This window comes from Zosterops lateralis (assembly GCF_965231275.1).
Source record: "Zosterops lateralis genome assembly, chromosome: 5".
Taxonomy (NCBI): Eukaryota; Metazoa; Chordata; class Aves; order Passeriformes; family Zosteropidae; genus Zosterops; species Zosterops lateralis.
The window spans coordinates 22562070-22623017 of NC_139766.1; the positions used below are offsets into that span (position 1 = coordinate 22562070).

General features: G+C 38.4%; 1 protein-coding gene across 1 annotated transcript; it reads left to right on the forward strand.

The window, feature by feature from the left end:
* Nucleotides 1–8672: 8672 nt before the first annotated feature.
* Nucleotides 8673–59456, forward strand: NWD2 (NACHT and WD repeat domain containing 2; the record flags this gene model as incomplete). Its single annotated transcript, XM_083862163.1, has 7 exons — nt 8673–8823; nt 27822–27910; nt 33065–33181; nt 49530–49733; nt 51332–51476; nt 51779–52368; nt 53899–59456. 7 exons carry the CDS (start codon nt 8673–8675, stop codon nt 57832–57834), a joined length of 5232 nt encoding a protein of 1743 aa, XP_083718289.1. The 3' UTR covers nt 57835–59456.
* Between the last annotated feature and the right edge of the window lie 1492 nt (nt 59457–60948).

Sequence of the window (60948 nt, forward strand, 5' to 3'; positions counted from 1 at the left end):
AATCACATTAAGAATGGAGTGTAAATGGCATCATTTTCTATTCGCACAAACACATCAGAGAACAGAGATTTTATTTTCCATGTAATGTGCACAAATAAATAAATATATACACAGAGACACAAATGTAAAATCAGAATGTTAAATTTTATTCACCAGCAACCTTGCAACATGAATATTTTGACTTATGTATCTAAAATTGACTTTCCACTTGTGCAGTAGGTACAGTTCACTTAGAAGAAGAAAACACTCATGAAACGTTGCAGAGCAGATGGGCCTCTCTTAACTCAGCTGCAGACATCTACATACTACCCAGGCTCAGCCTCTCCCTAATTTCTGTTTCAGACATGATTCCAAGATTCCTTGCCACAACAGTCTATGCAAAAGCAGTGACACAGAAACTTTGACAGACTCTCAGAGAAACATCTCAGCCTTCTGTCCCTCCTCTTCCTTTACTTTGTGGTTTGTATTTGGAATGCATTTCCTCAAAGAGAGTGCAATGTGTATCCTCTTTGTTGCCCTAAGCAACTTCTAGACCCAGAAGGCATTTAGGTCCATCTCAAACATTCTCATCATATGGGAACACTTGTCACCACTACCAGTATATATTCTAGAAGACTAAAGCTCCTTTTCACTGTCCTAGAAGTGCCTGTCAGCGAGAGGCAGGGGTCACCTCACTGTCCTTGGTGAAAGGGAAGAATGAAAATAGGGAACTGGGGAGAAGAGAAGCTCAAAACAGCTAAGGGAAATCATGAACCCTAGAAAGCACAGGCAGAGATGAACTAAAAGTGGTTAGCCAAAAAAATGAGGACAAGGCAAGCAAAAGGGAGGAGAGGAACAAGAGACAGACACAAAAAGAGGAGCTGTAGTTAGAAAAAGAGGAAAACAGGCATTGGGCAATAGAAAGAAACAAACACATTGGACAGGAATCTGAGAAATGTATGAAAAAAACTGGTTAAGACAAGCAGAATCGGATAAAGAAATGGAGAGTAGAGTTGGATAAAGTCCCTAGGGAAGCAGAACAAGTATGTGAGAAAACTCAGAGGGTGGGCTAAGGAGGCTTAATGAGTAAGTTAAAAGTACTTGGGAGCATATTTTTACTATTTCATTGTAACTACCTTTAAGGATGATGCAGGACCATAAAATAAAGCAGATTGCAAATTTATTTTTAGCTGAGGTTAGGAATGAGGCAAGGAATTACAGGAAAGAACCACTTTCACAGCTAAGAAAGTTAACATTGCAGAGGGGGAGGGAATGACATTTCATCCTGGCTTCTACCCCAGATTTGATATGATGCTAATTAAGTAATTTAAATTTTCAAGGGTGGTTATTATCTCTAGGTTCTTCATTTTCTGGGGACCTGACTTGGGAGTCCTAAGGTTGATATACAAAAACAGTGAACACTCTCAGCTACAACCAAACCTGATAAAAAATCCTATCGTGTACTCAGTATCTAATACCAGTTACTCTGAAAAAATGCAGTCCTTGCTGTCTCAGAGAGGGCATCCAAAATTAATTGATACTTTAGGTGTTAGTTTTCCTATGCTTCAGTGGAACAAGTTCGCTTCAATAAAGAAACATGAAACTTCCTCTGGCTTGGGTGTTCCTCAGCTTATGGAAATGCTCATATACTTAATAACTTATATACTTACTATAGTTACTAAGTTAAAAATCTTTTTTCTAACAGGGTCTTCATGGTGACCTGCAAGCGTGCCTCCAAACACACCTTGACAAAGAGCTCAAAATTGTTCATTAAATGAACGCCCCTCTTTTCTGCACTGAGTTATGAAAAGGGATTGTAAAAGAGAGTACTGGGTCAGTTAATTATAGGTTGCTATAACGCTTATGTGCAACACAGTAAAATTTAAAGGCATGTGGGCAAATTAGAATTACTAACATGGAAATCTTATTACTGTGTGCTCCATGTGAATTTAATTATCCATACATTATTGTGTGTCTTTGAAATGTGTACATGTGCATATCCACCTATGCTTGGGAGTGTAATCTACGTATGTGTGCAAGAGAATGCTGCATGAATTAAAAGGGCTTCTTTTAATCTTCCAACAGAAACTAACACACACACACAAAAAATTAATCATGTTATTTTAGGTCCGAAGAACCTTTTTAATCAAGCATGAGATGAGATAAAATTATAGATGTGCTGTAGCCACTTACAACATTAGAGAAAAGGCTATGTTTGCCTTGCTCCGTTTCAAAGAAAACAGAAAATTTCTAAAGGAGATAAAATTAATTTTTTTAAAAAAATCTACACAAAAAAACCTAAAAAAAAAAAAAAAACCCAGGGTGCAGACATCTTCAATTTCCAGTATGTTGTCAAGCCAGGGGTCAAGGCAGATTCCCAGGAGGCAGGATTTAAAATAAAATAACCAGAACTTGGAGGTGGAAATTAAGTACAGCTGTGCTTACAAAGGTACAAACCCAATCAGGTATTAACCTCTCTCTTTTTCCTGAAATATCTGTGTATTTTACAGGTGCGTAATCACATTGCTTGACAGCTCCTGAAAGCCAGGATTGTTCTTATCCTTCCATATTTGGAAATCATATTTTAGGCTGGAGTCCTCTCCTTAGCATTTGTGAAAGTGAAGTGATTTGAAAACCTAACACATATCCCATTACTGTATATTCAAAAGCAAAATAGCAAAAGGAAAAATGAAAAAAAATCTTTATGAAATTGTACAAAGAACATGGAGAAGTTAGCAGAATTTTATTACAGGCTTACCCACAAGAAAAATGTATTCCTGGATTGAATATGGAAACTCAAACTTGTCTTTATTTTATGAGACCCAAGTTTAGCATCCTCTTTTAGATGAAGTAATGTAGGTGTTACAAAGCATAAGAACATTCCAGTGGGCCAATGTGGGATAATCTGCCTCCCATAAATCTCTTTTTGATGACACAGTGATTGACTAAAGTTGCAAAGTCTAATGAAATGTACTATGTTTTCCAAATTCTTATTACTTCTGATGAGAGTACATTGTCTCTTTTTTTTTGTAACCTGCACACATTTCCTCTTTCTATTACAGACCTTGATGTGTAGTGAAGGCTGCCCCAGCAATGCCTTCAGTGCATGCCTTTGGATGGCACCACAAACCAACTGTGAACCTAAAGAAAACCAATACAGTGTCATCTCAGTCCCTGCAGTCAGTTCACAAATCTCTGCTGCTCCAGGCAGTTCCTCCAAAAAGCAGTAGGGCAAAATGACTGTCATTCCGGACAGGTTCTCTGTTACAGCTTGTTAACCATGTGGTCAGTGATACTGAAGTCTCTGCCGAGTCTATTAGCAAAGCCTGATACAGCAACCCATTCACAGCATGGAAGAGATCCATCCCAGAAGTCTAGAGGTGTCAGAGCACAGGCAGTGGAGCAAAGGAAGGAAACATTTTTAGCACTCAAAATAGCATGGAAGATGGAAGCCTACATCAAGTGGTGTTAATTGAACCCTGAGATGGCTGCAAAAGGTCCGTATCACAATTCAGTACCCATGTAAGATTTACTAAGACATGTCTTATTTCTTGCAATCAGTTTCTTGACATAAATATAAACTCAGTAAGTCTCAGCAGCCTGTCATTCCTAATTTGCAAGGCTAATAATAACAAGGGGATTTTTAGTGAAGCATGAATTTTGTGAGCTCTCTAGTCTCTAGCACAGCTGTCCCTGCTCTCCTGCCAATCCAACCATTTTGGCAAAAGTAATAGAGCACTGTCAAGAAAAAGGAGCAGAGGAGGAGCACATAAAGTTTCTCCACTTAGTTTCAGCAGCAAGTCGAAGCAGAGACAAGCACAAATAGATGGCATGTTCAGACAACCATGGCCATGGCTTCTGTAGTAAGGAGCTTGCTCAGTCTCAGCACATCAGCACCTTGAGGCAAACGATGCCTGGGGAATGCTCTGAGTCCTCATTAAGCCGCCAAAAACAGGCACAGAGTCACAGGGTCTCGTTCTTGCTTAGAATGTGATTTTATTGCCTCCCTTTGTCTGTCGCTCTAGGCAACTGCCTTTGTCGCCTGCTCGTAAAACTGGGCCAGCTTGCAGGGAGCAGCAAAGTAACACTCAGCTCTGAGTTACTATTTCATCGGATGATGTAACTCTACACAGGAGTCTTTTAATTTCTACATGAAAGGTGAGATGCTGGTCAATTTGCTGACCCTTAATCCTTGATTTTTGACCTGATCTTAAAACTTTGCCTTCCCAACTCCTGCAAATAGTTACTGGTTTGGACTGAAGACAATAGCGAGGTTGTACATGCAGCTCCTGGCAGAATCGGGCTCTAAACATCTGAGAACTGATGGGTTTTTCAGGTATATACCACAGTGCCTGTATTTTAGTGCACAGCAAAACACTTTACTTGAGAGATATAAATAAAACCTCTCAACTATTGTGACCTTGTCACATACTTAGTATAGGTTTTCCAAAGGTGTCACCTACAGTATGCCTCCAAACTTAGAAGTACTAAGCCTGTCTCCACTTCTAGCAGTGAGACTGAAACTGAACTACTACCAAGTGCTTTTGCATAGCCCACAAATATATATTGAAGTATTAGAACACATATGAACAAGAACTTATATTTAGCTTGCAGACAGAATAAGTGTTTCTCATAGTTAAGTTCATATCACATTATCTGTAGCATATCACTCAGGTTACTTCCCAAGCTCTTCAACATAGAACTGATCTGGTAATATTCATTTTTAGACAACTTGACTCAGAGAGCTGGTTTTAATCTGCAAACCCTTATCATGCTGGGTTTAAGCCAAACAACTTGGTGCATCTTTTACTGACCATGATGGATGTGAATCAGGACTACTGAACTGTTCTTCTTACCTTCAGTATCTTACCATTTCCTGTGGGATTACTCAAGAAATAAAGCAGTACTCTATTTGAGTTACAGCAGCATCAGGCCATCAGGAATAACTAGACTTCACTCATGTGTTTCACCAAGAAATGAATTCTGTAGCTTCATTTAAATGGGGCAAATAAGGACAGATGGATAACCAAGGAACATTGTGTTTAAAGGGAAAAAACATATATCAAGTGCATATGTGCAAAGATTCCCTGCTATCATGCAGATTTATTGTTTTTCTTGATCAAGCCATGTTTATATGAAGTGACTTGCAGAATTAAGATCTGGTTTTACTCCTGTTTGACAGAAGGATACTTCCTGCACTAATTTTAATGACAGACACTGTAGATCTGCTGCAAATACAATAAAATGAGGGTGAAAGTTTGGGGTTCATGCCTCCAGGCAATCCTCTACCATCTTCCACAGGACCACAACCTCTGCCCCGGTAGCTTCCACATAACTTGTGTGAGGACTCAAATACAGACACTGATACCAACATAACAATTCTAAATGAACAATTTAAAAAACATGTTATTCAATGCAAAACAGGGTCATCTTGATGTATGCTTATAACATACACAGAAGAGCCCTAGACATGATTTTTATTTTGGTTTAGAAAATGCTTTTTGATATTGTTTTAATTTTTTGAATTAGCAAAGTAATTATTTTTAATTTGAGAAAAGTTACCGACTAATCTCCCAACTGAGTTCACCCAGAGTGCTTTCATACTGATAAAGTCTCAGGTAAAGCAATAAATGCATTTATCTGTAGTCATTTCTTTATCCTCTCCATTTCACCCTCACTGTACTTCATTCCCAGCATTTTATATTCACAGGTGCTGAGGCTTAGGACATTGAGCCCCAAACACAAACAGATTGAAGCTGGGCAGCAAAAGAGATTACCACTCTGAGGCATCTGTCCATTTCAGCTTTCACAGAGGTGGCAGCTACCGTGACAGGAAGCTGAGTCATGCATAAAGGCAATCCAGTGTACAGATCAAAATAGTAATATAGATCAGCACAAGTTCTGAGCTGCACAGTGGCAGGCTGCAAGCTGCACGGACTACCTGCTTCATATGCAACACAGCTATGCCTGCCACCAGCACAGCATCAGCCAGGCAACAAACAGACAGGGTGAACAGCTGGAAGTGATACGCCTGGACCCATTTCATTCAACCTGGGGTCATGAAACAACATATTCAGTTAAAAACGGATGTTGCTGTCAACGCTGTCAAAGACAAAATTTCAAAATAATTCAAATTATGCAAATTCAAGTTTTCAACTTAGTAAAGACGACTGCCAAAAACAGTCTTTAAAAAAAACACTGCATTATGGCTGGCATGGTAAAGAGGTAGATCAATGAGCATCATCTTCCAAAGAAGCTGTCTGAGAAAATGATGATAACACTAAGGCAGTAGCAATATGAAGCAATAGTCTCTGCATCCTTACCAGGACCTGTTTCCACAAGCAAATTCCTACTTAAGAACTGCCTAGTAGTTTATGGGGGAGAAGCAAAGGAGCTAGCCCAGCTGAGAATTAGTCTCAGCAAAGTACGTAAGACGTAACCCAGCCCACACTATAAATCACTTCATTTGTGCACTCATTAACTGTCTGCAGCCTCAAGGAGCTGCTTTTCATCTCTGTATCAGAGAAATTACCTGTTCATGGCACCAGCCAGAAAAAGGCACGCCTAAGCATATTGGCTATACAAAGGCTAAGGGAAGTGCAGATAAGACCAACAGTTTGGTAGACAATGACATATATGAAGCCTCATTTCCTAGGGAATTGCATCTCATGACTGTCAGATTTCTAAACCGAATTATACCAAAGCTTCAGGCTTCTCTTAAACAGAGCATCAGAGAATCCAGAGAGAAGATAAATATGCATGTCTACCATGACAGGCTTCAAGTGAGATTAGCTCCTTATTGGACACTGCTGAATCCTACAGGAATACATTTGGATTAAAAGTGCAATCTTTCTAATTCCTGGACATTCAGTTCCCAACAGTCCCACAACTCTTCTGCCCAGTGCTGACATTTCACTATTAATGGTTGAAATACATGCTGCATATTTTTCCTTTTTGCACATAAGCACATTCTCCTTGCCCAGCTATGTTCACAGAACTTAGAGGAATGTTCTTTCTTTGAGAACTAATATCTCAAAATATACCCTGTGTTTCATTTTCTTGAAATCAGCCCAAAATATATGGGGTGCAGAACTAACAAAGCAACAGCAAGCAAACACCACCAAATTTACTCCATTATACTCACATGCAAGTACATACGGGATGCAACTCTGCATAAGCTGTATTTTTTAAGAAATCGTGATTTATTTTTTTTAACAGATCTGCTCATCAGTACTTAAGGAACCCATCTGGCTGTCACCTTCGTTTCTTAAACAGAGCTGAGCAGTTTGCTGTCGCCTACTTTAGCAGCATTGCCTCCGCGAAAGGCAGCTCAGGCTGCCCTGCTGCTGCCACCGCGGGCAGCTCGTCCGGCTGGAGCAGGGCAGCGCAGGGAGGAACGCAACCGAGCACAGCCCTGCAGTACGGCGTTTTGAAACACAGTAAGATTGTTTCGTACACATTGTAAATACTGTATCATATATCTGGAAACGCACAAATCAGTTTTGTATCAGTTACAGCACATAAAATGTATAAATACCACCCGCGTTAAAGACTTTTGTCTCCAGCCTTTCAAACACGGACAAACACCTGCAGAGTGACAAACCCCTGTGTCGAAGTCTCCATCCCCCTCCCCAGAAGGGAGTCTCACGGCCAACAGACCCATCAGGCTGTCTGCAGCCCCGTGCCCACCCCGGCCCTGCCCCCCCCGGCCCCTCCTCTCCGCCGTGCTGCCGTGTCCCTGCCTGCCCGCCCCTCCCAGGGAGGTTTCTAAACTCCGCGGCTCGCCCAGGGCCCGCCGCCCGCAGGGGCTGGGGCCGCCGCACCGCTCGGCTCCGCACCGCCCCGCACCGCCCCGCACCGCCGCCGCCCTCCAGCGGGGACCGGCCCGCCGCCCCCGCCCGCCCCCGGACCCCGCCGCCCTCCTGAATATTTCATCGGCGCTGCCCAACGGGACGCCCCGCCACTGACTGCTGCAAAGGGAGCGCATCCCGCCGGCGGCGCCTCTCGCTGCTTCCTGTCTCTTTCATTCTTCAAACCGCAGCTTTTCATTTATTCCGATAAATAAATAACTGATTAAAAACAAAGGAAAGAAAAAAGCAGCGAGAGCATCTCTCTTTTGTATCTGAGCAGGTGGGACTCCTGTGCGGGAGATTACGGAACACAAGAAGGGCTCTGAACTCTTCCGAGCCCAAAGGATGAGCCGGCAGCAGTTTTCCTATAAAAATCCGATCCCGGAGCCGTGACACGCTCGGAGGAGCGAAGGCGCCGTCAGCCCCACCGGAGGCGTCCCCGCTTTGGACACCGCAAGCCCTCGGCGGCGGAGGGGAACCAGAGGGACCCGGCGGCCAGTCCGCGCTCCCGCCGCTCTCCGCGGTGCCGGCGCTCGGCCGGGCCGTGCCCGGGGTCCGCCTGCCGCCGCAGTCCCCGCCGCGCCCGGCCCCGCTCCGCCGCAAACTTTTCCGCCCTCGCCCTCCTGTCCGCGGGCCGCCGCAGGGGAGCGGCCGGCGCGTCCTCTCCTCGCTGCCCCGCTCCAGCGCCGGGCGGCGGCCACAGCCCCGGCCGCACCAACGCCGCGGAGGGCCCCGGGCAGCCCGAGGGTCCGTATGGCCGCTGCCCTTCGGCCGGTGGCGGGAGCTGCCGGCGCCGCCGCGGCGCTCCGGGGGCCGCTGTGAGCCGGCGGCCGGCCCCGCGGGATGTGGCCGGCCGGGGCGGGGGGCAGGCCGCCCTGCCCGCGGGACGCGGCGCTGCGGCGGGCGGCGTTCTCCGGAAACCTCTCTGCGCTGCCGTCCCACCTGGTGCCGAGCGGCAGGAGCGTCCGCGTCTTCATCAGCGCCAACCCCGAAGGTAACCGCGGCCGCCGCGCCCGCCCCGCAGCTCCCCCTGCCGCCCGCGCCGCTCCCCGGCCCCGCTCCGCGCCCGCTGCTGCCGGGCAGCCCCGCTCGGGGCCGGGACCGGCTGTGCCCCTCTGCAGGGCGCGGCCAGGGCCCCTCTGCAGGGCGCGGTCTGGGGCGCCGGGCCGGGCGGTGTGGGGTGTGGGGTGTGGGGCGCGGGGCGAGGCGGCCGCGGGGCTGTGGGGCGGGCTTTGCCGGGGGTGGGTGTACGGGCTCGGAGGGGGGCTCGGAGGCACCGGTGTACTCCGGCCCGTAAGTTTTATGTCCGTAAATGACACGCCTGAAAGGCACAGGGGCGCGGGGCATCCTGTGATTTTTGCGCTGTCGGAGCCGCAGGGCACACGGGGGTCTGCAGACACGGCCTGCCTCCCGGCGGACGGGAGGGTTTTCAGTGGGGGATGTATGAAGAGCCCGCCTGGGGGGTCTGGTTAATAAGAGTTTCCGATAGATTTCATAGCACAAGGAAAGCAGGTCTTAGCCGGCTGAGGTTACAGCTAAGGTGATCCTTTGATCCCGGTTATACTCTGATTCCAAGGAAGCATGCCTTGAAACCTGCAGTTTTAGCTTAATAAAGTCGGGGTCGTATACCCAGTATCTGAATTAATTAGGCATCCTGCTGTTTAAAGCCTATTTTTAAAATTACCCTTTGATTCGAGGAATTTGCATACATTCAGGAGGTGTCATTCCCACTTGTAAGATGGGAGTTGCTGAAGCATATTCCCACTTGAAGCACGGAAATAATAAATTAAGCGTTCACACTTATGACGTTACTTGTCTGTAAAAAATGAGCCCACTGTATTCACAATTATCTTTCACACCACCACCCACCACCTTCCCCCCAACGCTTGTAATTCAACAATACTGTCACCTTCTATGCAAACATGGGAGATCTGAAAATCATGCCTGAAACGACAGAATAGTTTGAACTTTGAAGTGAAAATTGTCTTGGCACAAATACTTACGGGAGTATGAGAAATAGTGCTCACAAGCAAAAAAAAAAAAAAAAAAAAACTGGGCATAGTGCTGCTTTGAAGAATTCCCACACTTCCAGGACTTCTTACTTGCTTTCAACACAAGGAAGCTCTCAGCTCTCATATTCAACATCCTTCTTTGTTTAAAAAGATGACATTCTTTAAGGAGGGCATGAAGATGTTTGCTGTTTATTGCTGCAATCTAAGCAAGAAAAGATATTAAAATAGTTGAAAAAATCTATTTGGCTCTGAAAGAAAATTACTGTAGATTTTTAGAAGATATGTTACTCATTAGAAATGGATTTCTGCCAGCTTTGCCTTAGCTGGGAAGCTGCTAAAGCCTCTGCATTTGATGTGAATGGCATTTAGGGGAGCTTGGTATGTTAGCTGAATATTTGCTAAAATAGAAAACCCACTAAACTGGTTCTAAAAGTTGAGACTTAAAGCCATATATATCCATTTCCAGGATTTTACCCTGGAATTGTAATTTGAAAATACCAGCTTTAAAAAAATCCCAGCACTGAAAGAAAACAATTCCAACATTTTAGGATTGTTTACAATTATCTTTCTTGTAGTCTCACATGGTCACAATGATTAACACTCATCATGTCAAATATTTTATCCGTGACATTGCTCCCACTTTTAAAAATGATAGTAGGAGACCAAAATTTCAGAGTGGTTACAGGTTCTCTTTAGGAACATTTAAGGACTCTCAATGACAAGAAACAACCATTACTATTTGTTGGTGACAGCGCTGTTGTTGAAGTATTACTGACTAAATGTGAGTTTTGAAAAAGGAAACGTGGATAAACAAGAGATTAGCCTATAATGGGGTTTAGATATCATCTAGTAAAGTACCTTGAAATGGAACTGTTGTTGGTAAAACACATGAAAAAGTTCAGGGTACAAAAATTCTGGATGAAAAGGTTGAAGTATTCCTACTCAGTAAACCTTTTAATACATTCAAGCCCCCAACTGCAATTTGCATTTGCATGACTAAGGCCTCTCTTGTTAATTTTCAGCATATCACTACAGTTTGTACCCATTCTTCTTGATGCAGAGCATTCCTGAAAAGGGCATTGAGCCCCCAGATTCACAGTTAGACTTGGACTGTGGTCAGAAAAGCATAGGGATTAATCCTGCTAGGAGTCACAAGAAAAAAATTATCTACCACTGAAAGTGTACGATCCTGAAAGATGTTTTCTTGAGTTATATTTAGTAGGTGTGTAGGGGAGAACTCTGGTAATCAGTGTTTGGTCTGTTCTTTATAAACATACTTTGGTATGACTGAAATACATTATGTTTTTATTATGCAACTAGGCAAGTGATTATTTGAAAAATTTCTTAACTTGAAGTCCCTAAAAAGAATAAGTGGAGACAGTATGGATAGTAAGAACAAGAATGCTTCATTTTTTAGGCTTTTCTAGAGGAAATTTTGTAGATAAATTAAACTGAATTTTCCACTAGTAGTTAGTGTTGTCTTGCTCAAGTTGTTGATATCAATTAATCCATCTTCATATCACTGAAAATAACCATATCTTTAGAAACATGGAAGTTGCTCTATCATTTGAATACAAAGAAATCTGTTTTCACATTTCAGTAGATATAAGCAATCAGCAATATTTTGAATATGCATTTAAATGGGCATTTTGGCTAAGAGAGGGTGAAGATTTTTATTGGTTTTGGTTTTCTCAAGATATTTTCATTACTTCAGAGTGATAAGAAAAGTAAGTCACATTTGCCTGATTGTAACAAGTGCTTTACTGTTCCATGTAGAAATCTGTGAACTGTTAACAGCAAGTCAGTTAATGACAGTTTCTCTGCTACTCATTAGTGTCTGTGTAGATGCCTGCTATTAATACAGTTAATGTGAAAAACAACAGGTATAAACTCCCACGTGGTTCCATTACGTGGAACTGTGATGTCAGCCCTATATAAGTCCAGGACATAGGTTCCAATGATTCTTGTCACTACTTCAAACAGAAAATTATATGAGTTCCAAAGTTGGCTGTTTCAAGAAGTTATATGGTGGTATAAGGAAATATTATGACCTCTCATTGAAACTGGTGCCTAAAACAGAGTTAGGAATTTGTCTTGAAAATGAAATCCACTGAATTGGAACAAGCAGTCAAAACTCTGAACATTTTAAATCTTACTGGTTCTTCTCAAAGTGGAGAAATCAGCCCCTTGCTAGTTTGACTTAAAGTCTTGTTATTGCTTCAATTAGTTAAGACATGGATACTTTTTTTACTCTGAGCTCTTGGAGTTTTAGTTGTGAAGATGCCTTAGTAATCAGTAGAAACAAATGAATGCACTGACGAGGGACGTTTATAAAGCCAAATCCTACACACAGGTGGTTCCACTGCAGACAGGATGATAATACCTTTATATAGAGCCTAAGTGTGTCCTGACACAGGTGGTGTTAGCCAGCCTTACTTCGAAGTGTAAATAGGGTTGCATCTAGCACTTAACTTGGTAGGGATGATCCTTTTCCCAGCCATTCTTTCAGCTACATACTGCACTCTCCTCTGAGCACCACCCTTGCATACTCCCTAGGTTCCAGCAATGGATTGCTGTTACTGGATTTTGACAGTTAATAGTTTTTAGTTTCTTTTTAGCCTATTAATACCCTCTGTTTTACAAACAACCAACTTGGTTCAGATCATGAACAAGCCTTAAACAAGCCCTATTTAATTACTCATGGTTTCTGTGCCTCTAGTACCATTTTTTAAAACTATTAAACCAACTACTAGTTTTGACATGATTAACAATCTTAACTATGAAGTCCTATGTATACATGCAGAAATATAAAATTAAAATCTTATTCTATTAGAAGATACTACTGATATTACCACCACTTTAATGATTCCATTCTACAAGCACAGTATAAACCAACCTGTACAGCTGAAACTTCACCAGCTTCCCCATGAGTTGCTGGAGTGAGGTTTCCTTGTCTTATGCTATTGAATGACTTTGAGTTTTCTTGATTTATTATCCAGTTTTTCACCTTAGTTTATTTCCATTGACATGCATCATCCAGAACATTGTATTAATTTGAAAAACACTCAATTCTAGTGAAGTAAGTATTCAATGTCAAATAAATTCTTATGATACGTAAAGCAAAATTGCTACCAGCAGTTTGTTTTGTTGACTAGAGAAGAATTAAATAATGACTACAGAAACAGGTCTTACCAATGCTTTTATTTTGACCTGTTGTTGTAGGCTACTTTGCAGGAATTACGTGTTTTTATCTATGTTGACATATATGCAAAAGAAAAAAAGTCATGTGAATTTGTAGTTTAGAACATGGTGGTAGATGAAACAGATGAAGAACTATGATTCCTTTAATTGCAAAGTTATTGCCATATGTGATAACAGAAAGGCATAATCTGGCATTCTTAGCATGTTTGAGATCTGTTATATTATTTTTACATTAAATATTGTTTTCCTTAAGGAAAATATAGTTGAGGAAATGTTCAAGTGGAAAGATGTTCAAAATGCAGAATAATGCTTAGTTAATGATGGTCCATTCTGACCAGTCCCAAAATACCATATGGTGTCCCTACTTGGATACATTACATGAAGATCTTTTTATAAAGACAATTTTATATAATCTGAGTGGAATTTATTCCTTAGCTAAAGAAAACCACAGATGTTCGAGTGTATGAAATTGCAAAGGAGGTGTTGCGGAGATGTGGAGACAAATAACTCCAGGACTTTTTTGTGCTAAATGTTAGTTCTGGTTACCTAATTTTGTACCTATTTATGGTTTTGTGTGACGCACATCACTCTAGTGTTTAAGAGTCAAAAACCAAGCTACCACTTGGGGAAAAGAAAAGTTCAGAGGTTTTAGAGATAAAGTATCTCAGAGTCCGGGGGAGAAAAATCATTCAAGTACCCAGGTTTAGTGTGAACCTTGACTTGAAATATGTCTTATTTCAGGAGGTCCTCCTTCTTTCAGAGATTAGAGACAGCAACAGCTTATTAAGTAGGAAAGAAACCTGCCATTTTAAGTACTTCTGCTTCTATGTATAATTTTCCCTTTTCTCTTTTCTCTTGTGCTATGAAACAATTTCATTGTTGGTGTGGTTCAGCAAAAAGCAAGATCTTTCTTTGAGACTGTATCACCAAGTCTTATGTAAGCTTTAACTTTTTTTGCAAGGCAGGACCAACCACTAGAACATGGTTTTTTGCTAAGTAGATTCTCAAGCCTTTGTTCCTGTTATTCTTGCACACAGATAAACTCAAAAAACTGAAATAATCTGACAATCTGTATGAAAAGAACTTCTCTTCGTGTCCTGTTCTTCATGTGTGTTATCTGCTTACATAGCCTGTGGATCAAGCTAAGGATTTGCTCTAAATGTACCAAGTATACAAATGGCAACACTGAGAACCTTTGTCTAATTTTGAACAAAATTTTCAATCATGTACTCAAAAGGTAGGACGTGCATTTGACAATACTGTATAACAATACTATTATCAAGAGGTGTTGAGTGGGGGCATTTTAGTAAAAGAGCAAGCAAGGATTTGTGGCTTCTTGATGTCTAGAAATACGCAAAAATTACCTGAAACTCAGTCATCTTCCTGGTAGCAACACCTTGATTTATCAGCTTCAAATGGATTAGGTATTTACACTATCTGCATAAAATTTCTGACCACATGTCCATTATTTTTAATATTAAAAATACTAAAATAGTAATTTTCTGTAATTTTGTGTATCTGTAGTTGTCTGTACTTATGCACACATATACATAAATTATATAAAATACTCTAAACTGCGTAGGATGATAAATGGATGTGTGACACTCAAGTCACACTGTCAAAGACTATATTCAAACTTGCTGTAGTGCTCAGTTCTCTTGTGAGAACTGACTATGTTGAAAGGGAATTACTCAAGGTTGTATTTCTAGCAATACTGAAGAGCTGCCTAGATTTTGTTGAATGCTAGTCACATTATTACAGAGGACTATGATTGCTTTTCATAGTGTTGAAGAAATAATATTAAAACGAAGCAGAACCTACAGGGGTTTTTTTTCTTTCTGCTTTCTAACTTGGCAAATGTTGCTTTATTTATTCAGATGTATTTGCATTTTAGACCATACCTCATTCTTGGGGACAGTGCTTTTCTTTCAGTGATGAAGGGGAGCTTCTGGACCCTTGACACAGTTTCGAAGTACAGTGAGAAACAATGAAACAAGTGTGCAAATTCCATATGATATTAATTTCTCAAATAATGTATTAGATGATGAACAGCAGTGGTGTCGAATTGTGTCCTTATTGTGAATTGCTCCCTCAGCAAGGTATGAGACCTTTAAATGAGAGACAGCACCAAGCAGGTAGCGTCCCAATGCCTTCCCTGATGAAGAGAGGGGAACTTCCTTTCTGCCTGCTGAAGGGCAGTGGGATGACCTCTCAGCTGAGCAACAGTCTGATGGGCAGCAAGCTGAAGAGGATTTCCAAGGCTGTGTTTCGAGAAGGCCACGTGCATTCTGTGGTGGGATTTGTGTAATCACATAAGAGCAGCATAGTACAAAAGGTACATAGCTGCGTAACTTGGCATACTATCTCTAAGCTTATGCAGCAAAATAATTCCTCTTAAGAAACTTGCATACGTGACTGTGTGGGCATGTGTCCACAGATTTGTGAACACGCAAGAGAAAATCCTACATTAGACTTAAAGTTTTGTTTGGAGAATTTTAAAATATATGTCACATAAAGAAAAATTCAAGGAGTTACTAAACTTCTAATTCAAGATATGAGGGCAGTGCCCAAGTGGTAATTTTCTCATCTAAAACAAATGAAATTTCTTTGAGTTTTGCAGCTGAAAGAGTATTTCGTGATGTGATATCCTTTCAGGCTGCAGTAATAACACATTAGTAGTACCCACCTACAGTAATTTAAGGTTTTAATACATTGAAGGTGGCAGATATAAATATACTATCATAAATAGTCATGTGCATGGATTAAAAAGAAATCTGGCAGATTTTAATACAGGCAGCACTGTTCAAGAAAACTACTTTATCCCTTTACTGGAATTTTAATTAAAGAAGGATAATAATAGATAGAATTAGAGAACGCAGTTAAATCATGGTTGTGTGAGTGCTTCTCTAAAATAGGGCCTGACACTACTCTTACTAATACAGGGTTAGTATCAGAGAGTTTTTACTTTAAAAATCTGTAGTCAAAATGAGGAGTAGGACTAAATCACAGGTGGCTGAAAACAATGTGCCATGTGTGCCCTGTGCATGCTGCTGTGCTGGTAAGGAGAACATGTACCAAATGCAACTTTTGTCAGCCACCTCATCACCACCATAATTAAATGGCTCCATCTCTCTTTGACCTCGTCTTAAACTCCCTCTATCACCTGTTACTGCCCTCTGTTGAAGACAGGACACTGTGCTGGACAGATTCTTAGGCCTGAGTAGCTACAGTCATTCTTGTGCAGAATATGCATCTAGAGAAAAAAGTCACCTTTAGAGACTAGATTGATCAGTGTTCAAAATACACTTCCTGCCAGAAACTGGAAAGACTAGCAAATAGAGGACTTCCGCACTTAATCCAAACTCATGCTGTTGTATGTATCAATCATTGGGACTGATCAAATAGCTAAACAGGTCAGATTTCAAACTGTCAAGAGCCTGTCAAATACTCTTGTTCAGCCTGCATTTCCTGGGGTGGCAGAGCTGCAGTCTTCAGGATAGTAACACTCCTCTGTGGTATGATTAAACCCTTGTAAATATTTATTAACAGAGACCATTTCGCCCTACTAGAAATTGAGTACCTTCACAGTCTTATCTAGGCTTTATGAATTTCCAAACTGAAACAGGTGTTGGGATAGTTATTATAGTATATGTATGATACATAGCAATGTTATTTGTGAAATTCTTATTTAGTCTTTAACTAGTAATGTTTTACAAAACATTAAGATGAAAGGAGAACAGCAGCAAAATTTGGATCATGATTTACTTTGAAATGCAAGTCATTTCTGACCTGGGATTATAAAGAACTAAGCCATCTGGGGTGAGCAAAGTTATGCCACTGACTTTCATGACATGCCATCTAAAGCAGGTATGTGTGGCTGTAACAGAGGTCCAGGGGACCTTAGACAGCTATGTCATCAGTCATTTTGTTGTGCAGATCACAGATTACAGGGCCTGCAAGGGACCTCTGGAAGCTTTCAGATCTGTCCTCCTGTCTGAAGCAGGAGCAAACGCACCTGTGCCATTCCTGACAGATTATCTCACTCTTCATGACCTGTCTCCAAATCAGTTAAGAAAATACACAGGAAAGCAGACTGTACAGCATACTGCAGTGGTAGGCATTCAGTAGCACCATGGTCATGCTAACAAGCAGCACACAGACACAAAATAAACTCATAAGTCAATAAAATTCCCAAAAATGTGTCTATAGTGTTATGGCTTATATTACAGCTTTTGCTTTGGTGGCTTATTTATATATTGGGAGGAGGAGTCTCATTTATGGGATTTCTCTTATTGACATGGTGACTTGTTGGCCTCATTTGTTTAATGTCTGTCAATGAATTAAGAATACTTTTCAAAAGAGGATGGAAGATCTGTAGAAAACATAGTTCATAATTTATTCCTCCCTTTTTTAAGAAAACAGAGATTAAAATGCAAATAATCTCTTTATTCTCTACCTGTTTTAATTTAAAATGTTCTATTTTACACTTTCTATAGTCAACCATGTATAATATTATATAATTCTATTAAGTAATTCTATTGCTAATATATTGTTCCAATGGTAATGCCACAATCAGCTCCTTCCAGTCATTATGTAAATTTAAAATAGTTTCAAACAAAATCTCCAGTTATATATTCAGTTGCTTTAACTGTGTGTAGGTGTGGCAGATAAAAGATTATTTTTTCTCTTTTTTGTGGCAAAGGGGCAAATACCTTTGCAGGCACTGAGAAAAGTTGATAGTGTCTGGCAGTGCAAGAAATGGAAATAAAGTCAAATCCACCCTTTCAGTCAGTTTCTACACTGCTATTGAGACCATAGCATCACAGAAGGTCTTTATCCTCATTTAAAGGTAATTATAACTCATTGGGTATTATTATCAGGAAAATAAGAACGAAGAGTTGGGGAGGATGGCTAAAGTAATTTTTAAGTGCTAATCTGGGAAACATTCTGTAGTTCAGTCACTGATTAATTAAATTGGTATGCCATTTGGAAGTTTTCTTTAAATATTGTTTTCTGTATCATACTTGTATAAGGTATTTGTGAGAAATTAAAGTTACTTGTTTCAACTACAGCTGCTTCTTGAAATGACTAGAACATGTGTTGTCCTTTTTCAATTACTAACTCCTCAAGATGGTTAAACTGCAAATTTACTGTTACCTTTATATATAATCAACACAATGTGGTTAGCAAGCAGAAGGAATTAATAAAAGCTAGAGCAAGAAACTAATAGCTAGGAAAATCAAGGTATCAGAAGGATAATTGACTGATAAAAACGGATACATTTTAGAATTAATAAAAATGGCCTTTTTGACTGGATTATATAATCTTCACTAAAAATAATGCTTAGATGAATCATTAGAATTGGAAGGGTAGGGAGAGCAAGGTCTAATAAATCACTCTTCCATTACATGTCAATCACTGTTTGCCTCTCAGACATTACATAATCCATTAAAATGAGCCAGCTTTGTAAATTATTTGGCCATGTTCAATGAGTTTCAGTGCAGACCCTACCTGGAATTCTCAGTTTAAAAATAGAGCCTGCAAGTGGATGTTAATACCTAGGTTGAAATTGGCTGTCAGTAAGTGAAGTAGTCCTTTAAAATCATTTGAGATCCTCTTCTTCAGGCAAGCTGTAGTTGAGTTTCTGGCATCCCTCCCTCATGTAGTCCCATTGTCCTGGGCTTAATGCCCTCTTGCAGCTGCTCTCCTTTGCTGGGGTTGTCATTTCATTTACTCATCTTTGATAACAGTTTCTGCAACAGCCGTGAACTATTCTGACTGCTCAGTGATGTTATTTAATCCTCTCCATTTAGCATCAAGAAAAAAACATCTGTTGCAAAGAAAACTCCTACTGTAGTGATGCAAACCTACTGCACTGATAGCAAGCAGCAACTCATATTCTTATGTGGGTGCTTCTGTACACCCAAAAGTGTCAGGTTTGAGACTTTTTCATCTTCCGGCATAGCAGTCTTTACATCTTTCACTTGAAGCCCACACAGAAGGCTACGTTTATCAGTCGTGCTTTTCTAGTTGGCTCAACCGACCTCACCAGTTTTGTAGTGACCCAAACTGTGGCTGTATTGCATCAAGTTTAAGGAAGAATGCATGCTGGATTGGAACTCCATGACTTCTGCACCTAAAGTAGAAAATTTAGATACGGGAAGGGCAACTTTACTCGGGAGCCAACAGTGCTTGCAGAGCTCTTCCATTGTTTTGCAGTACTGCCAGATGCAAAGTCACATAGGGGTGTTTATTGGAATTATCTTCAGAATGAGGTGTATTTGATGGTCCTGTACCAGACTGTACTGTGAAGTAAGTGTGTGCTTTTATGAGACTGGCTTTCTTGTGATTTTTTAGGGCTCTGCTCTATGCTTTCTCAAAGCCTACAACATACTACTTCATTCTCTTCCAGCACCTGAACCTACAATTATGAGGAAGAATGTCTGTGACATCCCTTTGCTTTATTGACTGCCACAGCCTCATTACCCTAAGTGCCTTAGTAACACACTCTCTTTGGTCAAGTTATGTGAGAAAAAAAGTAGCAAAGCTATTGCAGTACACATAACTTAACTGTTAAAAGCATTTTCCAGTGTTGCAAGCCTTTTTTTTTTGCTTTCTGGGAAATTCCATAATTTTTTGAAGTGTGAGTTGACATTTCTCAATGAATCAATGAGACTTCTGCCCATAACTTTGTTATGCACTGGCCCTTATTTCTATCCTCTGTTATTTGTTTTTCCAGAACTCATTCAGACTCCTTTAGATTTCATAAGAAGCTTTTCTTTCACATTAGTTTTGATAATAGCAATTTTTTGTCCTAACAGGCCTTGTTTTCCAGTGCTTATTTTTCATAAACTTTGGTGTTCTGCAGAGATAATTTTCAGACTTAATTTTGGTGTTTCTAAATGTGTTGCATCTTCAGTTTCTCCTGTCACATCATTTAATTGTATGACAATAATAGTTTGCAAATTGTCAGGTTTTCAGGAGCTTTTCCCAACTTGCTTTATTAAATGAAAGAATTAGACTTTCTTGAATGCTTCCACTTGCAGTTTTCAGCATGCAAAAAGCTCTCCCCCTGTAGAGGCTCTGCCTTCAACCTGTGGTGTAGCTGAAGCTCCTGCTGTTTGTGCATTTGTGTGCAGATGTGTTTGCAGTTCCATGTTTGCCACAAATCACAGTCGGGACGCAAGGACACCTGTGCACCCAAGCAGCAGTCCAGGGATAATATGCAGGCTTGGGAAAGGATTCCAGGTTAACCTAACTCTTCTTATTTTATTTAAGGACATCTATGTATAAGGTTGCTGTGTTCCCAAGAGGTAATGTGAGGTTAGTTAATTAGGACATGTTCCGAGATAAAATTCTGCTTCAGAGTCCTCACCCATATCATCTCCACTAGAGTGACACAAGAGTATGTACTGTTTATTTACTGGTTGATTTATTTATGGATTGAGAGATTTCATGCAGACTCTGCAGAAGTGAGTAAGGTATCAAAAGATACAGGCTTTCAAGACATGCCAAGTGTAAAACTTCATTTAAAATTTGCTGAGATTAGCAGATCTTTCCATTAACTTCACCAACTTCTGTATCCAATTCCAAATTTGTTTCATGCAAGCATGCTGCGCACAAAATAGAACTGTCAGAAACCAACACTTGTTTCAAATTGGGAAGACAATTGTGTGAATAATGAAAATTTGAATCTTGATATTTAGATATAGGAACCACTTTTCCCCTTCTGTTATATCAGTTTATTACTGATATTTTCCCTAAGTTCTGTAGCCAAATCTTTTTTTTTTTTTTTTTTTTTTTTTTTTTTTTTTTTTTTTTTTAATTGGGTGTTATTGTTAAACCAATAGGTGGCAGTGGTTAAGCATATTATTAGTCAAGATGCAGGGTATTTTATAAAATGACACTGAAGTCTGGTCATTATAATTTTAAAAACATAATTTTAAAAAATGCATATTGCATATGTTCACTTACGGTACATGTGGGGATTTTTACATTTGTCATTTTACTGAACTGATAACATGGAACATTTCAGAGAAAACTATGCTTCATTTAAAATCAGGTATTGTTTGATTTGGGCCTAAAAAGAACAGGTAATTGCTGCAACTAGAAGTTTTAGGCTTATAATTACACCCTATGTTTTGAATCCTGACTAGTTAGGTCTTTTGTTTTGAAAGTGTGTTTAAGTGTTCTGGTGTAGATCACAAATTTCTAATCACGTCCTATCATTTCTTCCTGCTTGAGAGACACATTTCAGAATTGCTTACCATCTTAATGTTATTTTTCATTATTTCTTCTGACTTTCATGACAAGCAGACATTCCTTTGGGCTGAAATGCTTAGTCCAGTCTTGTATTTATTTTTTTTTTAAGAACTGAGAAGGTTGAGTCACACAGATTTCATGCACATCTTGTGAGAGAGCTCCAACCATCAGGTGGAGTGAGGACACGCAGCCGTGTTACATCACAGTAATGTTGCAGTGTTTTGCTAATCAGAATCTATTTGATGGTTAGTTAGTTGTGGGGTTTAGTTTTGAATTAATGAATGGTCTTCAATCTGTCCAGTTTCTTACTTGCTTTCCAGAGAGCCAGTAGAGACCTCAAGGCTGGCATTGTTGTTTGGGGAAGGGACGCTAGGAGAATTTACCCAGACCAATCTGTTCCCATTCCTGGTCTACATAATCTTGGGATGCTTTGGATGTCTATTCTAATGCTGTCTCCTCACAGAAACTCCAAGGGAAAAAATTACAACAGCATGCATTTTCTAGGAAGGCAAGGCTAGTAGGGGGCTCAAGTCTTTTTTTCTCCTCTCTTACCTGCTATGTGATTCAAACTCACTTAATGCTTGCAAAATGCTCTGAGATGAAAGGCACTATAGAAATGAAAATTACTTATTATTATAGTATTATTTTCAGAGACAAGTTTTCCACAATATTTAGGGACATGTTACCTCCTAGTATTTGAAGTTTTTAGTAGCACAGGTAATACACAATGCTGTCATGCATTATCAGTGAAAAGGGCAATTTGAAAGGAGTAATTCAGTTGAACAGTCATATGAGTCAAGAACGTACCAGCATTAAGAGGCTTGGAAGCTACTTCTTTCTTGGCACTTCTGCAAAGTAATTTTTAACCTTAGATAACTAAAGTGCAGAAATTCTCACTGCAGTTAATAGACAACAGTTATAAAATGCCACATTTTTTTTTTATTATTGCAGTGCATTAAAAAAAAAATCCTATGGCAAGAATCTGTTCTACCCTTCTATCAATTCTAAGCATTCAGAAAACTTTCGCTGGGTGTCTTAGTGGACATGTATTCCAGGACTAGATCAGAAGTACACTAGTCATCCAGGGCTTCCATAGTCACACAAGAGACTCCAACATTAGGTGTTAATAAACGTAACAGTGTGAATTGGGCAGGAGACTATGGCAGCAGAGAAGTGGGCTGAAAGCCATGAGGTGAAAACCTCCAGCAAGTCTGTCCTGACCCACTGTGAAGCACGAGAACACTAAGAATGGAGGCAGTGATACAGAAATTGTTTCTTCCATGTGTACAGGGAGCTGCTCTTTCTTGGGTGACTGCCTGGAGATAACACCTGTGGACAGCTCTGTGACCCCATATGACATTTATTTCTGTGGTGCCTTGAACAGCTGCAAGAGCAGCTTTTTTCTTTCTTTTTTTTTTCCCTGCCTAGATTCTTCCAGGTTCAGCTGTCTGCCTCAACTTATGTCAGTCAACAATTTTCCCGCTGACTCTCTCAAGCTGGGAATTGCAATGTTCCTCTGTCAGTCAAAGAGTGGCAAGGCAAACACCCTCCCTGCTTAGGATTTTCCTCTGCTTGCGGGCCTTAGCTTGCATCATGCATGGGTACAGTTACTCATAGGTTACTTTTCCATGAACAGGTTGTCAATTTGAGTGTACTGCCCCCTTTGAGCATGGTGGAGTGGGGCTCATTGTCCCTGCATTGGCACCTCCTTTGCAATATATGATGGGAGAATGGGGTTCAGCAGTCTCCTCATTCAGCTGCATCAAGCCTTGACTGAGTAGATGACTGCAACCCACATACATGAAGACAGCCATTCACATCACTGTGGCTGAACTCAGACCAGTACAGCACCAGCAAGAAGATAAAACTATTTGGTCTTAGGACAGAACAACTGGTGCTTGGAAATGGGCAGTTTCCATCAGACCCATGTTAACTGTTTCTGTTCACTTGCATATGCATTTTGAAATTTTCTTCAACAGGTTCAATGACTTATTTTGTCCCAGAGATTAATGTTTGCCAACTCTTTTTAAATACACATCATCTATTTACTACCACAAGAGTGAAAAACATACTTGCTGTATTAAAAATAAAATAAGTTACTTTAATAGCAGAACAGCTTGTGTTTGAAGGTCAGACTTTGGCATGGGAATAGTTCACGCTGAGAAGCAGCACCTTGGCGTACTCTAATGAAAACTGGCAGTGATTTGACTGAGGTACAAGCCTTCAGGAATCACACTGCACACAAACAATTGTGTTTATTGGAGAGGAGAAAAGATGTAAAAGGATATGTGACTAGTTCAGTTCAGTCCTCAGGATTACCCTGGGGAGCACAAGGAGAAGGAGGGTGAAGTGACATTCTCAGTCACTTCAAAGTGTAGGGGTGATCAGGACAATGTGGTTATGGAATGGTTTAGGAGGCAGCCATCTGCAAGAGATGGCTCTTGTATTGAAGATGTGCACTGAGCAAGTCACTGTCTTGTGGGTTTGGGTTTGTTTAAATACTGGAGACAAGTTTAGGGTGGGTTTTTTTTAAAGTTTTTTTCTTAAGTTTTTTCAGATGTAGTTTCATTCCCACAGTTTATTGTGAACTATTATTTGTATTTCTGAGTATCAGAATTAACATTAAGAGGTGTAGAAAGCTCATCTCACAACTGCTGTCTCATTTTGGCTGCTAGAAGAATGTAATTTAGTTAATCTCTTCATCTGCAGCAGCAGCCTGGAAGGTGGAATTTGCCTGTGTGACGTTACTAAGAACTGCCAGCTTCACAGATTTGCCGTCACTTTAAATCAAGTTAGATTATGTTTAATTAAACTAGCTTATCTGCCATCCATACTAATTACCAGAGTTCATCTTAGCTATATACACTACTATTTCTTTAAAGTTTCAAAGCTTATTTAAAATACAGGAATTCTTAAAATTAATTAATATAAGCACCAGACTCAAATACCAATTAGATACAGAGGTAGGAAAAAAATACATAATGGATATGCCAAGTGTCTTATCCAGACCACAGTTCTAGTTGAAGGAGTTTTTTATCTATTTCATTTTTAAGATATTACAAAGTAGCACTACTCCTGCAGTGTGTTGTTTCATTTTCTGAACAAGACTCTACACGTTAAGCTGCAGGGAACAGCACCATGTTCTAAAACTAGAGCCAGCAGGGCTCTGTGGTATAAGTCCTAAGGGCATAAACAAAAAGTAGGAGAACGTGGTTTTATCTGTTGTAAACATCAGGCAAAATATTTCCCATATATCATTTAATTATATTTATTCTTAAATTCTGCTCCTTTCCAATAATTCCTTTTTGTTGTTTTTCCTGCAACTTAGCCTATTTTATATCCCTAGTAAGACCATTCTGTCTGTTGTCATGCTTAAGTAATTGCAAGCAATATCTGTTGATGGTTGCTTCTTTAATAACCAAGCTGTAGTCATGATTTGGTTTCATTTAAAAAGGCAAGAATCATTTTGGCTTGGTAACTGAGTAGTAAGTCAGTTTTCAACAGAGTTTATTCTACTTGATCATGAAGATATGATTCTCTATGTTTTCATGAACTTACGCCAAAGTTAACCTATCTTAAGGCAAAGAAAATAGAATATATAATGTTCTATTACTGACTGATCTAAGGGTCTCAGTTACTGTGAAGGTAAAAAACCAAAGTATTTCAAATAAAGCAAACTACACATTTAGCTTTCATCACAAGGTACATCAACACCATTGCTTTGGAGCCAAAATAATATTGCTGTGTTGGCATTGTGCAGCCCTCTGACTAATTAGCCTTGTTAGCTGTGTACTACATTCTGCAAGGAAAGGATGACTTAGACACTAAAGTATGAGAGAAAATTAATGACTGTGGATCCTAAGGGGGGAGCAATTCATCTATCTCTTTTATGTACTAATACAGGCAGCTCTGAGCTGAGAGTGCTGTTTTTTTCACTCTATTCCTAAATATTTGTAGGATGTGTCTGTATTGAGCAAGATCTGGAAGTGAAGTGAATCTCTTGATCATCATTATCTAATATACTTTGACTCACATCATAGGGGGGTCTTGGTGTGCATGAATTGGATTCCTTTTTGATAAAAACAGGATGATAACTCGAGGATCTCACCAAATGTATTCCAACTGTTTGTGAGGATTGAGGGTTGCTCAGTGTAAAGTAAAGTGCCTTGAAGAACATACGGCATGGACACTGGATCCTTGGCACCAGCTGTCTTACTCTACAGTTTTGTTCCCACTAGCCCAGACAGGAGCAAAAGTCTTCCCAGGCAGTGTACAAGCAGTGTACAAGCAGCCTGGATAACTAAGCCAAACCTGCAATTTCTCCTGAGGATCATAGCAAGTTGCAGGGAGTACTCAGGTCAGGTCACTCCGGCTGACCTCCCTCCTGAAGTGCTGTCGACAGAAGCTTGGTCAACCATGAACTTCTTTGAGTCTTGAAGAGCTCCAGGATGGAGGAGCTTCTTGTGTCCAACCTGAAGTTCCATGTAATGAAACTTCAAGATTCCAAGATGTAATATGTTATTGTTGTCTCTGTTGGATTCTCTGGCATGAAGAGCTTGACTCTCTCATCTTTTAAATGCCTTAGAAGTAATTATTGTAGGCTGCATTGTCTCCCTCTTACACTTTTTGCTGGACTAAATATGCCCAGATCCATCTCCCTCTCTGTGTAGGCCATGTGCTTTTGACCTCTATCTCAGTAGCCTCTGCAGTTTCCTCCCCATCCTCCTGATTTGGGATGCTCAGATCTGGGCACAACACTCCTGGTGCAGCCTCTTAAGTGTCAGGGAGAGGAGTGTAATGACGGCCCGAGAGAAACTGAGGCTACACTCATCCAAATATAGCCCAGAGGAGGGTCTCTTATTAAGTGATCAGATTGGGTATATAAGAGCTCTACACTTTAGATTTAGGATCTTGCCTTGCATGGCATGTGGACAGTCAAATGGAAAGCCTGTGACGTAGCAAGGACTTTAACCTTTGTCAGAACACGTAAACATACTGTATTTTAAAACATTAAAGCATAAATACATTATATTACATTTTTCCACTTAGAGGGGATGTTTTCTGAAAGTGTCTCTGACTTTTTTCCACAGCAAAATTCTCTGGAGGAAGAGCTGTGGTGATTCAGATAAATTGAATTAGACCTGACTGTACTTTTGAGCTTTTTGATATAGACTTTTTTTACCTTGATGAAGATTTCAGTAGAAATAATTCCCTGGATGTTTCTGGATTGCTTTCTGTTCATGAAAATAAGTGGTAATTATACCACACATATGTGTAATATTTCAAAGATATGCTTAAATAGTGAGAAGTATATTATTACTGAGGTGTAATAATTTAGGTTATAGATTTCACACTCTTAGATTTTTTTAGGTAAAAAACATTGTAAGTCGGTGACCATGATTCTATGAACAGACATCTGACTCAGGTATATCAGCTGTGGCTCTAAAGCATTGTTAGATTTGCATATATGTCTCTTATTGGCAACAATATGGGAACCATCAAATCAGTTGTAATCCATTGTTGCGGTGCAGTTACACAAATAATGCATTACCTGCAGTAATGTTTTCCATCATTCATAAGTTAACACTTCATTTATCATCACATGGCAGCCAGAGCTAGTGTTTTACAACAGTTATGTTCTATTTTTAGAAATAACTTAGCAACAGTGCTATCTCTGTGTGGTCTTAACTCAGTTACAACATAGCAAAATCCATCACATATCACAGTGTTGTGAAAGAGAATAAAATTTATTATCTACATAAGATTTCACTACTAACCAAATTTACTTCATACTTGACTGTATGTGCAAGTGGTATGTTTTATATAAATGTGTTCAGATTAACTTGGATGTACTGAACTTAATAATAATTTTGGTGTCATTGCCATATTGTACTTCATTACCAAAACGTGTCATTCTGCATGGTAAGAATAACATGGTATCAGAGCTGAGTATTTGGTGTATAGGAGGAATCACCTGGACAAAAGATAGATAATGCTATTAATGATAAATAATGGTTTTAAGATACCATTAGATTGAAGATGGTGAAGAAAGTGATACATTTGAGACAATATTGTTAGTTCATGTTACTGATTTGTTTCTAGGTATTGAGATCTCTTTTGTCTTTGGTATATCTCTTTTTTCCATGGTGTTTCTTATTTGTAAAATTCAGCTGTCTGGAAGCTAAATAGAAGTCAAAACAATAAAGAAATTCTGACTTCTGAATTACAAAAGGAATTCAGCTCCACTGAATTGTAATATGCTGCAACACATTAAAATGTGTATGAAGCATAATTTTGACACATACAAAAACATTTATGTGATTTTACATATATTGTTACACACAGTAACACTTTGTGTGTTTGTACAACATACGATTTGGGGATTAGATCCCAGCACTTGATTTTTATTAGTGCTCTGTGTGGGTTAAGGGCTCATTTTCAAGTGAAAAATCTGTATCCGTGACTAAAATAAGAGTTTATATAAATATTGTTAATAGCATCTTTTTCCACAACACAGATACAATAGCAGAAAGGAGGGCCCTAAGAGAACATGTGTATCCTAAACTGAGAGAATTCTGCAGAGAAAACTATGGCCTGGAATTTCAGGTAGGTTTTGTTATGTTGAAGCTTGCATTACTTTTTCTTGAAGTTAGTTCTATTTAGAACAGATAACATTTTTAAATATCATTGGTAAAACAGAAAATGACAAAAGCTTTATTTCACAGAATCTTATGCAAAATTGTTGGGGTTGGAAGAGACCACTGGAGGTCATCTAGTCCATTCCCCCTGCTAAAGCAGGTTCACCTGGAGCAGGTTGCATAGGATTGCATCCAAATACATTTTGAATATCTCCAGAGAAGTGGACTCCACACCCTCTCTGGCCAGTCTGTTCCAGTGCACTGTCACCCTCACAGTAAAGAAGTTATTCCTCATATTTAGGTGGAACTTGCTGTGCACCAGTTTCTGCCCCTTGCCTCTTGTCCTATTGCTTGGCACTAAGAAGAGCTTGGCTACTTCCTCTTGACACCCACCTTTGGTTATTTGTATGCTTGGATAAAATACCTTCTCGTTTGTGTCTTCTCTGGGCTAAAGCTAAACAGGCCTAGCTGTCTCAGGCTTTGATTACTTAAATTATTTTACATGCAGATTTGAGGTAAATTCTGAATGCAAATTCTGGATTTCCAATGTAATGTGGAAAATAATTTAACCAGGTGAATACCAAAATTGATTACCAAAATTAATTGAACATGGTGCATTTTTATTGTGATCATATACTATGGAATTTGCTTTCTTTAATGTCAGCTGTAGCATTCCCATTGCTTAAGTTCATGTTTCCCTTTGTGTTATGAGAGACATAGACTCATACACATCTTTGGCAAGAGCCAGTCCGTAATAAAAAAGAGTTGTATTTGATTTCAAACAGGTGGTTTTGGCATCACTGTTAAAGTTACTGGTACTTTAAATCAGGTATGTCCTAATTCACAGCCCCTTATATGTCAACAGGCCTGGAACCATTTTTCTGCTAAGAGAAACAAATACAGCTTTTGATGTTGTAAAAATGTTGTTCAGTGTTCCAAAAATCCTGCATCCAAAAGTTTTCCTTGCATACTTAGTGACCCCAAAAATTCATCTCTCCAGAGTGTAGCTTAGTTGGAAACAGCTAATGCCTTTTATACAGCATCCTGTTCCTCCCAATGTATCATTCTTGATGCACATGCAGCTGGTTTTTAATCAAAATAACAAGTTCTTAAATTAGGATATTTGGTTTTAATTCCCTGAGTCACAGTGGAGTTGCTGAATCTGCATGGTGGTAAATTCCAGTGATTTTTGATTATGACTATAAAAGAATTTCATCTGAAGGTCCTAGCTCATCAGCTATTGGGAAGTCCCAGCTGCAGTGGTACAAAAAAAGAATAGTAAAAGATATTTAAATAATATTTTTCTTGTATTACTACTATGTGATATTCATCAAAAATATCAAAGCCTTATTTCTATTACCTTTGAGGAGACATCTTGGTGAGGAAAATGTCTCTTCCAAGTAGATCATAATCCACTGAATTCTTTGTGAGAGGACACTTGTCTTTCTTCAAACAGATTGCAATGTAGTCTCTAGGGCAGAAATAATTAAGTTTACTCTAGTTGATATTCATGGAAGCAAATTATTTTATTATATAGTTTCAACATCAAGACCATTTTTATGTGATAGGAGGTTTGAAAGACAGCTCTACTGACATAGTTCAGAAAACTGCAAGAAAGCTATCACATTTCTGTGGAGGCAAAGTAGGAAAATGTACAAAAATAACTAAGGAAATGTAGTAAAGCCTTTTTAAAGAGACTCTGAGGCAGACTTTAGCAAGACCTTTTTTTTCCTTACTTCAATCCTGATACACTAGATTTCTTAGGTTAGCATGCAAAATCAAGACTACGGTTTTTAGTGAGGTGAAAGTATTACGTAATTTTCAGATAATGGGTAAATTTCTGTTTCTCTGTACAGAGCAGAGCACATAACTTTTCATCCTGATATGTAATCTTCTACTGACCAGAGAAGAGCTACCTCACATGTAACTATTACAAAATTATTCAGGGCATCTTCTACCTAATAAATCATGACCCAAATGAAAAGCATTTGAGTACATGCATTATTCCAAGTTTCACTGAGTCACCTGGCTGCACTCAAAATTATTTCAGTTGTTGCAAAGCATGAGATCTGTGAGGTGTCATCCATCTGGTGGGAGCTGTTACTGAACATAAGAGTGGAAGCATATGAGTGGAAGCAGAACTGACTACATTCAATCACACTATGAATTTGTTAGCTTGATGGCCTTTTTTTTTTCATTGTATCAGAAAATATTTCAGATAAAAATGCACTTATTGGCTAAGAAAGCAAATAAGCTGAGAAAAAGACTTCTAGAGCACATGGTGGTTTTGACCTGAAATACAGTACTTTTACAGGAGAGGATGGAGAGGTTAAAGAAGATAGTTGTAATTGAAAATTTTGTGAGGATAACTGAACATAGTTAATTAGCAGTGTCCACTTTTCTTCTTCAAAACAATGGACTGTTTCAAATAATTTTCAACAGGATATATATGCTGGAAGGAAATTAGAATCTTACATTATTAAATTTTTAGTTCTTTTTTAAGATCTTGGAAGTCATAAAAACAAAATCATTTTATCTCCAAAGCAGAATTTGTGAAACTGTAGGATTGGTAGGACAAAAGCTAAAGTAAGCAAAAGGAAACACTGAATTATGAATGAAAAGTCTCTTGTGAGGTGACTAGTGTGGAATTGAACTAGACCAGTGTCAGGTCACTGTGGGTAAGGAGCTCTTGCAGAGGGCACTACTTGTCATATGACCTTGGCAGCCTTACTGAAAGTTTGAATGTTCGTCACACAGTTTTTCCAAACAAGTATAAAGATGCTTCAAAATCAGATATAATCGTCTCCTTGTTCCATTTCTTAAATTTTGTAAATCCAATTCATTTTAGTTAGCATAGTGAGCAACTTCTGAGACTTTTCTTTGAAGTTCTTGGTGTCTTCAGAGGTTTGTTCCTTAAAATATTTACTCTTGCAGGACAAAATTGTATCATGTTGAGATGCTATGCACCAAAACTGTTACCCCATAACAAACAGCCACTGAGCCCCTAGGATTATCTGGTACTCCAGGGAGTTTCCTCTTCACATTTACAGAATTAATGTGATTTCTGAACAGTTAATTAAAATAGAAATTGCTTTCACATTTCAGAAGAACCTCAGCAGCACAATAAATTCATTCAACAAGTAATTAAAACATTTTTTACTGTATGCTAAGGTCTGTATTTGAAGGATTTTACAATGAGAATATTTAAGCTTTATCACACATCATGAAAGTAATCAGACAGATGAATACAATGTGAAGTGTGATAATAAAGTTGTATTAATAAATAACAGAAAGTAGAGTGAAAGAAGGGAACACTTTCTCCTAATGATGCTAAAAGAGAAAGGACACAAAATAAATCTGTGCAAGTGAGGGAAATAGGAAGGTTATTTGAAGTGCAGTTTTGTACAGCATAAAATGCATGTTCCAGCAACATTTTGCAACAGAATTTCTGTAAAAAATAAAGGTGCTGAGTGAATTTTCTTAGCTGTGTAAGCTACACTTACACTGCCAAGAAAATACACTCAGTATCTTTATTTACATTTAATGCATTCCATACCTGGGTTTTTTCACTCATCATGAGTCACACAGAGCACTACCTGTCATGTTTACTAACAATGTGCCTGTTCCAGCAAACACTGATATGAGTCACAAACTTTTAAGGCAAAAATAATCAATGAGACTATTGGTAGTGCAATTACACATGGGCATAAATAGCTTTAGGATTTGGTCTTAAACCTTGGTATTGGTTGGAGAAATCCATTTGGACTTCTTTTCTGTTAAACTTACATACAAGATTGTAAGAATCAGTAGTAAATGAGAGAGTAGTAGCCTCTACCATAAGTTTTGCTCCAAAAGTAATTCATTCATAGGATCACTGTCCTTTAAAATTTGATTTCCCACTGTAAGAATTCAGCCTTTTAGTTAAAATCAGCCTTTTAGTATAGTGAAATCATAGGTTATCACATAATTTGTTCAAATAAGTGTAATCTGAATAGTTTCTTCCAGGAGTTTGTTTGCAACTAATTAGGGTCATAAAACTGAGTCTGTAGCTAAATATAAAAGGCTGGACAGCAAACTCTCTGCCACCGCATATCTCTACAGTCTCTGCTTCCAAAGTACAGATATCACCTAACGAAGGAAGTATGATGATGTAAAACCATCTCTATTCTTTCTTCTGAGCCATGTGCAAAGGATGAGTTTATATCCTGTGGATAAGTGTTACACTGGGTGTCGAGTCATAGTCTTGACTGTGATTCACAGTGAGATTCCCATTAATTTTCATGGAGCCAGGTTGGGTTTTTTTTCAATTCTTTTGTCATTATTCTTAGCTATCCATTCTAGGAGAAGGGAATACAGGTGACCTCGTCCCTAAGAAGTAACAGCTGTGTTAATCACCCAATACAGCCTCACCCTGATGAGTCACAACTGTATCCAGTAAAGATAATTGTGATAAAAGGGAGAGGGTTAGTTGGTGAGGGGAACCATGAAGAAGAAGGATGCTGGGGGGAGAGAATCACTGCTATGAGGTCAGTCTGGGTCTCCAGTCACAGTCTAGCTGGGTAAAAGCTGCATTCAGAGTCTGTAAACTAATCCCTGCAGTCACAGTTTAGCAGGAAATAACCAGCAGTCAGAGGCTGCAAGGGAAACCTACAGCAGGAGCTTGCTGCACCAGAGTCAGTGAGTAGTTGGAATCAGGATGGCTGAGCTGTAAAGGGGAATAAAGCAGGACCCTTTTCATGCTGTGATAAACAAGAAGTCTGTTTCTTGGCTCACTTCTGTCCCCTGACAAAGAGGGCTGCTGCAACAATCCATTATATGCAATCTACTAGCAAATAAAAGCCTAAAAGAAGTCAAATCAAGATCTTGTCATGCTAATCTCCATATGACTATGAAATGAGAGACAGTCCCAGGAAAGACTATCTGGGAGGGCAAGTAAGAGGGTGGAATTCTCATTTGTATGAAGACACCCTGGCAGTCTGTGTAAGGACTGAATGTAGACCTCATTGCTTTTTACTGCACTGAAGAGCAAAGCTTAGTGCACAGCATGTTGGCAAAGCTAATTTTTAATTTAAATTATAGAAAGGGCATATGATAAGTAACTATACTGCATACTGTTTTCCAGGTCATAGACTTATACTGGGGAGTTGAAGCAGACGAATGGGACAGTCCTGAGCTGCAAAAGACTCGCATGAAGCTGCTTGAAGATTGCCTGAAAAGTTCTGCAGGTCCATGTTTTGTTGTGGGTATAAAAATAACATTTTACTTTACAAGAAAAACACAATGTTACCTATCCTAATATGCATAATTCAGTAACAAATGTCTGATTTTCTTCTTTCTAAAATATTTGATGTTCATTGCTGTGCATTTGCTATGCAACTATTTCCTGATTCAGCTCTGTAGATTAACAGTGATTACTCAGTATTAGTGGATAGGAAAGAAGGATCTTTAATGATCAGTCCTCAGAGTGAGATAGATATGACTCTACTACTATCGCAATAGAATCATTGACAACTTGTTTAAGGAGGCCACAGTTAATTAATTCTTGGTACTTCCCACACATGCATTATCAGCTGGCCTAGAAAGACTTACAAAAAAGTAGCAGCAAAGAGCTATGCTCTGATCAGCATTTGCTGTCTCTTGTCATTAAACCAGGACAATTTAGGATGCCAGGTATTAGACGGTGAAAAGATGGGAGGTCAGTGAATGGAAGTCGGTGAGGCTCTGAGTCTGTGATATACTGATATGCAACTGATTGTTCTCTCCATGGTCGCTTGCTCTGCTTCAATGCAAAACAGTCTTAAGACCATGCCTTCACTATCATAAATTTTCTTTTCTATAATATATTTGCCAAGAAAATACTTTACAAAAGGTACGAAGTTTTTCTCATTTTGATGAGCTACCTAGACATAGCTGAGTCAACTCTAATTCTTAATCTTGTCATAATAACACAGACAAAAAGCTGCAAGTCCTTGATTATTTTTTTTAAAAGGGAAGAATGTGAAAGATTTTGTGAACTGAAACCACAGAAGCCAGTGGGATGGAAAGGATACAAAACACTGCCTGCTATGAAGGCTGGAGATCATGTCTCTCCATGCCAAGCATTAGATAAGGAGCAACCTATAGCATGTGTGTTTCTGTACTTCTATCACACCCTTACAACCATCTCTCTGACTCTTATTCATTCACCTATTTGCCTTTCTTGTTTAGCTTCAGAGGCCTGGAGAATAAAGACTTTACTGTAAGAGCCCAGCAGCTGGCGTACAGAGTCTGGGCTGGGTTTGATGCTGTCATGACACTGTTTTTCACAAGCGCACACTGGCCCAGATCTCTAGAGAGTTTGGGTAGCTTTCATCTTGTGTGACTATATTTAGTTTTCTGGGTTTATTTTTCTACTTTCTATCTTCCCTTTGATGGAAAAACCAGAGCTGGAACAGAAGGGCATGGAGTTTTTCATGTAGCAACAACCAGTGTCCTTAGACATGAATTTGTAAAATCTTTGATAGTGAAGAAAACCTTGTCACGTACTATTGCTGCATATTTTAGCAGCTCAGGATCTTGAAGCTTTTAAGAACTGCCTGCCTCATATTGTTACTAAAGAAATCAAGCCAAATCAGAATTTTTAAACAGAATGAGACGGCTATCAAAGAGGTTGCAGTGAGCCAATGACTTCAATATTTATTTCAGGTTTTCTAAGTATGGGCCAAAGTAGTAGCTCTCCCAGTGACTAGACTGGCAAAACCACAGAAATCTGTTTATGCGTATTTGGTTTTTGCTCTGCTGTATCATAGTGAGATGGGGTTTATTTCATTTACGACAAAAATTGAAGATGATTCTACTCCAACAAGCATAATTATTTTTAATTTACAGTAACATAATGAAAAATTGACTTTGGCGCTGCAGGCTTTAGGCAGTTTGCCATTTCTTGAGAAAGTTCTATAAAATGTGCCCCTTCTTTTCAGCTGGTGTATTTGTTTGTTTTGTTTTTGGGGTTTTTTGTTGGGTGGTTGGTTTTTTCTGGGTTTGTTTTTTTTGTGTGTGTGTTTTTTATGAGGTTTTTTGTAGTTCTTAATTACCACCTTTTGAATTGAGATACAGATCTGGGATTAAATGGAACTATTCAGAATTAGGTACTTGATATACATTGATTCTAGAAAGTGTTTCTTTATGGCAATTTTTGCCTGCATTGTAATATTGGATGGAGAGAAAATGATATTCAGTCCTTAAATTAGTTCAGTGAATAAGTTGAAAGTCACAAGGTTTTTTTCCAAATATGAAACAACAAAATCAAAATTAATACACATTCATAAGCACAAGGAGGAGACAGTTCTGAAAAAAATGCAAAGCTAATTTCCTGTGAACACTGACTTTAGGAATGTACACTGCTTCTCTTAACTGCTGCCTCTATTAATACTTGACTCAGTTAAGGGAGAGGAAAGTTGTTTGGATTTTGGTTAGGTTGAGATTTTTTGTTAGTTTATTATCATTTAAATCATTTAAATGCTCACAGTTTTCACTGTAAGTAAGTACATACCATGCTAATTTTGATCTACAGAATAATTTATGAAGACTCATTTATGAGGGCAAAATCCTTTTCATACAAATTTTATGCAGAAATCTTGTCTTTGGAATCCACATGGGAAGATTGAAATGCAGTATATTTATTAACTTATGAACTGCTTAAACTCTACATTTCACAACAATACAAAAAAAAAATAAATTCAACACATCACTGGAACCTTTACATTTGCATGCATCCTGCAAATTATAACAAGAGTTGCCACATCTAAACAAATGTAACCTTGCATAGTCCCTTGTGTTTTCACTGGTCTGCTGAGAAACCCCAGAGAGTATTTTTAAAGCTCTTCTTTCCACAAACCTACTGGGGATGTATAAAAGCTCTTTTCTGCACTTTCAGTCCCGGGCAAGGCCCAGAGGAAGTGACTGACAGGCCTGAATTCAGGAGCAACATGTGCATCACTTCCCTAAGAGTTCCTAGGGAAGCATAAAACTTCCATAGACCTAAAGAACCTAAGATTATAAATTTGAAAATCCAGTAGGATTTTAAAAGAATATTAGCAATTTACAATATTTGGCATGTCCTTAAATCCCGTTGAAGAGGAAGTACAATAAATTATGGACTGGAATGTTTCTACTGTTTGTATCTTTGTGTTCCTCAGTATAATGCATGCTTTAATTGTTCCATGAAGTATATTACTGCACTCCCTCTGCTTAGTACAAATGGTTGATAATTAATTTTGAGTGCATTCCAGCTCAGAGAAAATTCCAAATTATATTATTCCTGCTCTGCTGGATCTCCTCAACTGCAGTTTCAGTTCTGGTGTTCCTTTAAGATTTATTCCTAATGTAAAAACTAAATACAGGTTTTGGAATGCCTGAATTATATTTTGTTTTTGCTTTCCTGGGAAAATTGCCACACACTTTAAGTTAGGGAGGCAAAAGTCAGTCAAATGTGTCTATACTAGAACATCCAGTTCAGGGGGAATGCTAAGTACCCAGTGCTTTTGGGGAATTCAGTAGAGGTTATCTGTGCTTGGGCATTTCAGTATTTAATTTTCCCCAAAGACACAGCTTTTTTTTTTTTAAGTTTTTAAGTGAATGAAGAGAAATACCTGGAGCCAGACATGGCAGAACAGTCCATCTCTTCCAGTAAAGTAAATTCCAGGAAAGAAATATCAGATTGTTACTTTTCTTCTCACTCTGTGTCTGATTTAAAACCCATCTAAATGAGAACTCCCTCTAACATATCAGGAATGGCTCCATAGGATTTCTTGGCATTGATGTGGAGTAAAGTATATGTCTGAAGATATTAATCCTGTTTTAGATGGACTTGGCCAACAGGAAAGATTTTTCTGTAAATATCAAAGTAGAGCTTTGTATATTTTGAAACCCTTCAAAACAGACAAAGTGATCAATTTTGAAGACAAAACATGCAACTTTCCTCCCAGCAAGTTTAGGTCTTCTTTCACAGCCTCCAGACTGAGGCGAAGGATGTCTGTCCCTTTCCATATAGTTTGGCTCTGAACAACAGATATACACAGACAATGAAATCAAGCATGGGGGGATGTTACATGATTAAGCTATTGTAAGTGAATTCCTTCATCTGCTTTTGGGATGGGAATGTATTTTGCTGTGAATCATCTCTGATTCTCTAAATCTTAAATACTTACCCATTTTTTATACTTAGCCCATTGGAAACGGGTTTAAGATTCATCAGACAGCTTTTCCATGTAACACAGAAACTGCATGGGCTTTTATGTAGTCTAAAAATAACTTGCATTTTCAGTCAGAAGGCTGCACATATTTTCTGCTAAGTCACTGTACTTCTTTTTCTTGACAGAAATACAATTTCTGGTGCTGTGTTCCAGAAAGGTTAAGTATTATATTTAATATGAATGACCATATTAGCAAGAATAAGATTAACATGAAGTCATATTTCCATCATTCTATGTATTGTGTAGAGGAAGAAATAGGCTGCATGAGATTTATGCAATTTATTTTCTCATGACCCTCAAGAGCTGTACCAAACCTTCGTTCTGAGGTAGTACTATAATCAGTTAAATGTAATGATCTGCCCTACAAATGAATCTGTAGATCAAAAATCCAGCATGAGCTATTCTGCAGAAATGAGAGGTATGGAGGGGATTCTAAACCTTGCAATGCTACTTCTATGTAAAGAAACAGCATACTTTACAATATTTAGCAGGTAGCTGATAAGTTCAAAGAGATATTAATTGTGCTGCTTGCGCCTTTCCTTTTCTCAAATACAGACACCCGTTCAGAGATTCTTTGGTTCTCCAATAACAGACCCAGAAAGAAACACCTACCCAACAAATAAATAGCTCACTTTTTAGTCTGGTTATTGTTAAATCTAGCTAACAGTAGCTGGGTCTTTTTTTCCTTTTCTTCCTTTTTTTTTTTTTTTTTTAATAATCAGTGTGTATAATTTTGTAGGGTCCCTCTTTCTTTAATGAAAGATGCTAATTTAAGGAGTGAAATAAGAAAAAGTATCAGTGTTCTTCTCTCTTAAAATACTTCCATTCAGTGCAATGTGCTTTTTCAGAGTTCGTGTCCTGTTAATATGTAATTCTTTCTTTTGTAACTGGAGAACAGAGTAATTTTTTATTTCATTCCACCTTAAAAAATGAAGCATAGGATATTTGCTTAGAAAACTAGGGAGACTGCAGTAGTTGTAATTTACATGTTCTTTTCTTGTTGGTTCTTTTGCGTAGCATAGAAATTAATGCTTGAAATTGTTTTAAAATGCCTTACTATACTAGTGCTACTCATGGCTGGAAAAACAGTTCATCAGCTGGCCACATGCTTTTCACAGACCACATATCCTGCCTCTCAGTCATACAATTGCATGGCACAGGCAATAAAGACTGTTTTCATTCAGGCAAGTGGCACTTTTTTTCTATATTTTTTTTCATTCCCATGGACATCTGCTGCAGAATTTTTAAACTTCTGGCCAATTATTTGACCTATTACCTGCAGGCAGTACTTAATATTCAGCGTTTGTATGCTTATCATTAATTGTAAGTCACATAACTTATTATGTAAAAATTAGTGTTAGAGAAGTCATGAAGATGTCCCAATAGAAGGGGCACTATTTTGTTTTATCCCATCCTTCACTATGGCAAGTGAAGCTAAGAAAATTCATAAAGTTTATTTTTTTTCATCTGTATAATAAATGGAAAACTAATATTGGGTAGTTTTGAAGAATTGGGTTTGAAATGTGGCAGTTCTAAAGATAATTTTATGAAAAGAGGGATTTATATTTAATACAATTTAAATGATCAGAAAGAGTAACCTCATTGTGATATTTGGTGATGTGAAGTGGCTACATTTTTGAGTGTCAAAGACTTTTGACACTCTGAACAGCTTAAGTGATTTTAGGTTTGAGAATCCACAACCTTTGTCAAGTGCCTAAAGGGTTTGGTGCTTGTCTTAGTTTTTTTCCTTCAGTTCAGCTTCTTTAAAGATACCTTTTGCATTTTTTTCATTATCTCCTTAACTGTTTAGATCATTACTTTCTTTTCATAGGAAATAGTTCTTTCCATCCTGCAGCTATGCTACTGTGCTTTCTGTCCTCTGAATTTATAATTTAATAAATGGTAGAAAGGATTCTCTCCTTCCAGTCATGTAAAAAGCAGGGAATACATGCAAATCATGTAAGAACATTAAAAATGGGCTGACACTTCTACGTCAGTGTGGACTTCACTGGGCCATCATACTGAAAGGAATTTTCTAATTATTTCTTTTCGTCTTTGAAGGACTAGACTGATAAAATACCTGTTCAGAGTGTACCAGCCACCAATTGTCCCAAATAACAAAAGCCAACACCAGCTGGCTTGGGAAAAAAAAAAAAAAAAAAAAAAATATATATATATATATATATACATATATATATATTTGTTACAATTAACACATAAGGATATAAAAATCATAAATAAAAGTTATCAAAATCAAGGAACTAGTGAAATAAAAAAAATACAGGCCATTCCACATGCACTTGCAAAACAGAATTGATGTTATGTTCTGGTAATTGTTTTGCATACTATGGTAAAGTCTAGATTGAGTGTATTAAAATCTGCTAGAACTAGTGTCACCTATACTAAAAATTTTTCTGAGGGCCTTCATTTATGTTTTACGTAAAACATGTTCATTAACAATGTTTTAGGTACTTTATTCCACACTACACCGTCATGGGTCATATCAGGTTCTCAATGATTGCATTACTCTATGAAAGTTGTGAAATGGTTTTTTTTTGACATTTAGTTACATAATTAGGTTGTCATTTGCAGACTCAACAATTACCAATCTGTTTAGCTCTAATAAGGGGGGGGAATAAAAAAAAAAATTTGCAGTGAAATGTCATGTTACAACTAGCTTCAGTATTCCTAAAGTCAGGAGGAGTGTTGAAAATTCCATTACACCATCAGCTATTTCTGTCTCTGATAATACTCATTAATTAACACTTTCTAATACCTTCATAGTGGCTGTGTATGTCACTGAGAACACACAGCTTAAGTGTGTTACAAAAAAACATAAATATGTAAGTCTGTTTCCAAGACAGACTTATGTATATGCATACAGTGGGATTTGGTTTTGCAGTTCTAGTAAACCCTTCTCAGCTGCTGCAACTTTGGAGGTTACTACAGACTAGATGCCTCTCTCAATCTCTTAAGTGTCTTATTCAGCCCTTTTTGCATTGCTCAAGTTTAGCCCAATCTAAGCTCTTTGCCTCACCATTTAACACATTAATACCTTCCCAAAATTGGAATGCAGAAACTAAGCTGCCTTTCTGATAAATACAAGAAAGAGAATATTTCACAGGAAGTACTTTGCATGCAAAGTATACCAAAGAGGGGGCAGTAAGATGTGGAGGAGTGCCAGCTTTTACCTCCAGGGTTTGGTGTCCATAAGCCAGTGCCCTGTCCTCCCAGCTGACTACACTGATTGGCTCAGAATATCTTCTTCCTTTCTGACTCCATGGTACCTGTGTCCCTGGATACTCAGGAAGACATATTAAACAACAGTAGTAGGAGAAGCTTTTCCCCATTAGCCGCATGTTACCTGTGAGATGCAAGACAGAGTTTCAGATCACAATTCTTTCTGGCTTGGATGAGTGTTGTGATTATTTTACAAAGCAGGAAACATTACACCACCATGCCTTCCTCTATAAGACAATATTGATCTCCTTGCCTTTTCCAAGAAAGGTGCATTCCCTATTTCCACAGACAAGGTTATTGACTTCAGTCTGGGCTATGTGCTACAGTCTTTTATTAAACCTAACCCTTTTGATTTGTTTATATACCCTGTTCCACTCTTGTCAAGTTACAGGAGGATCTTGTTGACAGAGAGCTGACAGAAGGTGGACAGAAATCTGGACTGTAGTAGGAATTACCTGCAAAGTCCTAAGCTTTATGTGAAAGGAAAAATGTACATGCCTGTCAAGAAATCTCCCCTGTAATTTCAAAAATAGAGAAACATGAGAAAAACCCATTTGTTTGGAGGAGAATCAGAGTGAGTGAGCACCTCAGATCTTTAGGCAGAGGTAGGAAAAGTCTCCAGTCCTTCTTCTATGCTATCTTTATTCATTGACCTCTTCCCTAGTTATATCATTTTTGACTGATTTTCTCACCTGTGTCTATGCTCAGGCTGATATAAGACCCAGCAATGATAAGCAATGAAGGAAAAGGCAACAAGATGAAATTGGTGCTGCATGATCCTGTAGAAGACAGGGAGATTGTAGACGAAGACCACTGATGCTTTCTCAGCCAGGAGAAAGGAGAATTCTGATGAAGCAAACTGTATCAGGGAAGTAGGTCATGAATTTCTTCTGAGGAAGCACGTTCACTCTGTATGATAGACTGGTATCTCCTACACACTATGTCCTGAGAAATTACTCATCCTTATTTCATGCCTACCTACCACTAGGGGAAGGCTTTGAGATTTAAAAATACTGCACTGTGAGTGAAGTTCAGAGTTGAGAGAATTGGCTCATTTACAACTAGATTTGGCTGCACTCTTTAATTTTCTGAAAGACAGGTCAAGCATCAAGAAACTCCACCGTCATTCTTTTCTACACCTTTTATGTCAAGAACTGTACTCATAGCAAAACAATTCAGCACTTGCACCTCATCCTTCCAGTCAGTTGCAGCCAGTTTTCTTACAAGGTAGTTCAACAGTCCTTTTTGTTTTTCATGGAACTGAAACCAAGACCTTTCTCAAGTTTCTGAAGCTCATATAGTCCCCCCAAGGTACTTCTGCAGTGCCTCCAGGGAAGAGAGAAATTAGGGCATGGTTCTGTGAAACAACACACTGCAATATTCCTCAAGCCAAGGAACATAAATATATATCTGAGCAGGTGGAAAAACAATTCTCAGTACAGAAATGTCTTTATTATGCTTTCAGATTCCTATTCGCTTCAGCAACTTCAATTAAAAATTGTATTTCTTGTGTTTTCTACAGTCATGATGAAGTTCTAAAATTAATTCCATTTATTCACAGCTTCAATCTATGGAGAAAAAGCAAATGAAAATGTTTGATACTGCTCTATGGTATCATTTTTCCCTTAAAAATTAAAAAGGACAAACAGTGTAAAATAACAGTTCCGTCGCTGCTGATACATAAATACACATCCTTTCCATATCAAAATAGAAATACTCAAAATAAAATGCTTATTTTGCAAGCTATCATTAGCCTCATTTTATGAATAGGCAGTCTGAGTCAGTGGCAGAAGTATCAGGAACTTGCAGGTTTCCATACTGAGATGTAGTAAAAGTGGAAAGAAGATTTAAGAGATCTGCAGCAGCTCCTGTGTTCTGTCTGATAAGCTACACTGCCTTACAACTCTTGCCAGACAAGAAGAATGCTGCTCTAACTGTGACCTGTGACCTGTACTTCCCAGAAATCACAGATTATGACATTTTTGTGCCTTTTTCATATTTTTAATTTCTAATGGTAGTATTTTCCAGAGACTTAATACCAATGCAACATAACTTTTTTTCTTTTGATAGGTAAGAAAAGCCATCACATGTATTTATTTATTGGGAGGATATTCTCTCTGTGTTTCTATCATGAGGTCCTTACACTGTACCTCATTGGAGGTAGAAGTACAATAAGAAGTTATTTTCAGGACATCTCCTGGGCACCACCTACTCTGGAACTCCAGCTTCCTGAAACATGGCTTAATTTAAGCATAGTAGTACAGCTTTCTTCATCTTGATTTCAGTTTCCAGTACAATGGCTTGGAGTTTGCCCTAACAAGCAATTAACATGTTCCATTCATATTCCATTGAGATAAACTGAAGTAAACATACTTTTCTGGCTTTAGTTCAGATGATTCACTATTGTTTAGCCATTAGCATTTTTGCTTTGAATTTGAAATGAGTTGGCTATTGTTCTCTTAAGTTACAAAAAAGAATAAAATAGGACATTCTTTTCTGTTTGTTTTTTGGTAGTAAATTCATGGTTACAAGGCCTGGCAGGCAGGGACACAGCTAAACCTGTTATTTTAGTTTTCTTTTTTTTCCCCAAAAGTACGTCTGGCTGCACCTGCACATTTTATATCGCATAAGTGATTTCTAAAGGATACTGTTAGAACAGAGTTATCACATTCTTGCAAGAAACCAGAAAGAGCTATAGTTGTGCTAAATTTCTTAGGATGGGATGTTTAAAAAAAGGCCCTTAAAAATGGTGTCCTGACCATTTGTTTCAGTTTTTCAAGACGTGGATTACTGTATATTTGGTTATATCACTTAAGCCTACATTTCTGCAGACAAGGAGGGTAAACATGCTGACCTGTTACAATTCTATGTGCCTTCCTTAACTTGAATGGCTTCCTAGGCAGGTTTGCACATGCAAATGCACTGTCTTACCACCTCTAAATTTGATATGCAAGACAAGACACAGAATGTAGCCAGCATGCATGTAAAAAGCAAGATTTGAAAACAATGGAGCATTTCTTGTAGTTATGCTGAAGTGACTCTGTCTCCATACATACAAATATAGCAACTGACAGAAATTGATGGGTATTGGAATCTGATTACAGTAAGTATGCTTTTTAGAAAAAATATTTGGATAAAATCTGAGGTCTTTTAAGCCCAGTGCTAACTATAAATTTTAGTTATAAATTTTATTTGTAATTTTTTTATTTGTAGATCAATATTTCAAATTTTTTTTGTGTCTCTTTTGTCTATAGAAGTCTGATCCACTATGTAGTAATATGCTTTATCAGCTAACATGTGTGTGAACATCCCATTAAGCAGTAGAGAAATAATGTATTTGTCTAAGAAAAAATGGCTATTTGGAATGTATGGCTTTAAAGAAGAAAAAAGGTTTTATTTCATAAGAATGATTTTTATAAAAGGGAGGAAGCCTTCAAAGCAAAGGCTGTGAAAGCAGGGAGTGAGATCTCTAACTCCACGATAAAGAGAAGGCAATCAATAGTAAGTGACCATAGGGAAGAGGGGGATCCAGAGGACTTTGTAGCCCTTGTTAGTCATGCAAACCATGGAAAGATAACATTCATGTTTCTGTTGCAGTTTATATTCAGTTGCTTATACAGTGCTGTGAGATTGCTTGCAGAGAAAGGAGCTGCAGTAGCAGGGCCTTTGATGTGGGACTGTTACCCCATCATTCGCACTCTAAAGCCTGATGAGTAGGGTTTATACCTGGTGACAAAAGACTTGTCCTTCTTCCAGTTCAGGGGAGGTTTTGAAAGAGGGCTTTTGCACCATGAGTGTGCTTTGTTATTACACACTTTGCTCCAGGTGGTTGCCCATGAGCTACAGCCGATTTCTGTGTGAAATCCTGCTGAGGCATGGCATGATCCAGACTGTAACCCACAGCTCTCCTGGGAATGGTAGAAGGACACCTCTGGGACATCAGTAAGACCACCCTTTCCCAACCCCTGACAGCAGATGAACTTAATACCCCACGGTGTTTTAAAAGCATTTAGATCCCTCCAATTTTCAGCCCACAGTGTGAAGCATTGAGCACCTCTTCAATAATATGAGATACTCATTCCCCTAATGGAGCTGTTCTACTTTGAATAAGTGATCTTAGTTTAAGCTTTTAGTAATTTAGTAGGCTGAAATGTGACTCACTCAGGACCTCATCACAAGGGGTCAAGGCTTTTTTTCCCTTAGTAGCGAGCAGTTTCTGTAAGGACGGAGTTGAGAATTAGGAAAAACACCTTCCACTATGTGATTATAACTAACCATTGCATACTCGTCCCAGCTCTGAGGCTTAATGCCCTGCATTTAATTCCTGTGGCACATGGGGACAGTAATACTTCCTAATTCCTTGTGGATCTTGCAAAACCAAATTGTTTAAGGAGTGCTTAGTCCTGTACACAGAGAAGTATATTAAGTTAAAAAATTAACTGTGGTTAGATTTAATTCCTTCAAAGATGATTTCTCAAATGCTTGTTCTTCAAAAAGCTGGCAATCCAAGACTGGTCTGAGAAGAGGCAGAAGAGGCACATGTATGCACTTCAGTGTCACATGTCACCACAAAGACCAAGAAATAGGATTGATTCCAAGTAGCCCAGCAAAAGATCATTGGATCAGATCTCCGTTGGCAAAATGGCAAAAAAATTGTTGCTCTTTGGTTGACAAGTACCTGGAACCACTCCATAAAACATTACAAATCTGATTTCTCAAATGGCTTCATTTGCAGATGTCAATATAGAATTTATTTTAAAAGGATTAATTAAACCAATCAGTAATTAATATCATTTGCTGTTATTTGACAGCTGTTTTTTATTAAAATTACCACCAACTATCTTAGCTGGAATTAAATGTATCTAAAATTTCAGCATCTTCTGGTTTAATAGAATGTATGGCATCAGAATCCATGAATATTTTAGTGATGATGTCTGAACTAATATGACATGCCATGTGAATCCCTCATATCTCAAGATCAAATCTAAATTATCTTTGTGTCCTCTTCTTGGTCATTATAGTGACTGTGCCTACAATTTTAATACCTTTCCACACCAAGAATATTAGAATGAAAAATATTTTCCATCTTATAGACAGTAGTTTTTTAACCTTTATTAAATAGTGATTTCAGCCTCGGGCTCAACAAAGCATTCCTGATGGAAATCCCAATGGATGGGGCTCTCAGTGGCTTTGTCTGTTGGAAGGTGTCCCTGGCAAGGCTGGGGATTTGGAAGTAAATTATCTTTGAGGTCTCTCCCAACCCAACCCATTCTGTGATTCTGAAAGCTAAAACAAGGCTACTGCTGAGGTTGCTCTGTGTTAATTCTGTAAAGTTTTGTTAGACACAAATCGTTGCTGAGGGTTTTATGTGTTTATCAGCCTGGTCGTTTTATACAGTTCAATCACCTTCAATCTAATGAGACTTTAATTTGTTGTTTTACTATTAAAAGAAAATGACTCATCAGGTGGAAGATTTTGGTTCACGAGTCTGCATATGAAACTGTCTCTTGATAGTGAACACAGCATAAACATTACTGTTCCCTTTAAAAATAATTCCCTATAATAATCATCAAAATGCTGCATTGTTATCACAAATTGAAGTGTTAGGTTATCACTGTAGAGTACTATAATATATTTCAAAAGGATCTGAAATAATGGTAATTCTTATTTACAGACTAAGTATGAAACACCATGAATATTGTGAGAAATTATATTTACTTTCAATCCTGTTGCTTCATTTTTCTTTATTTTTCTAAGAAGAAATCTGCATTTACTTGAATGTGCAGGGAAGTAGAGATGGGGCAGATATTCCCGGAGGCTGCTGCCTCTGACACAGAGGCAGTTGAAACACGAAGCTAGTGAAGGAAAAGTGCAGTTCAGAGCTTCTCACTGAGGCCTCTAAGGTTTGAGTTGTTTTGTGGTACCCTGATAGATTTCACTTATACAGATGTAACCAGCATTTAACCAGAATGACACCAAAATAATGAAGGGAAGGAGGTGCTTCAAACCTCACCTCTAACATGGGAAGATGTAGTTTTTACAGCCTGTTCCTGCAAATGCTGTCACACAGCCTTAGAAACAAATTTTGTATTAAAATTCCAGCAAATACATATAGTCTGTTTATACTCCTTAGTCTTTTTTTTTAATTTACTAGTGCCACTGGTAATGGAAAACATGCAGTGCATCTAGAGGAAGGTGCATTTGGGTGAAGAACTGTTACCCAGGAGCCTTATGTGTTTATGTGGTGTAACCCATCATTTGAGCATCAGTTTCTCAGTAGAAAACAGCTGCAGTTACTCAGCATGCCTCCTGCTCCCAGCCTGGGGTGTGATACCACAGCCTTTCAGAAAACCAGTGTTAGTCACTTTTGTACTTTCCAAAAAAATTAGGAGTTTTGTTTCAATGCCTCCATTAAAAGGCCAGTGAAACTGGGCTGTAGCTTGAGGTATGTCTGAAGTTACCAGAAAGCGCAGGAGTGACTCCATGAAGAGTTTTCTACCTCATAACATTTTCTACCAGAATATTCTTCCAATGACTACACTCAGTCAGGTATTAATACCAGAACCTGAGGTAACTTTTGTTTGGGCTCTAACAGGAACACAGCTGTAGTGCAATGCTCCAAATGATACACCTGCTTAGAACTATATTTAGGGTTTGCTGGATCATGTCAAAATTCCTTTTTATTGTTTTTTGCTCAAGTAGTCAGGAGGATAATCCATAATACAAGATTATTTACATAATGTCTTTTGCAATGACATGAGATGAGAGGTATAAAAAAAGTCTTGTCTTTTCATTTCAAAGTAAAACCAGTCATTATTTAACTACAGTACAGTGGAGAGAGAACAGCATAAACTGTACCAGAGAAGCAGAAAAGTACACAGAATAGTTCCAAAACAAATTTAGTTGATTAAATGCAGTACATTAAAATCAGACGTAATAATGTTGACATTTTAGTATTGTTAATGAAGGGCCCAACTATTCATCTTTGCTCAGGCAACTGTGTATTGAATCCACTGGACTTACATTCAGAAAAAGTGTAGCCTAATGAATTTTAAGTAATAATTTCTATACAAGGTAAAAGCTCCTCTGAGAGAAATTTATGAGCTTTCCATGTCAGCCTGAATGTGAAGAGGATTACCAATTCAGAATGATATAATATAAATTATTAACCTCACTTGAATGAAGAAGGAAAATAATGCTATATTTTGTTTAACCTCTGCAGCTTCAGTACTCCAAAATTACAGGTTCTATGAATAGATCAGAAATGTAAAAGCTTCAAAATTTTCCCCAGCTATCTCATTATGTGAAGTAACGTAACCCTCTTTGAGGGGAGCTACTAGCTGGAATGATCACAAATCAAAAATAAATTTAGATTATAGAAATATTGGATCGTTCTATTTCATTAAATTTATTATTATATAATTTTAGTTGCTGAACACATTCGTTCCATTCTCCTGAATCACTGATGTGTACCCTAAATGGAGCTGTGATAGGATCTGAATGGGCATCCAGGAAAACTCAACTTTCCCCTAAAGACTCTCTATTTTGGAAGCTTTTTGAAGGACTTGGATGCTGTGACTTGTGAGAAACTGCATCCTGAGTTATATGAACTATCACAATTCCTACATTCCTTTGCTTCTCCTGAGCAGTGGACAGACAATGACTTGTTCCTGTTCCACCAGCTCTTCTGTCAGTGCTCCTCTTTGGAGGATGCCAACTGCTTGCCATCAGAGCCAGCGTGGTTCATGTGTTCTCCTAAGCTTGCTCCAGTCAAAAATCAGCCAGGTTAGTTTACACAATGTCCAGTGGTCTGAGATAACTGGTTTTCCCTGGAAGGATTAAGAAGTGTTCGTGCACTGCTCTGATGTCTGCTCTGGGGCTGCAGCATCTGGCATGGTGTGCCACTGGAGTACTATAGCTGGGTTCAGCAAAGTCTCCTGCTGCTTTGTGATTTTATAATCAGTGAAGCAGGCTTCATCATCATCAGTTATTGATTTTCAGGGTGTTCTGCTAGAAGAGTTTAAAACTGATTCTCATTATGATGAGTGATTTAAAAATAATGAATATTTAGATATTATTTACAAACATGCTCATTTACATTTTTAGGGCACTAATATATTTGCATTAACATTATTTTACTAAGAGATCTTTCTGATTCAAATAAAGATTCTGATGCTGTTGGTTCCTCTCCACATTAAGTATTCCTTCTCATTAACGCAAGATCTTTGCTGAATACATTTAAAAGGAGGAAAGAATTTTTAAAAATCACATTTTAAATTAAGTAAGAATTCTCACTGACTTCTGTGGACCAAGTATTTAATGCAGAATTGATTCGATGATCACAAATTTGAGAAAAAATAGCCAAATGGTTGCAGTAATTTCCTATAACACTATTATCTATGAAGTTGTAGGAAATTACAATCATATTTTTACAAAAATGTTTACAGACAGTAAACTACAGAAATAAAATTCTTCTAAAGGAGTATATTTAGAGCACCACAACCAGTATTTTAATCCTCAGTTTTTAAAGGGAAATGTCTCCTGTGCCCCAGTTTAAGAACTGAGTTCCACAAACCTTTACATAGAGGTACTAAAATTGGGTTTGATCAATTTCTGCTCAGTGTTTGTTCCTTCCTTCCCCCACTGTTCATTCAGTGGACAGCTACTGGGGCAAAGACAACAAGCATAGAAGACAGCAAAGCAGCTTGTGGTTCACTGTTCCTTGCTGATATAAGCCACAATTTCAATTCGCATTTGCATGTGAGGATAATCTCAACCTGTGACTAACGGAATTCAGTAATACATGAGTCAATACTGTGCTAAGTATGTGGGATATTTTAAAATTTCTTTTGAATGCCTTTGTATTTTTACTACTAGTTAGTATTGTGAGAGATAATACATCTACTTGAAATTTTCCAAGTCATCATAATAAAATACAGCTCAGTACAGTACCCTTAACAGTAATTCCTGTCACACAGTATCTGTTTCCCTTCCTAGTAATTTCAAAGTCATTAGACTACTACCAGACTTACTTTTAGGAAATTCAGACCCTGAAGATGCTTTATGGATAATGAAAAAGAAAAATTTCATCCCTATTTTTCTGTAAATACATAGGGCCTGTTGGGAGAGAAGTATGGGAACATCCGAATACCGGGGGAAGTTGAGTCAGCAGAATTTGAAATGATCCTGGATGCTGCTGTAGAGGCCAAGCTAGAGACAAGGATTTTAGAAGAGTGGTACTGCAGGGATGAGAATGCAGTGCCACCAACATATTACCTCAGACCAAAATCAGAAATGCTGAAGAATTACCAGAATACGGTAAGTCATAGTTACCTGCTCACAAAATTTTTCTCTGTCCATTACAGTGGCAGGCAGTCCCCAAGGCCAGGCAGTTAGTGTTGTCTTTGAGTTAGGTTCTACAGCCCTGTCCACACCTGAACAGCTGCTGCTGTGGTGCATCTTTCCTGTATGTGGTGAAAGAGCAGCTGCAAAACACCAAGGAACACAACTCCTGCATTGATGCGCTCTCTGCTAGCTAGAGCTTGGGTCTCCATGACCTGTTAGGGCTAGTGGGACAGTTGTACAGATTTCCCTTTCCTGATGTTGTAATATGGAGAACTCAGGCTCGTCTGCTTTGTACTGTGCATTCGCCAGATTTCAATGAACAGGACTTGCAGAGGAAATACACATTTTCCCTTCTATCCCCATAGAAGAAAACTCTAACAAGTGTTTAGTACTGTCCTGAGTCAGATATCATACTTTTAACTTGTTAACTGTATTCTAACATAAGATTTTTGAACACTGTTTATCATCATTTTCAAAGCAGGCATTTGTCTTTAATTGATGACAATAAAACTTCATCTATTTCTCAGGGCTCAGTTCTGCTCTCCTACACAACCTGTACAAACCTAAGGAAATATTTTAGTGTACAAAAAATGAACTCCATGAAAGAGATTTCACTTCATTTTGAGTGTGTCTTGTATTATTGCATTTTTTTCTTATTAAATCTTTGTACTTTTCCTGAAGCTACTGGCTGACACAGGACTAAGTGAAAGATGCCCATAACTTAAATGACTTAAAGTTCATAACTTAAAATAACTTTAAAAAATGTTCATAATTTAAAGCTGGAACATAGATGTAACATAACTTAAAGATGTAACACAGAGTTACATCTCATAAACTTATAGAAAGTAATAAAAGATACTCAGCTCTGTCAAGAAAGAGTTGCTAGGAATTTGTCCTGGAGATTCCACACTGAGAAAACTGGAAACCCCTGAAATATTTCACCAGCAGTAAATAAAACCTAGCTGCTTTAGAGAAAGCACCAGCATGGTATTTGCAAGATACCATCTGAAAGTATTAGTGAATTTATATTAGAGTTCCTCTCTGATGACAGTTAAGATTAGTGTTACTATAGCAATGAATGAATGAATGTAATGTCACATATAATCCTGTATTTTTAAAATACGGTAGCTAATATAAGGCACCTAATTACAGGTACCAGGAACCTAATTTTCAATTTTAGATCCAAGTTTAAATTATTATCATTATTACATCTCATTAAAGGAGTGATAATTTTAGCAGTATTGCTGCTGCTTTATTATCATTATTTCAGGCTTGGTTCTCAAAACCCTCTTTCTATAAAGGTGTTGTTTGCCTTATTCTTGAAAAATATTACATTAACTGCCTACACTATGGGATTTATAAAATACTCCAAGGAGCTAACTCTTAAAATTCAAACATGGAATACAATATGATCATCTGCAGTATAAAATGTTTAACTTTTATTTGGTTCTGTTAGTGTATGTGTTTCTCTGTTACTGTGTTATTTTTGGCCTTGAATATTAGACTTCTACTTTCTGAAGTTGTAGATGTATGTATTACACCTACCTTTTAACTATGGATATTTTTAAAAGATGGAATCTTCTTCAAACTCTATGAATGAGAACAAATGGCAAGATATATCAGAAGAGATTAAGAAGATTTTTAAGACTGCTGTGAAATTGCTGTATGAGAAAGGAAAAATGAAACACAGCCAAGCAAAGAGATATCTCTCCTCTGGTAAAGTTCACAGTAACAATTTCTGTATATTCATTTATTGTCTTTTCTGTCAACCTTTCCACAAACATGAAAATATATTTCTGTTGGCATTTCTCATATAACTAAAGGGGGGAAAAAAAGGTTTGTTGTGCTTGCTTCAGACTAAAACCCATACAAAAGCACCCAGCAAATTCTCTGTGTTTTTTTCTGTTTTTTACAGAGAACAATTGCAATCAAGTCTGCTTGTTCGGGGTAGGGCATGTTCTTGAACTGTTTGTAAAGAAAAGTTGACAGAGACTCTTGTGTTCTCTTTTCATCCTCAGCTATTGAAGACGAACTTGATTTTGCCTTGGGTAAACAAACACCAGCTTTCCTTAAGAAGTGTGTTTGCTACATTCGGAAAATTGCCAACATTGAGCGTTTCGTTAAAATTCCAGAGATGGGAAAATACATGGATGTGGTACATAAAGCTGGGAAGTTTCTACGAGATCCTGAAGCACATGAGAAACTGATCAAGCTCAGGGATGAATTCATTCCTACCATTGTCGCATCGTCCAATCTGAGAGTGTACACATCCGTCACCCACTGTGACATGAAACTGGGTTACTCCCAAGAAGTGGAGAGCCATTACATTGAAGGACTTGGTAAACAGTTCTATGAAGACATGATTGATATAATCCAAGCTACAGTGCAGCAGAATTTTGATACAGAGACAGACATGCTGTACGATGAAGTTCTTCAACATTCATCGCTATGTAAAACATACTCCACTTTTTATGAATATAGATGTGAGGCATTAAGCATAGTTCACAAATATGTTTTACCTAGAAAACTAGGACACATTAACCCTCTTATCATATATGGAGGACCATGCACAGGGAAGACTCTTTTGTTAGCTGAAGCAGCGAAGAAGGTAAATAAGTACCTTACATACTAAGGTCATGTTGACAGCATTACTGTCATTACAGCATTGTGTAAAGGCCAACTTAGTTTAATTCTTTCTTTTCTCAACAGATCTATCAGCCCTCAATATATAAAATAAAAATAATAACACGAATATTTGGCATATTATTATACATATTTGCAGAAAAATATTACGTTTTAAAAATAATGTATCTGTATCATGTGCTTAGCCAAAACAAATGTAGTTTATCAAAACTCCTAGAAGTCTAATAAGAATCAATGTATTTTGAATTAACAATGTATATTTTGGAATGATCTTTCTTCTTGTTCTTCTGAGACTCTATGAATCCATAACCACCTAAACATCTTATTCTGATTTTAGTCTTAAACTCAAATGCAGTATGTCTTTCCAAGTCATGCCATCTCAAGTTCGCATTAGAAATTATTCCAGAATTATTCTATTACACTGGCTACAAATCGATATGCAATAAGCTAAAAAAAATACCTATACTTATTTATCTGGCATATGCTGTTTAAGTCATTGAGCTGAGTACTACAGGGAAATGAATGAAACACTTTGTGCAAGGCAGGACAAGATGCAGAAAAAGACTAAGCTGGCATCACCAGACCTAATTCTGCAGATGACAGTCGCAACTTTGAGTTCCCAGCAGGGTGGTCAGAGAATTTAGCATAGTAAGCTGAGAAACAGCCATATCAGCCACAAGGAAATGAAGAAGGGAACAATACTGTTTAAAAATCCCTGTATCTACTTACTGTGGAGTCACATTAGCTGCATATATGAAATGGGGATTTGCAACTCAAGATCTCGTTTCATATCTAAGTATATAATTCAGCCTAGAGACTCTGGTTCTGCTCAATATATGTAATAACATAAAGTGAGGTGAAGAGATGTGGTAGCCTGCACAGACTGAGAAGATGTAAAGAAGTTACATTCCTCACTGGCTTGAAGTACTCTAACCAAAGAAACTTCAAGAGATAGATACTTTGTCCTTTTTGTGGCAGCACTTTAGAGTAGAAGTCACAGGTACACCAAGGCAAAGTGTAGTTCTATGGGCCAGGGATTAAAGTAACCAGCCAGTTAAGGGCAATCTGTACTCTGACCCATGTCCTCTAGAGACATATTTTTATACTCAGTCAGAATCAATGATAAACAGGTTTAGGTGGTAGGCTGGTGTGCCTGACCAAGGATGACATTGTGTAGTGTCTAAGGAAGTTTATTTATAAGAGACTCTATCTGCTTACTTTCAGAGGTGAGACTCAGATTTTGTGAAGAGTACCCTGGGATTTATGGAGTACATTCTAGCCATGTCCCCTTTGATGCAAGCCTTTTTGTTCTAAACAAAGATGATATATAACTTGAATTTCATTCAGTGCACTCACCTTGAACTCTGCCAGTGACAGCATTTCTGTTCAACCAGCAATATTTTAAAATGTTTATTCATACATAGACTATCACTTTTTATAAACTCTGTTAGCGTGCTTCATTGAGATGTAAACTAAATTATTCTCTACATTCTAGGCCTATTCCTGGTTGCAAGAAGAGATGGGACCAGATTCTGACCCAGTAGTAGTTATAAGATTTTTGGGATCCACTGAAACAAGTACAGATCTGAAGAATATACTTCAAAGCATTTGTGAACAACTAGCAGTCAACTATCGTTGCCTCGTACAAAGTTACCCAAAAAAGATTCATGACCTTCGGGACTTGTTCATAAATCTCTTGAATGAATCTTCATTTCACAGGCCCCTGGTGATTATATTTGATGCTTTAGAACAGCTAACAGATAGTGATGATGGTAGGAAGCTCTGGTGGCTTCCCATTCACCTTCCACGTTCAGTACGGATAATTTTGTCAACACTGCCAAACAAGCATGGGATCCTGCAAAAATTGAGGTGCCTTATTCATGAAGAAAGCAACTATATTGAACTGACTGCAAGGGACAGGAAGATGTGTAGTCAAGTACTGAAACATCAGCTGCTGCGAGTTAAAAGGAAAGTAACATCAGGGCAACAAATCTATGTCAATGAGGCATTCTCCAAGTGCACACTGCCTATGTTTGTGAATTTAACCTTCAGAGAGGTCAGGCACTGGAGATCTCATAAGGATGTGGATGAGTCCTCCCTCTGTGTTACTGTCCATGAAAGCATAGAGCAGTTGTTTTGGTCACTGGAAAACAAGTGTGGGTCAAGACTATTGTCAAGAGCACTTGGCTATATCACTATGTCCAAATCTGGCCTGAGTGAAATGGAACTGGAGGATATTTTAGCCCTTGACAACAGTGTTATGTATGAACTGAATGAGAGAGTCAGAGAGAGTAACCCATTGAGAATTCCATATATATACATTGCAAGACTTAAGGAGGGCTTACAGGGGTATTTAATAGAGCGACAAGTGAAAAATGTAACACTGCTTCTTTGGGCAAATAGGCACTTGCAACTAATTGCCCAGAAATTATACCTGCACAATGAAGAAGACTTGCGTGAAATGCACACAGTCATGGCAGAGTATTTCCTTGGGGTTTGGTCAGGTGGACGAAGAAAACCTTTTTATAGCAATGACCAATATCTGAGTGCTTGTCCTGACCGTGACAGTAGAGGCCTGAATGAGGATGAAAAGCACTGCATGGATCAAGCTGCTTTTGACAGGCAGGCACCAGATCAGCCATGGGTCTTTCAGTGTAACCCATTGGAACCTGATATCTTTTTTATTAATCACAGAAAAATGACAGAGCTTATTCATCACTTAACAAGATGTGGAAGAACTGATGATCTTCTGTACGGAGTTATCATGAACTTCAGCTGGCTGTACACCATGATTAGAATAGGGCAGTTTGATAAAGCACTTTCTGACATAGAATTGGCTTACACTTACTCTCAAGAAAAGGAGCTGAAATTTCTGGCCAGTACCCTCCGCAGTATAAAGTTCAAAGTAGTAAAATACCCAGGTTCACTCTCCGCTGAATTGCAGCAGAGACTTCTCCCAGTAGTAAGTTCATTGCCCAAACTCAGACATCTCCTCCTAGAATGTGACAAGGATGGACCCAAGTACTGCTCTATCGTTCCTTTGCATTCCTCCATGGATGTGACTTACAGCCCCGAGCGCCTGCCGCTGTCATCCAGCTGCATGCATGTCACTGAGATTTTGCCTACATTTAATCCCAGCAAAATTATTGCTGCTTTAGAAAATGGCTCCATTAGCACTTGGGATGTAGAAACACGTCAGTTACTAAGGCAAATTACAACAGCTCCATCTGTTATCTTAGGGATGAAGCTTTCTAGTGATGAAAAGTATCTTGTAGTAGCTACAACAAACAACACTCTTTTGATATATGATAACATAAATTCCTGTCTTTTGTCTGAGGTGGAAATTAAGGGGTCAAAACACTGTGGAATTGCAGGGGACTCCAGTTTTATAAATGGATTTACATTATCAGTCAACCATGCACTTGCTTGGCTGGAGGCCAGCAAAGATGTTACTGTAATAGATCTGCTTTACGGTTGGCCTCTCTATCACTTCCACTGCTGGTACGAAGTGACCTGTGTGCAGTGCTCTCCAGATGGAGTTTATGCATTCTGCGGGCAGTATTTGAACACCGCGACCATCTTCCACTTGGGCAGTGGAGAGAAGCTGACCACCGTGACCTCTGAATTTTCAAGTGGATTTGTGAAATTCCTTCTCATTTTGGACACAGCCCAAGAAATGGTGATGGTGGACAGTGAGGGTAGCCTCTCTGTTTGGAATACAGAGGAAATTGCAAAACCCCAGCTTACAGATGACTTTGACTGCAGAAGAGAAGACAGCGAAGTTGTCAGCATAGAGCTTTCTGAAGACCAAAGTGCAATTTTAATTTGTAAGGCTCTCAGCATTGAACTTCTTGACACTCGTGTATGGAAGGTGGCTGAAAAGTTTAGAGCTAAACACAATGAGCGCTTTATATCTGCCGTGTTGTCCAAAAATGGCAACTGTATAATTGCTTCAATGGAAAATACCTCAGCCATTTTTGTTTGGAGAAGAGATACTGGACAGTGTATGGCAAGCTTACAAGAAATCTCAGGAACTATAGTCAGGCTAATTAAATCAAATCATCACAACATGCTGCTATCCTTATCCACCAGTGGTGTCCTTTCTATCTGGGATATAGATATCATAACTGCTATGTCCAATATTGACAAATCTGGCAAACCAATCCAAAGACTGGTGTTGCCAGCCAGAGGTGAATTAATATACACACTGGATGGATCAGATTCTGTCCATAAGTGGAACTTCAGCACTGGATTTATTGAAGCTGTGTTCAAGCATGACGGTATTGTTGAAAACTGTGTGCTGACCTCTTCTGGAGAGATAATGGTTACATCAGATGATAAATGCAGCCAGTATGTATGGCACACAGTTAGCGGTGAAAACATCTTTCGCATTAATGGACAAAAAATCTCAGAGCTAATGATTACTCATAATGATCAGTTTGTAGTCTCCCTCTGTGAGCAGAATGCATCCAGAGTTTGGCGACTGGCTACAGGACATAGAGTTTGCAATATTTTAGTTGCCTTAGAGAATGCATTTATAACAACTGCAAATACATTTGTAGTTGGCATGGCAAAGAACAAAGTTTTGGCAGTGAGTCTCTGGACAGGCAGTATAACAAAGAAATTTTGCTGTGATGATGGTGCAAGCATTGTGGATATTAAGTTGATACCAGACTGTCCAGATATTATAGTATTTATAACATCTACTGAAACTGTGAATATCTGGAGCCTAACAGAGGAAGTCATCTGCAGACGTGTACAATTGCCTACCAATTTCTTAAAAAAATTGGAAGACTTTGAAATATCTCCAAATGGGAAGCTGGGAATTATAACCCGTGGTGATGAGAACATCAACGTGCTTGATTTATACAGCGGAAAACTTCGTGTGGTTCACGCTCCAGGTGTCATCTGGCGGCAGAGGCTGTCTCGTGATGGCCGCTATCTGGTGTACATTTGTTGTCGTGGGGAAGAAGATGATGACAATGGTGCAGTCTCTAGTTTAATTGTAATGAGGCTAGCAGATGGCAAAAACATCGGTGCCTGTTCTCTTTATAAAACTCCCACTTTCCTTGCACTCTCACAGAGACATTTAAACATTATTATCGGATTTGATGACGGAAGTATAGGTACTTACACTGTAGTGGATCGAGTTGATGCTGCACTGAAAATCAAAATTGCTACTTCAAATAGCCGTCAGATTTTCAACAACACAACACAAGTGATTAGGCCAAAGTGTCACAATTACACTTTCAAAGTGACTGCAGACTGCATTTGGAGGGAATCAACAGAAGTATTTGCAAGGGATAGCCCCATTACAGTTACAGAGGCTGAGGTGAGTGAATCAACACCAACCAAAAGACACAGCTACTGCTATGAGAAAGTGTGCTCAGCCATAGATTGCAGAAGACACAGTTTTGCATCTGACAACTGAGTAAACATCTGGATGAGCTTATCTGAATAGTACACTTGCTTAGGTATGTCTTCTGAATTCATGTAAAAATCAGTATGTTTCTTGGAAGACAGACAGAAACAGCAGAGGGCAGACCAGCTGTTTTCTCCTGTCTTAGATTTCTGTAAACATAAAAGCAAACATAAAGCAAATGGGCTGCAGGGTTTTTTTTTTAATTTCGGAATACAAGGTTTAGTCCAGAATTTCACCAGGGCCTTGATTAAAAATTTCTAGCAATACTATCAAAATTGTTATGCTATTACAGAAGTTAGGTGATCATATCTGTGTTTGACAGACTGTTTTAACTAGAACTAAACCTCTAAGTGATTGGTGAGAAGTCAGACCACTATTTTATATTCCAAGTTACCTAGATGGGTCTATAACTAACAGTCAACTTTATACCCACTTGCAAAAATGTGTTTTTCTGCTTGATGGTGCAATGACAAGATGTCACCTGCCAACCTGGAACACTTGATACATTCCATCATCATTTTAAAAATACTTACTTTTATTTTTCTTTTTAATTGGGATTAATCTTTGGACTGAAAGGAGTAGGTGCCAGTCAGCTGCTAACATGTCAACATGTGAGGCAACAAATATTTGTTCGCCTTAATGAACAGAATGGAAGCTTTCTTTCTTAAATTGCATGCAGGGATTTCAGGTTTCTGTATTGTGATAAAAAACATAAAAGTCCTGAGTTTTAAAGGAAGTATAGGGACTGGGGTTTTATTTTTGGTTTGGGGAAATGTTGCGTCTTCATAGTATGTATTAGTACAGGTCGTAATGAAAATTCTTCAAAGAGAAGGGGCGTAACTGATGAACACTTAAAGACATTCATTTATTTATATTAAAAGGTTGCTGTCCATTTTGTTGTAAGAAAGTCTAAAGTATCTCCTATGTCTCCAAAGTAATCCTGGTAGTTTTCAGACATGCCATGTGTTAGTCCTTATAACATTTGCCTTAGTATTGTTTCTGTTCTTTCCCATTATAGATACAGATCAAATGACCAAACTCTGGGACTGTTTGTGAATCTGCTGAAATATTTCACTAAATGTAAGGCTGTCCAGAAGTCCTTTCCTAGTCCAGTTTGTAATGGGTTTTTCGTACTTTCACATACATACAAGCTTCACCTTCTGCCTTAGAAACTGTTCTGAGCCTTTTGTACAGTTTTACCAGTTTCAAGGCAGAAATTGTGAAATAATGAAATATGCTGTAAAAAAAAATTACAATTTCCTAAGTAAAAATATATACTGGACAACATCTGAAAGGATAAGAAAATTTTCCCCTACTTGCATATCTTAAAAAAGGCATACCCATGGAAATATTTTCGAATTATTTAAACAGAATAATATTATTTTTAAAATCAGAATCCCATGTCACAAATTTCCAAGAAATGAATGCTAAGCTAGAACTTAATGTAGTGTGTGAATGTTCAATGTACAAGCCAATATAGTATATTAAGTGACTTGAATGATTTTTCCTAACTGGTTTGCAACAATAGATCATATTGAATGTTTTTATGTAAACTTTGTATTGTTGGGAAAACCTACCCAATCAGAGATTTATATTTTCATAAATGTCAAATTTAGTTAAATTTTGTTACAGAGTTGTTAAATTAGAAATCTATTGCAGTCTTCAAACAAATATCCAGTCTTGTGTATGCATTGTTTGTACTAATAAACTATGGAAGCAAACTTGTGTGTGTCGCTTAATTTCATGGAAATTCCACCCCGACCGAGAGACATATGGCCTTTGCAGCTTCCTTTGGCCTGTACATAAATGTCACGATAGGACATGAAAAAAGATGTTTGACTCCAGTCAGAAGACAGTAGAAATCAGAAGGTTTTATTTACAATTCTTTCAGCCTTTTTATAACATGCTGTGCTAAGACATGTTTTTGGTCCATAGGACTGAGACTTCTCTCATTGCCCAAGTAACAGAAATAGCAAACAACACCTCTTGTTATGGGAAAGGAATATTGTTTACACAAGGTTTTTTGGGAAAAACTGTTGAAAAGTTTCTCTTGAGAAGAGATAGCTCTTCTCAAGCTCAGAAAATATCGAGTCCACACATAAATAATTTTTAAGGACAGTATTGATGAGGAAAAAAATCCAGTATTTTTCCCATTCCAGCTAACTAAATCAAGCATTCGAAATACAATGAGATTTGCAGGGAAAAAAAAAAAAAAAAAAAAAAAAAAAAAAAAAAAAAAAACCACCACCATGCTTAGATGATGTTTATGACTAGATTGCATACTGACAGTATGCAAGTCAACAGACATGAAGGCTTTTGTGACCAACCCAGTAAAAAGACAAAAAAAGAGGACCTGAAACACCACACCCATTCAGATCTGTGAAGCTATGGGAAGAGGCTGTGGACACCACAGTTCTCAGGGTCCTGTCCCAAAGGTAGGCAATTTCCACCTTCTTTCAAACACGAGGCATGACTTTTGCATTTTGGCCCTGAACTCCTCGTCCATAACCTATGTAATATTAGAAAGTTAGTTCTTTCATTATCTTGGAAGAGTAAAATACATCCTCTATCTGCCAGGAGAGTGGCTGCTTTTGGTAGTAATGGAGTATAATGTAATCACAGAACCACAGAATATTCTGAGTTGGATCATCAATTGCAAGTCTTAGCCTTGCACAGGACCCCCCCCTCCCCCCCCAAGAATCACACCTTGTGCCTAACCTGTCTCATTCAGCTTGCCAGCTTTCTGAATCAACTTCTCAGGGGTCACACTCCTCACATTGAGCCTATACAGCAGACACAGGGTTCTGAATGGCTTCAGACTGCTGATACTTGCTACTGCCAAGAGTGACTGCTCCACAGCCCTTCACAAATCTGTCCCCAGGTATGTGTATCCAGTGGTACTGAGACAAAATATTTTCTACAATAATGAGCCATCCAAATACCAAGTGCTGTTCTACTCCTACACAGGAATAGTGCAATTTAATTTTTGTTAAGAAGCACTATTTGCATCTCTAGAACAAAGCTTTCATTTATCTTTTAGATAAAGTGCATCTATAAACAAGCTTAGATGGGGTCTGTATTTTCTGACACAGAAGATTCTAGGAACAGGCTGTAGCTGCAAGA